This window comes from Pristiophorus japonicus, chromosome 9 (assembly GCF_044704955.1).
Source record: "Pristiophorus japonicus isolate sPriJap1 chromosome 9, sPriJap1.hap1, whole genome shotgun sequence".
NCBI lineage: Eukaryota > Metazoa > Chordata > Chondrichthyes > Pristiophoridae > Pristiophorus > Pristiophorus japonicus.
Genome location: NC_091985.1, coordinates 19,103,365 through 19,175,453, shown reverse-complemented (window position 1 = coordinate 19,175,453; position 72,089 = coordinate 19,103,365).

Genomic DNA, 72,089 nt, shown 5'->3' with positions numbered 1-72,089 from the left:
GACACTGAGCCATGGGGACACTGGGACACTGGGACACTGAGATACAGAGAAACTGGGACATTGGACACTGAGACACTGAGACACTGAGACACTGAGACACAGAGACACTGGGACAGTAGGACACTGAGAAACTGAGACACAGCAACACTGGGACACTGAGACACTGAGACACTGAGACAGTGGGACACTGTGTCTCTGAGACACTGAGGCACTGGGACACTGAGACACTGAGACACTGGGACACTGAGACACTGGGACACTGGGACCCTGAGACACTGAGACACTGAGGCACTGAGACACTGAGACACTGAGACACTGGGACACTGAGACACTGAGACACTGGGACACTGAGTCACAGAGGCACAGGGACATAGAGACACTGGGAACTGAGACACTGTGTCACTGGGACACTGAGACAATGGGACACTGTACACTGGGACACTGGGACACTGGGACACTGAGACATTGAGACTCTGGTACACTGAGACACTGGGGCACTGGGACACTGACACACTGAGACACAGAGACACTGGGACACAGGGAGACAGAGAGATTGAGACACTGAGACACTGGGACACTGGGACACTGAGACATGGAGACACGGACACTGGGAGACAGAGGCACAGGGGTACAGGGATAATGGGACGCTGGGACACAGAGACACAAGGACACATAGACACTGGGACACAGAGACACTGGGACACAGGGACACAAAGAGACTGAGACACTGGGACACTGGGACACTGGGACACTGGGACACTGAGACACTGAGACACTGGGACACTGAGGCACTGGGACACTGAGACACAGAGTCACAGGGACACAGAGACACTGGGACACTGAGACACCGAGACACAGGGGCACAGGGACGCTGGGAACTGAGACACTGAGACACTGGGACACTGAGACACTGGGACACTGGTCCACTGGAACACTGGGACACTGAGACACAGAGACCGTGGGACTCTGATTCACTGGGACACTGGGACACGGAGACACTGAAACACTGGTACACTGAGACACTGGAGTACTGGGACACAGAGACATGGAGACACGGACACTGGGACACAGAGACACAGGGGCACAGGGACAATGGGACAATGGGACACAGAGACACGGACACTGAGACACAGAGACACTGGGACACTGAGACACTGAGACACTGAGGCACTAGACACTGGGGCATGAAGACACTGGGACACTGGGACACTGAGACACTGGGACACTGGGACACTGAGACACTGAAACACCGGGACATTGGGACACTGAGACACTTGGACACTGGGACACTGAGACACTGAGACACTGGGACGCTGAGACACTGAGACACTGGGACACTGAGACACAGGGACACAGAGACAGAGATACACAGAGACACAGAGACACAGGGACGCTGGGAACTGAGGCACTGAGACACTGGGACACTGAGACACAGAGACACTGGGACACTGAGACACTGGGACACTGAGACACTGAGACTCTGGGACACTGAGACACTGGCACACTGGGACCCTGGGACACTGACACACTGAGACACTGAGATACTGAGACACTTGAGACATGGGGCCACTGGGCCACTGGGACACTGAGACACTAGGACACTGGGACACTGAGACACTGGGACACTGGGACCCTGGGGCACAGAGACACTGGGACACTGAGACACTGGGACACTTGAGACATGGGGACACTGGGCCACTGGGACACTGAGACACTGGGACACTGGGACACTGAGACACTGAGACACTGGAACACTGAGACACAGAGATACTGGGACACTGAGACACTGGGACACTGAGACACTGAGACACTGGGACACTGAGACACTGGGACACTGGGACCCTGGGACACTGAGACACTGAGACACTGAGATACTGAGACACTCGAGATATGGGGACACTGGGCCACTGGGACACTGAGACACTGAGTCACTGGGACACTGGGACACTGAGACTCTGGGACACTGGGACACGGAGACACAGAGACACTGAGCCATGGGGACACTGGGACACTGGGACACTGAGATACAGAGAAACTGGGACATTGGACACTGAGACACTGAGACACTGAGACACAGAGACACTGGGACAGTAGGACACTGAGAAACTGAGACACAGCAACACTGGGACACTGAGACACTGAGACACTGAGACAGTGGGACACTGTGTCTCTGAGACACTGAGGCACTGGGACACTGAGACACTGAGACACTGGGACACTGAGACACTGGGACACTGGGACCCTGAGACACTAAGACACTGAGGCACTGAGACACTGAGACACTGGGACACTGAGACACTGAGACACTGGGACACTGAGACACAGAGGCACAGGGACATAGAGACACTGGGAACTGAGACACTGTGTCACTGGGACACTGAGACAATGGGACACTGGTACACTGGGACACTGGGAAACTGAGACACTGGGACACTGAGACACTGGGACACTGGGACCCTGGGACACTGAGACACTGGGACATTGAGACACAGAGACACTGGGACACTGAGACACTGGGACACAGAGGCACAGATACACAGAGACACAGAGACACAGGGACGCTGGCAACTGAGACACTGAGACACTGGGACACTGGGACACTGAGACACAGAGATACTGGGACACTGAGACACTGGGACACTGAGACACTGAGACACTGGGACACTGAGACACTGGGACACTGGGACCCTGGGACACTGAGACACTGAGACACTGAGATACTGAGACACTCGAGATATGGGGACACTGGGCCACTGGGACACTGAGACACTGAGTCACTGGGACACTGGGACACTGAGACTCTGGGACACTGGGACACGGAGACACAGAGACACTGAGCCATGGGGACACTGGGACACTGGGACACTGGGACACTGAGATACAGAGAAACTGGGACATTGGACACTGAGACACTGAGACACTGAGACACTGAGACACAGAGACACTGGGACAGTAGGACACTGAGAAACTGAGACACAGCAACACTGGGACACTGAGACACTGAGACACTGAGACAGTGGGACACTGTGTCTCTGAGACACTGAGGCACTGGGACACTGAGACACTGAGACACTGGGACACTGAGACACTGGGACACTGGGACCCTGAGACACTGAGACACTGAGGCACTGAGACACTGAGACACTGAAACACTGGGACACTGAGACACTGAGACACTGGGACACTGAGACACAGAGGCACAGGGACATAGAGACACTGGGAACTGAGACACTGTGTCACTGGGACACTGAGACAATGGGACACTGGTACACTGGGACACTGGGAAACTGAGACACTGGGACACTGAGACACTGGGACACTGGGACCCTGGGACACTGAGACACTGAGACACAGAGATACTGAGACACTTGAGACATGGGGCCACTGGGCCACTGGGACACTGAGACACTGGGACACTGGGACACTGAGACACTGGGACACTGGGACCCTGGGACACTGGGACACTGAGACACTGGGACACTTGAGATATGGGGACACTGGGCCACTGGGACACTGAGACACTGGGACACTGGGACACTGAGACACTGAGACACTGGGACACTGAGACACAGAGACACTGGGACACTGAGACACTGGGACACAGAGACACAGATACACAGAGACACAGAGACACAGGGACGCTGGGAACTGAGACACTGAGACACAGGGACACTGGGACCCTGGGACACTGAGACACTGAGACACTGAGATACTGAGACACTCGAGATATGGGGACACTGGGCCACTGGGACACTGAGACACTGAATCACTGGGACACTGGGACACTGAGACTCTGGGACACTGGGACACGGAGACACAGAGACACTGAGCCATGGGGACACTGGGACACTGGGACACTGAGATACAGAGAAACTGGGACATTGGACACTGAGACACTGAGACACTGAGACACAGAGACACTGGGACAGTAGGACACTGAGAAACTGAGACACAGCAACACTGGGACACTGAGACACTGAGACACTGAGACAGTGGGACACTGTGTCTCTGAGACACTGAGGCACTGGGACACTGAGACACTGAGACACTGGGACACTGAGACACTGGGACACTGGGACCCTGAGACACTGAGACACGGAGGCACTGAGACACTGAGACACTGAGACACTGGGACACTGAGACACTGAGACACTGGGACACTGAGTCACAGAGGCACAGGGACATAGAGACACTGGGAACTGAGACACTGTGTCACTGGGACACTGAGACAATGGGACACTGTACACTGGGACACTGGGACACTGGGACACTGAGACATTGAGACTCTGGTACACCGAGACACTGGGGCACTGGGACACTGACACACTGAGACACAGAGACACTGGGACACAGGGAGACAGAGAGATTGAGACACTGAGACACTGGGACACTGGGACACTGAGACATGGAGACACGGACACTGGGAGACAGAGGCACAGGGGTACAGGGATAATGGGACGCTGGGACACAGAGACACAAGGACACAGAGACACTGGGACACAGAGACACTGGGACACAGGGACACAAAGAGACTGAGACACTGGGACACTGGGACACTGGGACACTGGGACACTGAGACACTGAGACACTGGGACACTGAGACACTGGGACACTGAGACACAGAGACACAGGGACACAGAGACACTGGGACACTGAGACACCGAGACACAGGGGCACAGGGACGCTGGGAACTGAGACACTGAGACACTGGGACACTGAGACACTGGGACACTGGTCCACTGGAACACTGGGACACTGAGACACAGAGACCGTGGGACTCTGATTCACTGGGACACTGGGACACGGAGACACTGAAACACTGGTACACTGAGACACTGGAGTACTGGGACACAGAGACATGGAGACACGGACACTGGGACACAGAGACACAGGGGCACAGGGACAATGGGAAAATGGGACACAGAGACACGGACACTGAGACACAGAGACACTGGGACACTGAGACACTGAGACACTGAGGCACTAGACACTGGGGCATGAAGACACTGGGACACTGGGACACTGAGACACTGGGACACTGGGACACTGAGACACTGAAACACCGGGACATTGGGACACTGAGACACTTGGACACTGGGACACTGAGACACTGAGACACTGGGACGCTGAGACACTGAGACACTGGGACACTGAGACACAGGGACACAGAGACAGAGATACACAGAGACACAGAGACACGGGGACGCTGGGAACTGAGGCACTGAGCCACTGGGACACTGAGACACAGAGACACTGGGACACTGAGACACTGGGACACTGAGACACTGAGACTCTGGGACACTGAGACACTGGGACACTGGGACCCTGGGACACTGACACACTGAGACACTGAGATACTGAGACACTTGAGGCATGGGGACACTGGGCCACTGGGACACTGAGACACTGGGACACTGGGACACTGAGACACTGAGACACTGGGACACTGAGACACAGAGACACTGGGACACTGGGACACTGGGACACAGAGACACAGATACACAGAGACACAGAGACACAGGGACGCTGGGACACTGAGACACTGGGACCCTGGGACACTGAGACACTGAGACACTGAGATACTGAGACACTCGAGATATGGGGACACTGGGCCACTGGGACACTGAGACACTGAGTCACTGGGACACTGGGACACTGAGACTCTGGGACACTGGGACACGGAGACACAGAGACACTGAGCCATGGGGACACTGGGACACTGAGATACAGAGAAACTGGGACATTGGACACTGAGACACTGAGACACTGAGACACAGAGACACTGGGACAGTAGGACACTGAGAAACTGAGACACAGCGACACTGGGACACTGAGACACTGAGACACTGAGACAGTGGGACACTGTGTCTCTGAGACACTGAGGCACTGGGACACTGAGACATTGGGACACTGGGACACTGAGACACTGAGACACTGGGACACTGAGACACTGAGACACTGGGACACTGAGACACAGAGACACAGGGACACAGAGAAACTGGGACACTGGGACACTGAGACACTGAGACACTGAGACACAGGGACACTGGGACACTGAGACACTGAGACATGGGACACTGGGACACTGAGACACTGAGACACCGGGACACTGGAACACTGAGACACTGGGACACTGAGACACTGAGACACAGAGACACAGAGACACAGGGAAGCTGGGAACTGAGACACTGGGACACTGAGACACTGAGACACTGAGACACTGGGACACTGAGACACTGGGACACTGGGACCCTGGGACACTGAGACACTGAGACACTGAGATACTGAGACACTTGAGACATGGGAACACTGGGCCACTGGGACACTGAGACACTGAGACACTTGGACACTGGGACACTGAGACACTGGGACACTGGGTCACGGAGACACGGAGACACTGAGACACAGAAACACTGAGACATGGGGACACTGGGACACTGGGACACTGAGACACAGAGACACTGGGACACTGGGACATTGAGACACTGAGGCACTGAGACACTGAGACACAGAGACACTGGGACACTGAGAAACTGAGACACAGCGACACTGGGACACTGGGGCACTGAGACACGGAGACACTGAGACACTGAGACAGTGGGACACTGGGACACTGTGTCTCTGAGACACTGAGACACTGGGACACTGGGGCACTGAGACACTGGGACACTGGGACACTGAGACACTGAGACACTGGGACACTGAGACACAGGGACACAGAGACAGAGATACACAGAGACACAGAGACACAGGGACGCTGGGAACTGAGGCACTGAGACACTGAGACACCGGGACACTGGAACACTGAGACACTGGGACACTGAGACACTGAGACACAGAGACACAGAGACACAGGGAAGCTGGGAACTGAGACACTGGGACACTGAGACACTGAGACACTGAGACACTGGGACACTGAGACACTGGGACACTGGGACCCTGGGACACTGAGACACTGAGACACTGAGATACTGAGACACTTGAGACATGGGAACACTGGGCCACTGGGACACTGAGACACTGAGACACTTGGACACTGGGACACTGAGACACTGGGACACTGGGTCACGGAGACACGGAGACACTGAGACACAGAAACACTGAGACATGGGGACACTGGGACACTGGGACACTGAGACACAGAGACACTGGGACACTGGGACATTGAGACACTGAGGCACTGAGACACTGAGACACAGAGACACTGGGACACTGAGAAACTGAGACACAGCGACACTGGGACACTGGGGCACTGAGACACGGAGACACTGAGACACTGAGACAGTGGGACACTGGGACACTGTGTCTCTGAGACACTGAGACACTGGGACACTGGGGCACTGAGACACTGGGACACTGGGACACTGAGACACTGAGACACTGGGACACTGAGACACAGGGACACAGAGACAGAGATACACAGAGACACAGAGACACAGGGACGCTGGGAACTGAGGCACTGAGACACTGGGACACTGAGACACAGAGACACTGGGACACTGAGACACTGGGACACTGAGACACTGAGACTCTGGGACACTGAGACACTGGGACACTGGGACCCTGGGACACTGACACACTGAGACACTGAGATACTGAGACACTTGAGGCATGGGGACACTGGGCCACTGGGACACTGAGACACTGGGACACTGGGAAACTGAGACACTGGGACACTGAGACACTGCGACACTGGGACACTGAGGCACTGCGACACTGGGGCCCTGGGACACCGAGACACTGAGACACAGAGATACTGAGACACTTGAGACATGGGGACACTGGGCCACTGGGACACTGAGACACTGGGACACTGGGACACTGGGACACTGAGACACTGGGACACTGGGACACTGAGACACTGAGACACTGGGACACTGAGACACAGAGACACAGGGACACAGAGAAACTGGGACACTGGGACACTGAGACACTGAGACACTGAGACACAGGGACACTGGGACACTGAGACACTGAGACATGGGACACTGGGACACTGAGACACTGAGACACCGGGACACTGGAACACTGAGACACTGGGACACTGAGACACAGAGACACAGAGACACAGAGAAGCTGGGAACTGAGACACTGGGACACTGAGACACTGAGACACTGAGACACTGGGACACTGAGACACTGGGACACTGGGACCCTGGGACACTGAGACACTGAGACACTGAGATACTGAGACACTTGAGACAAGGGAACACTGGGCCACTGGGACACTGAGACACTGAGACACTTGGACACTGGGACACTGAGACACTGGGACACTGGGTCACGGAGACACGGAGACACTGAGACACAGAAACACTGAGACATGGGGACACTGGGACACTGGGACACTGAGACACAGAGACACTGGGACACTGGGACATTGAGGCACTGAGGCACTGAGACACTGAGACACAGAGACACTGGGACACTGAGAAACTGAGACACAGCGACACTGGGACACTGGGACACTGAGACACTGAGACACTGAGACAGTGGGACACTGGGACACTGTGTCTCTGAGACACTGAGACACTGGGACACTGGGGCACTGAGACACTGGGACACTGGGACACTGAGACACTGAGACACGGGGACACTGAGACACTGAGACACTGGGACACTGAGACACTGAGACACTGAGATACAGGGACACAGGGATGCTGGGAACTGAGACACTGAGACACTGGAAAACTAAGACACTGGGACACTGGTACACTGGGACACTGAGACACAGAGACCGTGGGACTCTGATACACTGGGACACTGGTACACTGAGACGCTGGGGCACTGGGACGCTGACACACTGAGACACAGAGACAATGGGGCACTGGGACACAGAGACATTGAGATATGGACACTGGGAGACAGAGACACAGGGGTACAGGGACAATGGGACGCTGGGACACAGAGACACAAGGACACAGAGACACTTGGACACTGAGACACTGAGACACTGAGACACTGAGACACTGGGACACTGGGACACTGAGACACTGTTACACTGAGACACTGGGATACTGGGACACTGAGACACAGGGGCACTGAGACACAGGGACCAAGGGACACTGGGAACTGAGACACTGAGACACTGGGACACTGAGACACTGAGACACTGGGACACTGGGACACTGAGACACTGAGACACAGGGACACAGGGACGCTGGAAACTGAGACACCGGTCCACTGGAACACTCGGACACTGAGACACAGAGACCGTGGGACTCTGATTCACTGGGACACTGGGACACGGAGACACTGAAACACTGGTACACTGAGACACTGGAGTACTGGGACACAGAGACATGGAGACACGGACACTGGGACACAGAGACACAGGGGCACAGGGACAATGGGAAAATGGGACACAGAGACACGGACACTGAGACACAGAGACACTGGGACACTGAGACACTGAGACACTGAGGCACTAGACACTGGGGCATGAAGACACTGGGACACTGGGACACTGAGACACTGGGACACTGGGACACTGAGACACTGAAACACCGGGACATTGGGACACTGAGACACTTGGACACTGGGACACTGAGACACTGAGACACTGGGACGCTGAGACACTGAGACACTGGGACACTGAGACACAGGGACACAGAGACAGAGATACACAGAGACACAGAGACACGGGGACGCTGGGAACTGAGGCACTGAGACACTGGGACACTGAGACACAGAGACACTGGGACACTGAGACACTGGGACACTGAGACACTGAGACTCTGGGACACTGAGACACTGGGACACTGGGACCCTGGGACACTGACACACTGAGACACTGAGATACTGAGACACTTGAGGCATGGGGACACTGGGCCACTGGGACACTGAGACACTGGGACACTGGGACACTGAGACACTGAGACACTGGGACACTGAGACACAGAGGCACTGGGACACTGGGACACTGGGACACAGAGACACAGATACACAGAGACACAGAGACACAGGGACGCTGGGAACTGAGACACTGAGACACTGGGACACTGGGACACTGAGACACTGAGACTCTGGGACACTGAGACACTGGGACACTGGGACCCTGGGACACTGACACACTGAGACACTGAGATACTGAGACACTTGAGGCATGGGGACACTGGGCCACTGGGACACTGAGACACTGGGACACTGGGACACTGAGACACTGAGACACTTGGACACTGAGACACAGAGGCACTGGGACACTGGGACACTGGGACACAGAGACACAGATACACAGAGACACAGAGACACAGGGACGCTGGGAACTGAGACACTGAGACACTGGGACACTGGGACACTGAGACACAGAGATACTGGGACACTGAGACACTGGGACACTGAGACACTGAGGCACTGGGACACTGAGACACTGGGACACTGGGACACAGGGACACAGAGACAGAGATACACAGAGACACAGAGACACAGGGACGCTGGGAACTGAGGCACTGAGACACTGGGACACTGAGACACAGAGACACTGGGACACTGAGACACTGGGACACTGAGACACTGAGACTCTGGGACACTGAGACACTGGCACACTGGGACCCTGGGACACTGACACACTGAGACACTGAGATACTGAGACACTTGAGACATGGGGCCACTGGGCCACTGGGACACTGAGACACTAGGACACTGGGACACTGAGACACTGGGACACTGGGACCCTGGGGCACAGAGACACTGGGACACTGAGACACTGGGACACTTGAGACATGGGGACACTGGGCCACTGGGACACTGAGACACTGGGACACTGGGACACTGAGACACTGAGACACTGGAACACTGAGACACAGAGATACTGGGACACTGAGACACTGGGACACTGAGACACTGAGACACTGGGACACTGAGACACTGGGACACTGGGACCCTGGGACACTGAGACACTGAGACACTGAGATACTGAGACACTCGAGATATGGGGACACTGGGCCACTGGGACACTGAGACACTGAGTCACTGGGACACTGGGACACTGAGACTCTGGGACACTGGGACACGGAGACACAGAGACACTGAGCCATGGGGACACTGGGACACTGGGACACTGAGATACAGAGAAACTGGGACATTGGACACTGAGACACTGAGACACTGAGACACAGAGACACTGGGACAGTAGGACACTGAGAAACTGAGACACAGCAACACTGGGACACTGAGACACTGAGACACTGAGACAGTGGGACACTGTGTCTCTGAGACACTGAGGCACTGGGACACTGAGACACTGAGACACTGGGACACTGAGACACTGGGACACTGGGACCCTGAGACACTGAGACACTGAGGCACTGAGACACTGAGACACTGGGACACTGAGACACTGAGACACTGGGACACTGAGACACAGAGGCACAGGGACATAGAGACACTGGGAACTGAGACACTGTGTCACTGGGACACTGAGACAATGGGACACTGGTACACTGGGACACTGGGAAACTGAGACACTGGGACACTGAGACACTGGGACACTGGGACCCTGGGACACTGAGACACTGGGACATTGAGACACAGAGACACTGGGACACTGAGACACTGGGACACAGAGGCACAGATACACAGAGACACAGAGACACAGGGACGCTGGCAACTGAGACACTGAGACACTGGGACACTGGGACACTGAGACACAGAGATACTGGGACACTGAGACACTGGGACACTGAGACACTGAGACACTGGGACACTGAGACACTGGGACACTGGGACCCTGGGACACTGAGACACTGAGACACTGAGATACTGAGACACTCGAGATATGGGGACACTGGGCCACTGGGACACTGAGACACTGAGTCACTGGGACACCGGGACACTGAGACTCTGGGACACTGGGACACGGAGACACAGAGACACTGAGCCATGGGGACACTGGGACACTGGGACACTGGGACACTGAGATACAGAGAAACTGGGACATTGGACACTGAGACACTGAGACACTGAGACACTGAGACACAGAGACACTGGGACAGTAGGACACTGAGAAACTGAGACACAGCAACACTGGGACACTGAGACACTGAGACACTGAGACAGTGGGACACTGTGTCTCTGAGACACTGAGGCACTGGGACACTGAGACACTGAGACACTGGGACACTGAGACACTGGGACACTGGGACCCTGAGACACTGAGACACTGAGGCACTGAGACACTGAGACACTGAAACACTGGGACACTGAGACACTGAGACACTGGGACACTGAGACACAGAGGCACAGGGACATAGAGACACTGGGAACTGAGACACTGTGTCACTGGGACACTGAGACAATGGGACACTGGTACACTGGGACACTGGGAAACTGAGACACTGGGACACTGAGACACTGGGACACTGGGACCCTGGGACACTGAGACACTGAGACACAGAGATACTGAGACACTTGAGACATGGGGCCACTGGGCCACTGGGACACTGAGACACTGGGACACTGGGACACTGAGACACTGGGACACTGGGACCCTGGGACACTGGGACACTGAGACACTGGGACACTTGAGATATGGGGACACTGGGCCACTGGGACACTGAGACACTGGGACACTGGGACACTGAGACACTGAGACACTGGGACACTGAGACACAGAGACACTGGGACACTGAGACACTGGGACACAGAGACACAGATACACAGAGACACAGAGACACAGGGACGCTGGGAACTGAGACACTGAGACACAGGGACACTGGGACCCTGGGACACTGAGACACTGAGACACTGAGATACTGAGACACTCGAGATATGGGGACACTGGGCCACTGGGACACTGAGACACTGAATCACTGGGACACTGGGACACTGAGACTCTGGGACACTGGGACACGGAGACACAGAGACACTGAGCCATGGGGACACTGGGACACTGGGACACTGAGATACAGAGAAACTGGGACATTGGACACTGAGACACTGAGACACTGAGACACAGAGACACTGGGACAGTAGGACACTGAGAAACTGAGACACAGCAACACTGGGACACTGAGACACTGAGACACTGAGACAGTGGGACACTGTGTCTCTGAGACACTGAGGCACTGGGACACTGAGACACTGAGACACTGGGACACTGAGACACTGGGACACTGGGACCCTGAGACACTGAGACACGGAGGCACTGAGACACTGAGACACTGAGACACTGGGACACTGAGACACTGAGACACTGGGACACTGAGTCACAGAGGCACAGGGACATAGAGACACTGGGAACTGAGACACTGTGTCACTGGGACACTGAGACAATGGGACACTGTACACTGGGACACTGGGACACTGGGACACTGAGACATTGAGACTCTGGTACACCGAGACACTGGGGCACTGGGACACTGACACACTGAGACACAGAGACACTGGGACACAGGGAGACAGAGAGATTGAGACACTGAGACACTGGGACACTGGGACACTGAGACATGGAGACACGGACACTGGGAGACAGAGGCACAGGGGTACAGGGATAATGGGACGCTGGGACACAGAGACACAAGGACACAGAGACACTGGGACACAGAGACACTGGGACACAGGGACACAAAGAGACTGAGACACTGGGACACTGGGACACTGGGACACTGGGACACTGAGACACTGAGACACTGGGACACTGAGACACTGGGACACTGAGACACAGAGACACAGGGACACAGAGACACTGGGACACTGAGACACCGAGACACAGGGGCACAGGGACGCTGGGAACTGAGACACTGAGACACTGGGACACTGAGACACTGGGACACTGGTCCACTGGAACACTGGGACACTGAGACACAGAGACCGTGGGACTCTGATTCACTGGGACACTGGGACACGGAGACACTGAAACACTGGTACACTGAGACACTGGAGTACTGGGACACAGAGACATGGAGACACGGACACTGGGACACAGAGACACAGGGGCACAGGGACAATGGGAAAATGGGACACAGAGACACGGACACTGAGACACAGAGACACTGGGACACTGAGACACTGAGACACTGAGGCACTAGACACTGGGGCATGAAGACACTGGGACACTGGGACACTGAGACACTGGGACACTGGGACACTGAGACACTGAAACACCGGGACATTGGGACACTGAGACACTTGGACACTGGGACACTGAGACACTGAGACACTGGGACGCTGAGACACTGAGACACTGGGACACTGAGACACAGGGACACAGAGACAGAGATACACAGAGACACAGAGACACGGGGACGCTGGGAACTGAGGCACTGAGACACTGGGACACTGAGACACAGAGACACTGGGACACTGAGACACTGGGACACTGGGACACTGGGACACAGGGACACAGAGACAGAGATACACAGAGACACAGAGACACGGGGACGCTGGGAACTGAGGCACTGAGACACTGGGACACTGAGACACAGAGACACTGGGACACTGAGACACTGGGACACTGAGACACTGAGACTCTGGGACACTGAGACACTGGCACACTGGGACCCTGGGACACTGACACACTGAGACACTGAGATACTGAGACACTTGAGACATGGGGCCACTGGGCCACTGGGACACTGAGACACTAGGACACTGGGACACTGAGACACTGGGACACTGGGACCCTGGGGCACAGAGACACTGGGACACTGAGACACTGGGACACTTGAGACATGGGGACACTGGGCCACTGGGACACTGAGACACTGGGACACTGGGACACTGAGACACTGAGACACTGGAACACTGAGACACAGAGATACTGGGACACTGAGACACTGGGACACTGAGACACTGAGACACTGGGACACTGAGACACTGGGACACTGGGACCCTGGGACACTGAGACACTGAGACACTGAGATACTGAGACACTCGAGATATGGGGACACTGGGCCACTGGGACACTGAGACACTGAGTCACTGGGACACTGGGACACTGAGACTCTGGGACACTGGGACACGGAGACACAGAGACACTGAGCCATGGGGACACTGGGACACTGGGACACTGAGATACAGAGAAACTGGGACATTGGACACTGAGACACTGAGACACTGAGACACAGAGACACTGGGACAGTAGGACACTGAGAAACTGAGACACAGCAACACTGGGACACTGAGACACTGAGACACTGAGACAGTGGGACACTGTGTCTCTGAGACACTGAGGCACTGGGACACTGAGACACTGAGACACTGGGACACTGAGACACTGGGACACTGGGACCCTGAGACACTGAGACACTGAGGCACTGAGACACTGAGACACTGGGACACTGAGACACTGAGACACTGGGACACTGAGACACAGAGGCACAGGGACATAGAGACACTGGGAACTGAGACACTGTGTCACTGGGACACTGAGACAATGGGACACTGGTACACTGGGACACTGGGAAACTGAGACACTGGGACACTGAGACACTGGGACACTGGGACCCTGGGACACTGAGACACTGGGACATTGAGACACAGAGACACTGGGACACTGAGACACTGGGACACAGAGGCACAGATACACAGAGACACAGAGACACAGGGACGCTGGCAACTGAGACACTGAGACACTGGGACACTGGGACACTGAGACACAGAGATACTGGGACACTGAGACACTGGGACACTGAGACACTGAGACACTGGGACACTGAGACACTGGGACACTGGGACCCTGGGACACTGAGACACTGAGACACTGAGATACTGAGACACTCGAGATATGGGGACACTGGGCCACTGGGACACTGAGACACTGAGTCACTGGGACACCGGGACACTGAGACTCTGGGACACTGGGACACGGAGACACAGAGACACTGAGCCATGGGGACACTGGGACACTGGGACACTGGGACACTGAGATACAGAGAAACTGGGACATTGGACACTGAGACACTGAGACACTGAGACACTGAGACACAGAGACACTGGGACAGTAGGACACTGAGAAACTGAGACACAGCAACACTGGGACACTGAGACACTGAGACACTGAGACAGTGGGACACTGTGTCTCTGAGACACTGAGGCACTGGGACACTGAGACACTGAGACACTGGGACACTGAGACACTGGGACACTGGGACCCTGAGACACTGAGACACTGAGGCACTGAGACACTGAGACACTGAAACACTGGGACACTGAGACACTGAGACACTGGGACACTGAGACACAGAGGCACAGGGACATAGAGACACTGGGAACTGAGACACTGTGTCACTGGGACACTGAGACAATGGGACACTGGTACACTGGGACACTGGGAAACTGAGACACTGGGACACTGAGACACTGGGACACTGGGACCCTGGGACACTGAGACACTGAGACACAGAGATACTGAGACACTTGAGACATGGGGCCACTGGGCCACTGGGACACTGAGACACTGGGACACTGGGACACTGAGACACTGGGACACTGGGACCCTGGGACACTGGGACACTGAGACACTGGGACACTTGAGATATGGGGACACTGGGCCACTGGGACACTGAGACACTGGGACACTGGGACACTGAGACACTGAGACACTGGGACACTGAGACACAGAGACACTGGGACACTGAGACACTGGGACACAGAGACACAGATACACAGAGACACAGAGACACAGGGACGCTGGGAACTGAGACACTGAGACACAGGGACACTGGGACCCTGGGACACTGAGACACTGAGACACTGAGATACTGAGACACTCGAGATATGGGGACACTGGGCCACTGGGACACTGAGACACTGAATCACTGGGACACTGGGACACTGAGACTCTGGGACACTGGGACACGGAGACACAGAGACACTGAGCCATGGGGACACTGGGACACTGGGACACTGAGATACAGAGAAACTGGGACATTGGACACTGAGACACTGAGACACTGAGACACAGAGACACTGGGACAGTAGGACACTGAGAAACTGAGACACAGCAACACTGGGACACTGAGACACTGAGACACTGAGACAGTGGGACACTGTGTCTCTGAGACACTGAGGCACTGGGACACTGAGACACTGAGACACTGGGACACTGAGACACTGGGACACTGGGACCCTGAGACACTGAGACACGGAGGCACTGAGACACTGAGACACTGAGACACTGGGACACTGAGACACTGAGACACTGGGACACTGAGTCACAGAGGCACAGGGACATAGAGACACTGGGAACTGAGACACTGTGTCACTGGGACACTGAGACAATGGGACACTGTACACTGGGACACTGGGACACTGGGACACTGAGACATTGAGACTCTGGTACACCGAGACACTGGGGCACTGGGACACTGACACACTGAGACACAGAGACACTGGGACACAGGGAGACAGAGAGATTGAGACACTGAGACACTGGGACACTGGGACACTGAGACATGGAGACACGGACACTGGGAGACAGAGGCACAGGGGTACAGGGATAATGGGACGCTGGGACACAGAGACACAAGGACACAGAGACACTGGGACACAGAGACACTGGGACACAGGGACACAAAGAGACTGAGACACTGGGACACTGGGACACTGGGACACTGGGACACTGAGACACTGAGACACTGGGACACTGAGACACTGGGACACTGAGACACAGAGACACAGGGACACAGAGACACTGGGACACTGAGACACCGAGACACAGGGGCACAGGGACGCTGGGAACTGAGACACTGAGACACTGGGACACTGAGACACTGGGACACTGGTCCACTGGAACACTGGGACACTGAGACACAGAGACCGTGGGACTCTGATTCACTGGGACACTGGGACACGGAGACACTGAAACACTGGTACACTGAGACACTGGAGTACTGGGACACAGAGACATGGAGACACGGACACTGGGACACAGAGACACAGGGGCACAGGGACAATGGGAAAATGGGACACAGAGACACGGACACTGAGACACAGAGACACTGGGACACTGAGACACTGAGACACTGAGGCACTAGACACTGGGGCATGAAGACACTGGGACACTGGGACACTGAGACACTGGGACACTGGGACACTGAGACACTGAAACACCGGGACATTGGGACACTGAGACACTTGGACACTGGGACACTGAGACACTGAGACACTGGGACGCTGAGACACTGAGACACTGGGACACTGAGACACAGGGACACAGAGACAGAGATACACAGAGACACAGAGACACGGGGACGCTGGGAACTGAGGCACTGAGCCACTGGGACACTGAGACACAGAGACACTGGGACACTGAGACACTGGGACACTGAGACACTGAGACTCTGGGACACTGAGACACTGGGACACTGGGACCCTGGGACACTGACACACTGAGACACTGAGATACTGAGACACTTGAGGCATGGGGACACTGGGCCACTGGGACACTGAGACACTGGGACACTGGGACACTGAGACACTGAGACACTGGGACACTGAGACACAGAGACACTGGGACACTGGGACACTGGGACACAGAGACACAGATACACAGAGACACAGAGACACAGGGACGCTGGGACACTGAGACACTGGGACCCTGGGACACTGAGACACTGAGACACTGAGATACTGAGACACTCGAGATATGGGGACACTGGGCCACTGGGACACTGAGACACTGAGTCACTGGGACACTGGGACACTGAGACTCTGGGACACTGGGACACGGAGACACAGAGACACTGAGCCATGGGGACACTGGGACACTGAGATACAGAGAAACTGGGACATTGGACACTGAGACACTGAGACACTGAGACACTGAGACACAGAGACACTGGGACAGTAGGACACTGAGAAACTGAGACACAGCGACACTGGGACACTGAGACACTGAGACACTGAGACAGTGGGACACTGTGTCTCTGAGACACTGAGGCACTGGGACACTGAGACATTGGGACACTGGGACACTGAGACACTGAGACACTGGGACACTGAGACACTGAGACACTGGGACACTGAGACACAGAGACACAGGGACACAGAGAAACTGGGACACTGGGACACTGAGACACTGAGACACTGAGACACAGGGACACTGGGACACTGAGACACTGAGACATGGGACACTGGGACACTGAGACACTGAGACACCGGGACACTGGAACACTGAGACACTGGGACACTGAGACACTGAGACACAGAGACACAGAGACACAGGGAAGCTGGGAACTGAGACACTGGGACACTGAGACACTGAGACACTGAGACACTGGGACACTGAGACACTGGGACACTGGGACCCTGGGACACTGAGACACTGAGACACTGAGATACTGAGACACTTGAGACATGGGAACACTGGGCCACTGGGACACTGAGACACTGAGACACTTGGACACTGGGACACTGAGACACTGGGACACTGGGTCACGGAGACACGGAGACACTGAGACACAGAAACACTGAGACATGGGGACACTGGGACACTGGGACACTGAGACACAGAGACACTGGGACACTGGGACATTGAGACACTGAGGCACTGAGACACTGAGACACAGAGACACTGGGACACTGAGAAACTGAGACACAGCGACACTGGGACACTGGGGCACTGAGACACGGAGACACTGAGACACTGAGACAGTGGGACACTGGGACACTGTGTCTCTGAGACACTGAGACACTGGGACACTGGGGCACTGAGACACTGGGACACTGGGACACTGAGACACTGAGACACTGGGACACTGAGACACAGGGACACAGAGACAGAGATACACAGAGACACAGAGACACAGGGACGCTGGGAACTGAGGCACTGAGACACTGGGACACTGAGACACAGAGACACTGGGACACTGAGACACTGGGACACTGAGACACTGAGACTCTGGGACACTGAGACACTGGGACACTGGGACCCTGGGACACTGACACACTGAGACACTGAGATACTGAGACACTTGAGGCATGGGGACACTGGGCCACTGGGACACTGAGACACTGGGACACTGGGAAACTGAGACACTGGGACACTGAGACACTGCGACACTGGGACACTGAGGCACTGCGACACTGGGGCCCTGGGACACCGAGACACTGAGACACAGAGATACTGAGACACTTGAGACATGGGGACACTGGGCCACTGGGACACTGAGACACTGGGACACTGGGACACTGGGACACTGAGACACTGGGACACTGGGACACTGAGACACTGAGACACTGGGACACTGAGACACAGAGACACAGGGACACAGAGAAACTGGGACACTGGGACACTGAGACACTGAGACACTGAGACACAGGGACACTGGGACACTGAGACACTGAGACATGGGACACTGGGACACTGAGACACTGAGACACCGGGACACTGGAACACTGAGACACTGGGACACTGAGACACAGAGACACAGAGACACAGGGAAGCTGGGAACTGAGACACTGGGACACTGAGACACTGAGACACTGAGACACTGGGACACTGAGACACTGGGACACTGGGACCCTGGGACACTGAGACACTGAGACACTGAGATACTGAGACACTTGAGACAAGGGAACACTGGGCCACTGGGACACTGAGACACTGAGACACTTGGACACTGGGACACTGAGACACTGGGACACTGGGTCACGGAGACACGGAGACACTGAGACACAGAAACACTGAGACATGGGGACACTGGGACACTGGGACACTGAGACACAGAGACACTGGGACACTGGGACATTGAGGCACTGAGGCACTGAGACACTGAGACACAGAGACACTGGGACACTGAGAAACTGAGACACAGCGACACTGGGACACTGGGACACTGAGACACTGAGACACTGAGACAGTGGGACACTGGGACACTGTGTCTCTGAGACACTGAGACACTGGGACACTGGGGCACTGAGACACTGGGACACTGGGACACTGAGACACTGAGACACGGGGACACTGAGACACTGAGACACTGGGACACTGAGACACTGAGACACTGAGATACAGGGACACAGGGATGCTGGGAACTGAGACACTGAGACACTGGAAAACTAAGACACTGGGACACTGGTACACTGGGACACTGAGACACAGAGACCGTGGGACTCTGATACACTGGGACACTGGTACACTGAGACGCTGGGGCACTGGGACGCTGACACACTGAGACACAGAGACAATGGGGCACTGGGACACAGAGACATTGAGATATGGACACTGGGAGACAGAGACACAGGGGTACAGGGACAATGGGACGCTGGGACACAGAGACACAAGGACACAGAGACACTTGGACACTGAGACACTGAGACACTGAGACACTGAGACACTGGGACACTGGGACACTGAGACACTGTTACACTGAGACACTGGGATACTGGGACACTGAGACACAGGGGCACTGAGACACAGGGACCAAGGGACACTGGGAACTGAGACACTGAGACACTGGGACACTGAGACACTGAGACACTGGGACACTGGGACACTGAGACACTGAGACACAGGGACACAGGGACGCTGGAAACTGAGACACCGGTCCACTGGAACACTCGGACACTGAGACACAGAGACCGTGGGACTCTGATTCACTGGGACACTGGGACACGGAGACACTGAAACACTGGTACACTGAGACACTGGAGTACTGGGACACAGAGACATGGAGACACGGACACTGGGACACAGAGACACAGGGGCACAGGGACAATGGGAAAATGGGACACAGAGACACGGACACTGAGACACAGAGACACTGGGACACTGAGACACTGAGACACTGAGGCACTAGACACTGGGGCATGAAGACACTGGGACACTGGGACACTGAGACACTGGGACACTGGGACACTGAGACACTGAAACACCGGGACATTGGGACACTGAGACACTTGGACACTGGGACACTGAGACACTGAGACACTGGGACGCTGAGACACTGAGACACTGGGACACTGAGACACAGGGACACAGAGACAGAGATACACAGAGACACAGAGACACGGGGACGCTGGGAACTGAGGCACTGAGACACTGGGACACTGAGACACAGAGACACTGGGACACTGAGACACTGGGACACTGAGACACTGAGACTCTGGGACACTGAGACACTGGGACACTGGGACCCTGGGACACTGACACACTGAGACACTGAGATACTGAGACACTTGAGGCATGGGGACACTGGGCCACTGGGACACTGAGACACTGGGACACTGGGACACTGAGACACTGAGACACTGGGACACTGAGACACAGAGGCACTGGGACACTGGGACACTGGGACACAGAGACACAGATACACAGAGACACAGAGACACAGGGACGCTGGGAACTGAGACACTGAGACACTGGGACACTGGGACACTGAGACACAGAGATACTGGGACACTGAGACACTGGGACACTGAGACACTGAGGCACTGGGACACTGAGACACTGGGACACTGGGACCCTGGGACACTGAGACACTGAGACACTGAGATACTGAGACACTCGAGATATGGGGACACTGGGCCACTGGGACACTGAGACACTGAGTCACTGGGACACTGGGACACTGAGACTCTGGGACACTGGGACACGGAGACACAGAGACACTGAGCCATGGGGACACTGGGACACTGAGATACAGAGAAACTGGGACATTGGACACTGAGACACTGAGACACTGAGACACAGAGACACTGGGACAGTAGGACACTGAGAAACTTAGACACAGCGACACTGGGACACTGAGACACTGAGACACTGAGACAGTGGGACACTGTGTCTCTGAGACACTGAGGCACTGGGACACTGAGACATTGGGACACTGGGACACTGAGACACTGAGACACTGGGACACTGAGACACTGAGACACTGGGACACTGAGACACAGAGACACAGGGACACAGAGAAACTGGGACACTGGGACACTGAGACACTGAGACACTGAGACACAGGGACACTGGGACACTGAGACACTGAGACATGGGACACTGGGACACTGAGACACTGAGACACCGGGACACTGGAACACTGAGACACTGGGACACTGAGACACTGAGACACAGAGACACAGAGACACAGGGAAGCTGGGAACTGAGACACTGGGACACTGAGACACTGAGACACTGAGACACTGGGACACTGAGACACTGGGACACTGGGACCCTGGGACACTGAGACACTGAGACACTGAGATACTGAGACACTTGAGACATGGGAACACTGGGCCACTGGGACACTGAGACACTGAGACACTTGGACACTGGGACACTGAGACACTGGGACACTGGGTCACGGAGACACGGAGACACTGAGACACAGAAACACTGAGACATGGGGACACTGAGACATGGGGACACTGGGACACTGGGACACTGAGACACAGAGACACTGGGACACTGGGACATTGAGACACTGAGGCACTGAGACACTGAGACACAGAGACACTGGGACACTGAGAAACTGAGACACAGCGACACTGGGACACTGGGGCACTGAGACACTGAGACACTGAGACACTGAGACAGTGGGACACTGGGACACTGTGTCTCTGAGACACTGAGACACTGGGACACTGGGGCACTGAGACACTGGGACACTGGGACACTGAGACACTGAGACACTGGGACACTGAGACACAGGGACACAGAGACAGAGATACACAGAGACACAGAGACACAGGGACGCTGGGAACTGAGGCACTGAGACACTGGGACACTGAGACACAGAGACACTGGGACACTGAGACACTGGGACACTGAGACACTGAGACTCTGGGACACTGAGACACTGGGACACTGGGACCCTGGGACACTGACACACTGAGACACTGAGATACTGAGACACTTGAGGCATGGGGACACTGGGCCACTGGGACACTGAGACACTGGGACACTGGGAAACTGAGACACTGGGACACTGAGACACTGCGACACTGGGACACTGAGGCACTGCGACACTGGGGCCCTGGGACACCGAGACACTGAGACACAGAGATACTGAGACACTTGAGACATGGGGACACTGGGCCACTGGGACGCTGAGACACTGGGACACTGGGACACTGGGACACTGAGACACTGTGACACTGGGACACTGAGACACTGAGACACTGGGACACTGAGACACAGAGACACAGGGACACAGAGAAACTGGGACACTGGGACACTGAGACACTGAGACACTGAGACACAGGGACACTGGGACACTGAGACACTGAGACATGGGACACTGGGACACTGAGACACTGAGACACCGGGACACTGGAACACTGAGACACTGGGACACTGAGACACAGAGACACAGAGACACAGGGAAGCTGGGAACTGAGACACTGGGACACTGAGACACTGAGACACTGAGACACTGGGACACTGAGACACTGGGACACTGGGACCCTGGGACACTGAGACACTGAGACACTGAGATACTGAGACACTTGAGACAAGGGAACACTGGGCCACTGGGACACTGAGACACTGAGACACTTGGACACTGGGACACTGAGACACTGGGACACTGGGTCACGGAGACACGGAGACACTGAGACACAGAAACACTGAGACATGGGGACACTGGGACACTGGGACACTGAGACACAGAGACACTGGGACACTGGGACATTGAGGCACTGAGGCACTGAGACACTGAGACACAGAGACACTGGGACACTGAGAAACTGAGACACAGCGACACTGGGACACTGGGACACTGAGACACTGAGACACTGAGACACTGAGACAGTGGGACACTGGGACACTGTGTCTCTGAGACACTGAGACACTGGGACACTGGGGCACTGAGACACTGGGACACTGGGACACTGAGACACTGAGACACGGGGACACTGAGACACTGAGACACTGGGACACTGAGACACTGAGACACTGAGATACAGGGACACAGGGATGCTGGGAACTGAGACACTGAGACACTGGAAAACTAAGACACTGGGACACTGGTACACTGGGACACTGAGACACAGAGACCGTGGGACTCTGATACACTGGGACACTGGTACACTGAGACGCTGGGGCACTGGGACGCTGACACACTGAGACACAGAGACACTGGGGCACTGGGACACAGAGACATTGAGATATGGACACTGGGAGACAGAGACACAGGGGTACAGGGACAATGGGACGCTGGGACACAGAGACACAAGGACACAGAGACACTTGGACACTGAGACACTGAGACACTGAGACACTGGGACACTGGGACACAGAGACACTGGGACACAGGGACACGGAGAGATTGAGACACCGAGACACTGGGATACTGTGACACTGAGACACAGAGACACTGGGACACTGGGACACTGGGACACTGGCACACTGGGACACCGAGACACTGAGACACTGAGACACAGGGACACTGGGGCACTGGGAACTGAGACACTGAGTCACAGAGACACTGGGACACTGGGACACTGAGACACTGATAAACTGAGACACTGGGATACTGGGACACTGGGACACAAGGACACTGAGACACTGGGACACTGGGACACTGAAACACTGAGACACTGGGACACTGAGACATTGAGACACTGGGACAGTGAGACACTGAGACACTGAGACACTGGGACACTGAGACACTGAGACACTGAGACACTGAGGCACTGAGACACTGGGACATGGAGATACTGGTACACTGAGACACTGGGGCACTGGGACACTGACACACTGAGACACAGAGACACTGGGGCACTGATACACTGAGACACTGGTACACTGAGACACTGGGGCACTGGGACACTGACACACTGAGACACAGAGACACTGGGGCACTGGGATACAGAGGCATGGAGTCACGGACACTGGGAGACAGAGACACAGGGGTACAGGGACAATGGGACGCTGGGACACAGAGACACAAGGACACAGAGACACTGGGACACTGAGAAACTGAGACACTGGGACACTGAGACACAGGGACACAGGGACGCTGGAAACTGAGACACTGGTCCACTGGAACACTCGGACACTGAGACACAGAGACCGTGGGACTCTGATTCACTGAGACACTGGGGCACTGTGACACTGGTACACTGAGACACTGGGGAACTGGGACACTGACACACTGAGACACAGCGACACTGGGGCACTGGGACACAGAGACACGGAGGCACGGATACTGGGACACAGAGTCACAGGGGCACAGGGACAATGGGACAATGGGACACAGAGACACGGACACTGAGACACAGATACACAGAGACACAGGGAAGCTGGGAACTGAGACACTGGGACACTGAGACACTGAGACACTGAGACACTGGGACCCTGGGACAATGAGACATTGAGACACTGAGATACTGAGACACTTGAGACATGGGGACACTGGGCCACTGGGACACTGAGACACTGGGACACTGGGACACTGGGACACTGAGACACTGGGACACTGGGACACTGAGACACTGAGACACTGGGACACTGAGACACAGAGACACAGGGACACAGAGAAACTGGGACACTGGGACACTGAGACACTGAGACACTGAGACACAGGGACACTGGGACACTGAGACACTGAGACATGGGACACTGGGACACTGAGACACTGAGACACTGAGACACCGGGACACTGGAACACTGAGACACTGGGACACTGAGACACTGAGACACAGAGACACAGAGACACAGGGAAGCTGGGAACTGAGACACTGGGACACTGAGACACTGAGACACTGAGACACTGGGACACTGAGACACTGGGACACTGGGACCCTGGGACACTGAGACACTGAGACACTGAGATACTGAGACACTTGAGACATGGGAACACTGGGCCACTGGGACACTGAGACACTGAGACACTTGGGCACTGGGACACTGAGACACTGGGACACTGGGTCACGGAGACACGGAGACACTGAGACACAGAAACACTGAGACATGGGGACACTGGGACACTGGGACACTGAGACACAGAGACACTGGGACACTGGGACATTGAGACACTGAGGCACTGAGACACTGAGACACAGAGACACTGGGACACTGAGAAACTGAGACACAGCGACACTGGGACACTGGGACACTGAGACACTGAGACACTGAGGCAGTGGGACACTGGGACACTGTGTCTCTGAGACACTGAGACACTGGGATACTGGGGCACTGAGACACTGGGACACTGAGACACTGAGACACTGTGACACTGAGACACTGAGACACTGGGACACTGAGATACAGGGACACAGGGATGCTGGGAACTGAGACACTGAGACACTGGAAAACTAAGACACTGGGACACTGGTACACTGGGACACTGAGACACAGAGACCGTGGGACTCTGATAGAAACATAGAAACATAGAAAATAGGTGCAGGAGTAGGCCATTCGGCCCTTCTAGCCTGCACCGCCATTCAATGAGTTCATGGCTGAACATTCAACTTCAGTACCCCATTCCTGCTTTCTCGCCATACCCCTTGATCCCCCTAGCAGTAAGGACCTCATCTAACTCCTTTTTGAATATATTTAGTGAATTGGCCTCAACAACTTTCTGTGGTAGAGAATTCCACAGGTTTACCACTCTCTGGGTGAAGAAGTTCCTCCGCATCTCGGTCCTAAATGGCTTACCCCTTATCCTTAGACTGTGACCCTTGGTTCTGGACTTCCCCAACATTGGGAACATTCTTACTGCATCTAACCTGTCTAACCCCGTCAGAATTTTATATGTTTCTATGAGGTCCCCTCTCATTCTTCTGAACTCCAGTGAATACAAGCCCAGTTGATCCAGTCTTTCTTGATAGGTCAGTCCCGCCATCCCGGGAATCAGTCTGGTGAACCTTCGCTGCACTCCCTCAATAGCAAGAATGTCCTTCCTCAGGTTAGGAGACCAAAACTGTACACAATACTCCAGGTGTGGCCTCACCAATGCCCTGTACAACTGTAGCAACACCTCCCTGCCCCTGTACTCAAATCCCCTTGCTATGAAGGCCAACATGCCATTTGCTTTCTTAACCGCCTGCTGCACCTGCATGCCAACCTTCAATGACTGATGTACCATGACACCCAGGTCTCTTTGCACCTCCCCTTTTCCTAATCTGTCACCATTCAGATAATAGTCTGTCTCTCTGTTTTTACCACCAAAGTGGATAACCTCACATTTATCCACATTATACTTCATCTGCCATGCATTTGCCCACTCACCTAACCTGTCCAAGTCGCTCTGCAGCCTCACAGCATCCTCCTCGCAGCTCACACTGCCACCCAACTTAGTGTCATCCGCAAATTTGGAGATACTACATTTAATCCCCTCATCTAAATCATTAATGTACAGTGTAAACAGCTGGGGCCCCAGCACAGAACCTTGCGGTACCCCACTAGTCACTGCCTGCCATTCTGAAAAGTACCCATTTACTCCTACTCTTTGCTTCCTGTCTGACAACCAGTTCTCAATCCATGTCAGTACACTACCCCCAATCCCATGTGCTCTAACTTTGCACATCAATCTCTTGTGTGGGACCTTGTCGAACGCCTTCTGAAAGTCCAAATATACCACATCAACTGGTTCTCCCTTATCCACTCTACTGGAAACATCCTCAAAAAATTCCAGAAGATTTGTCAAGCATGATTTCCCTTTCACAAATCCATGCTGACTTGGACCTATCATGTCACCTCTTTCCAAATGCACTGCTATGACATCCTTAATAATTGATTCCATCATTTTACCCACTACCGATGTCAGGCTGACCGGTCTATAATTCCCTGTTTTCTCTCTCCCTCCTTTTTTAAAAAGTGGGGTTACATTGGCTACCCTCCACTCCATAGGAACTGATCCAGAGTCAATGGAATGTTGGAAAATGACTGTCAACGCATCCACTATTTCCAAGGCCACCTCCGTAAGTACTCTGGGATGCAGTCCATCAGGCCCTGGGGATTTATCGGCCTTCAATCCCATCAATTTCCCCAACACAATTTCCCGGCTAATAAGGATTTCCCTCAGTTCCTCCTCCTTACTAGACCCCCCGACCCCTTTTATAACCGGAAGGTTGTTCGTGTCCTCCTTCGTGAATACCGAACCAAAGTACTTGTTCAATTGGTCCGCCATTTCTTTGTTCCCCGTTATGACTTCCCCTGATTCTGACTGCAGGGGACCTACGTTTGTCTTTACTAACCTTTTTCTCTTTACATATCTATAGAAACTTTTGCAATCCGTCTTAATGTTCCCTGCAAGCTTCTTCTCATACTCCATTTTCCCTGCCCTAATCAAACCCTTTGTCCTCCTCTGCTGAGTTCTAAATTTCTCCCAGTCCCCAGGTTCGCTGCTATTTCTGGCCAATTTGTATGCCACTTCCTTGGCTTTAATACTATCCCTGATTTCCCTTGATAGCCACGGTTGAGCCACCTTCCCTTTTTTATTTCTATGCCAGACAGGAATGTACAATTGTTGTAGTTCATCCATGTTGTAGTTCATACACTGGGACACTGGTACACTGAGACACTGGGGCACTGGGACACTGACACACTGAGACACAGAGACACTGGGGCACTGGGACACAGAGACATGGAGATATGGACACTGGGAGACAGAGACACAGGGGTACAGGGACAATGGGACGCTGGGACACAGAGACACAAGGACACAGAGACACTTGGACACTGAGACACTGAGACACTGAGACACCGGGACACTGGGACACAGAGACACTGGGACACAGTGACACGGAGAGATTGAGACACCGAGACACTGGGATACTGTGACACTGAGACACAGAGACACTGGGACACTGGGACACTGGGACACTGTCACACTGGGACACCGAGACACTGAGACACAGGGACAATGGGGCACTGGGAACTGAGACACTGAGTCACAGAGACACTGGGACACTGGGACACTGAGACACTGATAAACTGAGACACTGGGATACTGGGACACTGGGACACAAGGACACTGAGACACTGGGACACTGGGACACTGAAACACTGAGACACTGGGACACTGAGACATTGAGACACTGGGACAGTGAGACACTGAGACACTGAGACACTGGGACACTGAGACACTGAGACACTGAGACACTGAGGCACTGAGACACTGGGACATGGAGATACTGGTACACTGAGACACTGGGGCAATGGGACACTGACACACTGAGACACAGAGACACTGGGGCACTGAGACACTGAGACACTGGTACACTGAGACACTGGGGCACTGGGACACTGACACACTGAGACACAGAGACACTGGGGCACTGGGATACAGAGGCATGGAGTCACGGACACTGGGAGACAGAGACACAGGGGTACAGGGACAATGGGACGCTGGGACACAGAGACACAAGGACACAGAGACACTGGGACACTGAGAAACTGAGACACTGGGACACTGGAACGCAGAGACACTGGGACACAGGGACACGGAGAGATTGAGACACTGAGACACTGGGACACTGTGACGCTGAGACACAGAGACACTGGGACACTGGGACACTAGGACACAGAGCCACTGAGACACTGAGACACGGGGACACTGGGGCACTGGGAACTGAGACACTGAGTCACAGAGACACTGGGACACTGGGACACTGAGACACTGATACACTGAGACACTGGGATACTGGGACACTGAGACACAGGGGCACTGAGACACAGGGACCAAGGGACACTGGGAACTGAGACACTGAGACACTGGGACACTGAGACACTGAGACACTGGGACACTGGGACACTGAGACACTGAGACACAGGGACATAGGGACGCTGGAAACTGAGACACTGGTCCACTGGAACACTCGGACACTGAGACACAGAGACCGTGGGACTCTGATTCACTGAAACACTGGGACACTGTGACACTGGTACACTGAGACACTGGGGAACTGGGACACTGACACACTGAGACACAGCAACACTGGGGCACTGGGACACAGAGACACGGAGGCACGGATACTGGGACACAGAGTCACAGGGGCACAGGGACAATGGGACAATGGGACACAGAGACACGGACACTGAGACACAGATACACAGAGACACAGGGAAGCTGGGAACTGAGACACTGGGACACTGAGACACTGAGACACTGAGACACTGGGACACTGAGACACTGGGACACTGGGACCCTGGGACAATGAGACACTGAGACACTGAGATACTGAGACACTTGAGACATGGGGACACTGGGCCACTGGGACACTGGGACACTGAGACACTGGGACACTGGGACACTGAGACACTGAGACACTGGGACACTGAGACACAGAGACACAGGGACACAGAGAAACTGGGACACTGGGACACTGAGACACTGAGACACTGAGACACAGGGACATTGGGACACTGAGACACTGAGACATGGGACACTGGGACACTGAGACACTGAGACACTGAGACACAGAGACACAGAGACACAGGGAAGCTGGGAACTGAGACACTGGGACACTGAGACACTGAGACACTGAGACACTGGGACACTGAGACACTGGGACACTGGGACCCTGGGACACTGAGACACTGAGACACTGAGATACTGAGACACTTGAGACATGGGAACACTGGGCCACTGGGACACTGAGACACTGAGACACTTGGACACTGGGACACTGAGACACTGGGACACTGGGTCACGGAGACACGGAGACACTGAGACACAGAAACACTGAGACATGGGGACACTGGGACACTGGGACACTGAGACACAGAGACACTGGGGCACTGGGATACAGAGGCATGGAGTCACGGACACTGGGAGACAGAGACACAGGGGTACAGGGACAATGGGACGCTGGGACACAGAGACACAAGGACACAGAGACACTGGGACACTGAGAAACTGAGACACTGGGACACTGGAACGCAGAGACACTGGGACACAGGGACACGGAGAGATTGAGACACTGAGACACTGGGACACTGTGACGCTGAGACACAGAGACACTGGGACACTGGGACACTAGGACACAGAGACACTGAGACACTGAGACACGGGGACACTGGGGCACTGGGAACTGAGACACTGAGTCACAGAGACACTGGGACACTGGGACACTGAGACACTGATACACTGAGACACTGGGATACTGGGACACTGAGACACAGGGGCACTGAGACACAGGGACCAAGGGACACTGGGAACTGAGACACTGAGACACTGGGACACTGAGACACTGAGACACTGGGACACTGGGACACTGAGACACTGAGACACAGGGACATAGGGATGCTGGAAACTGAGACACTGGTCCACTGGAACACTCGGACACTGAGACACAGAGACCGTGGGACTCTGATTCACTGAAACACTGGGACACTGTGACACTGGTACACTGAGACACTGGGGAACTGGGACACTGACACACTGAGACACAGCAACACTGGGGCACTGGGACACAGAGACACGGAGGCACGGATACTGGGACACAGAGTCACAGGGGCACAGGGACAATGGGACAATGGGACACAGAGACACGGACACTGAGACACAGATACACAGAGACACAGGGAAGCTGGGAACTGAGACACTGGGACACTGAGACACTGAGACACTGAGACACTGGGACACTGAGACACTGGGACACTGGGACCCTGGGACAATGAGACACTGAGACACTGAGATACTGAGACACTTGAGACATGGGGACACTGGGCCACTGGGCCACTGGGACACTGGGACACTGGGACACTGAGACACTGGGACACTGGGACACTGAGACACTGAGACACTGGGACACTGAGACACAGAGACACAGGGACACAGAGAAACTGGGACACTGGGACACTGAGACACTGAGACACTGAGACACAGGGACATTGGGACACTGAGACACTGAGACATGGGACACTGGGACACTGAGACACTGAGACACTGAGACACAGAGACACAGAGACACAGGGAAGCTGGGAACTGAGACACTGGGACACTGAGACACTGAGACACTGAGACACTGGGACACTGAGACACTGGGACACTGGGACCCTGGGACACTGAGACACTGAGACACTGAGATACTGAGACACTTGAGACATGGGAACACTGGGCCACTGGGACACTGAGACACTGAGACACTTGGACACTGGGACACTGAGACACTGGGACACTGGGTCACGGAGACACGGAGACACTGAGACACAGAAACACTGAGACATGGGGACACTGGGACACTGGGACACTGAGACACAGAGACACTGGGACACTGGGACATTGAGACACTGAGGCACTGAGACACTGAGACACAGAGACACTGGGACACTGAGAAACTGAGACACAGCGACACTGGGACACTGGGACACTGAGACACTGAGACACTGAGGCAGTGGGACACTGGGACACTGTGTCTCTGAGACACTGAGACACTGGGACACTGGGGCACTGAGACACTGGGACACTGAGACACTGAGACACTGTGACACTGAGACACTGAGACACTGCGACACTGAGATACAGGGACACAGGGATGCTGGGAACTGAGACACTGAGACACTGGAAAACTAAGACACTGGGACACTGGTACACTGGGACACTGAGACACAGAGACCGTGGGACTCTGATACACTGGGACACTGGTACACTGAGACACTGGGGCACTGGGACACTGACACACTGGGACACAGAGACTCTGGGGCACTGGGACACAGAGACATGGAGATATGGACACTGGGAGACAGAGACACAGGGGTACAGGGACAATGGGACGCTGGGACACAGAGACACAAGGACACAGAGACACTTGGACACTGAGACACTGAGACACTGAGACACTGAGACACCGGGACACTGGGACACAGAGACACTGGGACACAGTGACACGGAGAGATTGAGACACCGAGACACTGGGATACTGTGACACTGAGACACAGAGACACTGGGACACTGGGACACTGGGACACTGTCACACTGGGACACCGAGACACTGAGACACTGAGACACAGGGACAATGGGGCACTGGGAACTGAGACACTGAGTCACAGAGACACTGGGACACTGGGACACTGAGACACTGATAAACTGAGACACTGGGATACTGGGACACTGGGACACAAGGACACTGAGACACTGGGACACTGGGACACTGAAACACTGAGACACTGGGACACTGAGACATTGAGACACTGGGACAGTGAGACACTGAGACACTGAGACACTGGGACACTGAGACACTGAGACACTGAGACACTGAGGCACTGAGACACTGGGACATGGAGATACTGGTACACTGAGACACTGGGGCACTGGGACACTGACACACTGAGACACAGAGACACTGGGGCACTGAGACACTGAGACACTGGTACACTGAGACACTGGGGCACTGGGACACTGACACACTGAGACACAGAGACACTGGGGCACTGGGATACAGAGGCATGGAGTCACGGACACTGGGAGACAGAGACACAGGGGTACAGGGACAATGGGACGCTGGGACACAGAGACACAAGGACACAGAGACACTGGGACACTGAGAAACTGAGACACTGGGACACTGGAACGCAGAGACACTGGGACACAGGGACACGGAGAGATTGAGACACTGAGACACTGGGACACTGTGACGCTGAGACACAGAGACACTGGGACACTGGGACACTAGGACACAGAGACACTGAGACACTGAGACACGGGGACACTGGGGCACTGGGAACTGAGACACTGAGTCACAGAGACACTGGGACACTGGGACACTGAGACACTGATACACTGAGACACTGGGATACTGGGACACTGAGACACAGGGGCACTGAGACACAGGGACCAAGGGACACTGGGAACTGAGACACTGAGACACTGGGACACTGAGACGCTGAGACACTGGGACACTGGGACACTGAGACACTGAGACACAGGGACATAGGGACGCTGGAAACTGAGACACTGGTCCACTGGAACACTCGGACACTGAGACACAGAGACCGTGGGACTCTGATTCACTGAAACACTGGGACACTGTGACACTGGTACACTGAGACACTGGGGAACTGGGACACTGACACACTGAGCCACAGCAACACTGGGGCACTGGGACACAGAGACACGGAGGCACGGATACTGGGACACAGAGTCACAGGGGCACAGGGACAATGGGACAATGGGACACAGAGACACGGACACTGAGACACAGATACACAGAGACACAGGGAAGCTGGGAACTGAGACACTGGGACACTGAGACACTGAGACACTGAGACACTGGGACACTGAGACACTGGGACACTGGGACCCTGGGACAATGAGACACTGAGACACTGAGATACTGAGACACTTGAGACATGGGGACACTGGGCCACTGGGACACTGGGACACTGGGACACTGGGACACTGAGACACTGGGACACTGGGACACTGAGACACTGAGACACTGGGACACTGAGACACAGAGACACAGGGACACAGAGAAACTGGGACACTGGGACACTGAGACACTGAGACACTGAGACACAGGGACATTGGGACACTGAGACACTGAGACATGGGACACTGGGACACTGAGACACTGAGACACTGAGACACAGAGACACAGAGACACAGGGAAGCTGGGAACTGAGGCACTGGGACACTGAGACACTGAGACACTGAGACACTGGGACACTGAGGCACTGGGACACTGGGACCCTGGGACACTGAGACACTGAGACACTGAGATACTGAGACACTTGAGACATGGGAACACTGGGCCACTGGGACACTGAGACACTGAGACACTTGGACACTGGGACACTGAGACACTGGGACACTGGGTCACGGAGACACGGAGACACTGAGACACAGAAACACTGAGACATGGGGACACTGAGACACTGGGACACTGAGACACAGAGACACTGGGACACTGGGACATTGAGACACTGAGGCACTGAGACACTGAGACACAGAGACACTGGGACACTGAGAAACTGAGACACAGCGACACTGGGACACTGGGACACTGAGACACTGAGACACTGAGGCAGTGGGACACTGGGACACTGTGTCTCTGAGACACTGAGACACTGGGACACTGGGGCACTGAGACACTGGGACACTGAGACACTGAGACACTGTGACACTGAGACACTGAGACACTGCGACACTGAGATACAGGGACACAGGGATGCTGGGAACTGAGACACTGAGACACTGGAAAACTAAGACACTGGGACACTGGTACACTGGGACACTGAGACACAGAGACCGTGGGACTCTGATACACTGGGACACTGGTACACTGAGACACTGGGGCACTGGGACACTGACACACGGAGACACAGAGACACTGGGGCACTGGGACACAGAGACATGGAGATATGGACACTGGGAGACAGAGACACAGGGGTACAGGGACAATGGGACGCTGGGACACAGAGACACAAGGACACAGAGACACTTGGACACTGAGACACTGAGACACTGAGACACTGAGACACCGGGACACTGGGACACAGAGACACTGGGACACAGTGACACGGAGAGATTGAGACACCGAGACACTGTGATACTGTGACACTGAGACACAGAGACACTGGGACACTGGGACACTGGGACACTGTCACACTGGGACACCGAGACACTGAGACACTGAGACACAGGGACAATGGGGCACTGGGAACTGAGACACTGAGTCACAGAGACACTGGGACACTGGGACACTGAGACACTGATAAACTGAGACACTGGGATACTGGGACACTGGGACACAAGGACACTGAGACACTGGGACACTGGGCCACTGAAACACTGAGACACTGGGACACTGAGACATTGAGACACTGGGACAGTGAGACACTGAGACACTGAGACACTGGGACACTGAGACACTGAGACACTGAGACACTGAGGCACTGAGACACTGGGACATGGAGATACTGGTACACTGAGACACTAGGGCACTGGGACACTGACACACTGAGACACAGAGACACTGGGGCACTGAGACACTGAGACACTGGTACACTGAGACACTGGGGCACTGGGACACTGACACACTGAGACACAGAGACACTGGGGCACTGGGATACAGAGGCATGGAGTCACGGACACTGGGAGACAGAGACACAGGGGTACAGGGACAATGGGACGCTGGGACACAGAGACACAAGGACACAGAGACACTGGGACACTGAGAAACTGAGACACTGGGACACTGGAACGCAGAGACACTGGGACACAGGGACACGGAGAGATTGAGGCACTGAGACACTGGGACACTGTGACGCTGAGACACAGAGACACTGGGACACTGGGACACTAGGACACAGAGCCACTGAGACACTGAGACACGGGGACACTGGGGCACTGGGAACTGAGACACTGAGTCACAGAGACACTGGGACACTGGGACACTGAGACACTGATACACTGAGACAATGGGATACTGGGACACTGAGACACAGGGGCACTGAGACACAGGGACCAAGGGACACTGGGAACTGAGACACTGAGACACTGGGACACTGAGACACTGAGACACTGGGACACTGGGACACTGAGACACTGAGACACAGGGACATAGGGACGCTGGAAACTGAGACACTGGTCCACTGGAACACTCGGACACTGAGACACTGAGACCGTGGGACTCTGATTCACTGAGACACTGGGACACTGTGACACTGGTACACTGAGACACTGGGGAACTGGGACACTGACACACTGAGACACAGCGACACTGGGGCACTGGGACACAGAGACACGGAGGCACGGACACTGGGACACAGAGTCACAGGGGCACAGGGACAATGGGACAATGGGACACAGAGACACGGACACTGAGACACAGATGCACAGAGACACAGGGAAGCTGGGAACTGAGACACTGGGACACTGAGACACTGAGACACTGAGACACTGGGACACTGAGACACTGGGACACTGGGACCCTGGGACAATGAGACACTGAGACACTGAGATACTGAGACACTTGAGACATGGGGACACTGGGCCACTGGGACACTGAGACACTGAGACACTTGTACACTGGGACACTGAGACACTGGGACACTGGGTCACGGAGACACGGAGACACTGAGACACAGAAACACTGAGACATGGGGACACTGGGACACTGGGACACTGAGACACAGAGACACTGGGACACTGGGACATTGAGACACTGAGGCACTGAGACACTGAAACACAGAGACACTGGGACACTGAGAAACTGAGACACAGCGACACTGGGACACTGAGACACTGAGACAGTGGGACACTGGGACACTGTGTCTCTGAGACACTGAGACACTGGGACACTGGGGCACTGAGACACAGAGACACTGGGACTCTGGGACACTGAGAAACTGAGACACAGCGACACTGTGACACTGGGACACTGAGACACTGAGACACTGAGACAATGGGACACTGGGACACTGTGTCTCTGAGACACTGAGACAATGGGACACTGAGACACTGAGACACTGAGACACGGGGACACTGGGGCACTGGGAACTGAGACACTGAGTCACAGAGACACTGGGACACTGGGACACTGAGACACTGATACACTGAGACAATGGGATACTGGGACACTGAGACACAGGGGCACTGAGACACAGGGACCAAGGGACACTGGGAACTGAGACACTGAGACACTGGGACACTGAGACACTGAGACACTGGGACACTGGGACACTGAGACACTGAGACACAGGGACATAGGGACGCTGGAAACTGAGACACTGGTCCACTGGAACACTCGGACACTGAGACACAGAGACCGTGGGACTCTGATTCACTGAGACACTGGGACACTGTGACACTGGTACACTGAGACACTGGGGAACTGGGACACTGACACACTGAGACACAGCGACACTGGGGCACTGGGACACAGAGACACGGAGGCACGGACACTGGGACACAGAGTCACAGGGGCACAGGGACAATGGGACAATGGGACACAGAGACACGGACACTGAGACACAGATGCACAGAGACACAGGGAAGCTGGGAACTGAGACACTGGGACACTGAGACACTGAGACACTGAGACACTGGGACACTGAGACACTGGGACACTGGGACCCTGGGACAATGAGACACTGAGACACTGAGATACTGAGACACTTGAGACATGGGGACACTGGGCCACTGGGACACTGAGACACTGAGACACTTGTACACTGGGACACTGAGACACTGGGACACTGGGTCACGGAGACACGGAGACACTGAGACACAGAAACACTGAGACATGGGGACACTGGGACACTGGGACACTGAGACACAGAGACACTGGGACACTGGGACATTGAGACACTGAGGCACTGAGACACTGAAACACAGAGACACTGGGACACTGAGAAACTGAGACACAGCGACACTGGGACACTGAGACACTGAGACAGTGGGACACTGGGACACTGTGTCTCTGAGACACTGAGACACTGGGACACTGGGGCACTGAGACACAGAGACACTGGGACTCTGGGACACTGAGAAACTGAGACACAGCGACACTGTGACACTGGGACACTGAGACACTGAGACACTGAGACAATGGGACACTGGGACACTGTGTCTCTGAGACACTGAGACAATGGGACACTGAGACACTGAGACACAGAGACACTGGGAACTGAGACACTGTGTCACTGGGACACTGAGACACTGGGACACTGGGACACTGGTACACTGGGACACTGGGACACTGAGACACAGAGACCGTGGGACTCTGATACACTGGGACACTGGGACACTGAGACACTGAGACTCTGGTACACTGAGACACTAAGGCACTGGTACACTGACACACTGAGACACAGAGACACTGGGGCACTGAGACACTGAGACACTGGTACACTGAGACACTGGGGCACTGGGACACTGACACACTGAGACACAGAGACACTGGGGCACTGGGACACAAAGACATGGAGACACGGACACTGGGAGACAGATACACAGAGGTACAGGGACAATGGGACGCTGGGACACAGAGACACAAGGACACAGAGACACTGGGACACCGAGACACTGAAACACTGAGACACTGAGACACTGGGACACTGGGACACAGAGACACTGGGACACAGGGACACGGAGAGATTGAGACACTGAGACACTGGGACACTGGGACACTGAGACACTGGGACACTGGGACACTGAGACACTGAGACACTGAGACACTGAGACACTGAGAAACTGAGACACAGCAACACTGTGACACTGGGACACTGAGACACTGAGACACTGAGACAATGGGACACTGGGACACTGTGTCTCTGAGACACTGAGACAATGGGACACTGAGACACTGAGACACAGAGACACAGGGACATAGAGACACTGGGAACTGAGACACTGTGTCACTGGGACACTGAGACACTGGGACACTGGGACACTGGTACACTGGGACACTGGGACACTGAGACACAGAGACCGTGGGACTCTGATACACTGGGACACTGGGACACTGGGAGACTGAGACACTGAGACTCTGGTACACTAAGACACTAAGGCACTGGGACACTGACACACTGAGACACAGAGACACTGGGGCACTGAGACACTGAGACACTGGTACACTGAGACACTGGGGCACTGGGACACTGACACACTGAGACACAGAGACACTGGGGCACTGGGACACAAAGACATGGAGACACGGACACTGGGAGACAGATACACAGAGGTACAGGGACGATGGGACGCTGGGACACAGAGACACAAGGACACAGAGACACTGGGACACCGAGACACTGAGACACTGAGACACTGGGACACTGGGACACAGAGACACTGGGACACAGGGACACGGAGAGATTGAGACACCGAGACACTGGGACACTGGGACACTGAGACACTGGGACACTGAGACACTGAGACACTGGGACACTGAGACACTGAGACACTGGGACACTGAGACACAGAGACACAGGGACACTGGGACACTGAGACACTGAGACACAGGGACACGGCGACACTGGGACACTGAGACACTGTGACACTGGGTCACGGAGACACGGAGACACTGAGACACAGAGACACAGAGACACTGAGACATGGGGACATTGGGATACTGGGGCACTGAGACACAGAGACATTGGGGCACTGGGACATTGAGACACTGAGACACTGAGACGCTGAGACACAGAGACAATGGGACTCTGGGACACTGAGAAACTGAGACACAGCGACACTGTGACACTGGGACACTGAGACACTGAGACACTGAGACAATGGGACACTGGGACACTGTGTCTCTGAGACACTGAGACAATGGGACACTGAGACACTGAGACACTGGGACACTGAGACACAGAGACACAGGGACACGGAGACACAGGGACACGGAAACACTGGGACACTGGGACTCTGGGACTCTGAGACACTGGGACACGGCGACACTGGGACACTGAGACACTGTGACACTGGGTCACGGAGACACGGAGACACTGAGACACAGAGACACTGAGACATGGGGACATTGGGATACTGGGGCACTGAGACACAGAGACACTGGGACACTGGGACATTGAGACACTGAGACACTGAGACACAGAGACACTGGGACTCTGGGACACTGAGAAACTGAGACACAGCGACACTGTGATACTGGGACACTGAGACACTGAGGCACTGAGACAATGGGACACTGGGACACTGTGTCTCTGAGACACTGAGACAATGGGACACTGAGACACTGAGACACTGAGACACAGAGACACAGGGACATAGAGACACTGGGAACTGAGACACTGTGTCACTGGGACACTGAGACACTGGGACACTGGTACACTGGGACACTGAGACACAGAGACCGTGGGACTCTGATACACTGGGACACTGGGACACTGGGACACTGAGACACTGAGACACTGGTACACTGAGACACTGAGGCACTGGGACACTGACACACTGAGACACAGAGACACTGGGGCACTGAGACACTGAGACACTGGTACACTGAGACACTGGGGCACTGGGACACTGACACACTGAGACACAGAGACACTGGGGCACTGGGACACAAAGACATGGAGACACGGACACTGGGAGACAGATACACAGAGGTACAGGGACAATGGGACGCTGGGACACAGAGACACAAGGACACAGAGACACTGGGACACCGAGACACTGAGACACTGAGACACTGAGACACTGGGACACTGGGACACAGAGACACTGGGACACAGGGACACGGAGAGATTGAGACACTGGGACACTGGGACACTGAGACACTGGGACACTGGGACACTGAGACACTGAGACACGGGGACACTGAGACACAGAGACACAGGGACACAGAGACACTGGGACACTGAGACACTGAGACACTGAGACACAGGGACACAGGGACGCTGGGAACGGAGACACTGAGACACTGGGACAGTGAGACACTGGGACACTGGTCCACTGGAACACTGGGACACTGAGACACAGAGACCGTGGGACTCTGATTCACTGGGACACTGGGACACTGAGACACTGAGACACTGGTACACTGAGGCACTGGGGCACTGGGACACTGACACACTGAGACACAGAGACACTGGGGCACTGGGACACAGAGACATGGAGACACGGACACTGGGACACAGAGACACTGGGACACTGAGACACTGAGACACTGAGGCACTGAGACACTGGGACATGGAGACACTGGGACACTGGGACATTGGGACTCTGAAACACCGGGACACTGGGGCACTGAGACACTTGTACACTGGGACACTGAGACACTGAGACACTGGGACGCTGAGACACTGAGACACTGGGACACTGGGTCACGGAGACACGGAGACACTGAGACACAGAAACACTGAGACATGGGGACACTGGGACACTGGGACACTGAGACACAGAGACACTGGGACACTGGGACATTGAGACACTGAGGCACTGAGACACTGAAACACAGAGACACTGGGACACTGAGAAACTGAGACACAGCGACACTGGGACACTGAGACACTGAGACAGTGGGACACTGGGACACTGTGTCTCTGAGACACTGAGACACTGGGACACTGGGGCACTGAGACACAGAGACACTGGGACTCTGGGACACTGAGAAACTGAGACACAGCGACACTGTGACACTGGGACACTGAGACACTGAGACACTGAGACAATGGGACACTGGGACACTGTGTCTCTGAGACACTGAGACAATGGGACACTGAGACACTGAGACACTGAGACACGGGGACACTGGGGCACTGGGAACTGAGACACTGAGTCACAGAGACACTGGGACACTGGGACACTGAGACACTGATACACTGAGACAATGGGATACTGGGACACTGAGACACAGGGGCACTGAGACACAGGGACCAAGGGACACTGGGAACTGAGACACTGAGACACTGGGACACTGAGACACTGAGACACTGGGACACTGGGACACTGAGACACTGAGACACAGGGACATAGGGACGCTGGAAACTGAGACACTGGTCCACTGGAACACTCGGACACTGAGACACAGAGACCGTGGGACTCTGATTCACTGAGACACTGGGACACTGTGACACTGGTACACTGAGACACTGGGGAACTGGGACACTGACACACTGAGACACAGCGACACTGGGGCACTGGGACACAGAGACACGGAGGCACGGACACTGGGACACAGAGTCACAGGGGCACAGGGACAATGGGACAATGGGACACAGAGACACGGACACTGAGACACAGATGCACAGAGACACAGGGAAGCTGGGAACTGAGACACTGGGACACTGAGACACTGAGACACTGAGACACTGGGACACTGAGACACTGGGACACTGGGACCCTGGGACAATGAGACACTGAGACACTGAGATACTGAGACACTTGAGACATGGGGACACTGGGCCACTGGGACACTGAGACACTGAGACACTTGTACACTGGGACACTGAGACACTGGGACACTGGGTCACGGAGACACGGAGACACTGAGACACAGAAACACTGAGACATGGGGACACTGGGACACTGGGACACTGAGACACAGAGACACTGGGACACTGGGACATTGAGACACTGAGGCACTGAGACACTGAAACACAGAGACACTGGGACACTGAGAAACTGAGACACAGCGACACTGGGACACTGAGACACTGAGACAGTGGGACACTGGGACACTGTGTCTCTGAGACACTGAGACACTGGGACACTGGGGCACTGAGACACAGAGACACTGGGACTCTGGGACACTGAGAAACTGAGACACAGCGACACTGTGACACTGGGACACTGAGACACTGAGACACTGAGACAATGGGACACTGGGACACTGTGTCTCTGAGACACTGAGACAATGGGACACTGAGACACTGAGACACAGAGACACTGGGAACTGAGACACTGTGTCACTGGGACACTGAGACACTGGGACACTGGGACACTGGTACACTGGGACACTGGGACACTGAGACACAGAGACCGTGGGACTCTGATACACTGGGACACTGGGACACTGAGACACTGAGACTCTGGTACACTGAGACACTAAGGCACTGGTACACTGACACACTGAGACACAGAGACACTGGGGCACTGAGACACTGAGACACTGGTACACTGAGACACTGGGGCACTGGGACACTGACACACTGAGACACAGAGACACTGGGGCACTGGGACACAAAGACATGGAGACACGGACACTGGGAGACAGATACACAGAGGTACAGGGACAATGGGACGCTGGGACACAGAGACACAAGGACACAGAGACACTGGGACACCGAGACACTGAAACACTGAGACACTGAGACACTGGGACACTGGGACACAGAGACACTGGGACACAGGGACACGGAGAGATTGAGACACTGAGACACTGGGACACTGGGACACTGAGACACTGGGACACTGGGACACTGAGACACTGAGACACTGAGACACTGAGACACTGAGAAACTGAGACACAGCGACACTGAGACACTGGGACACTGAGACACTGAGACACTGAGACAATGGGACACTGGGACACTGTGTCTCTGAGACACTGAGACAATGGGACACTGAGACACTGAGACACAGAGACACAGGGACATAGAGACACTGGGAACTGAGACACTGTGTCACTGGGACACTGAGACACTGGGACACTGGGACACTGGTACACTGGGACACTGGGACACTGAGACACAGAGACCGTGGGACTCTGATACACTGGGACACTGGGACACTGGGAGACTGAGACACTGAGACTCTGGTACACTAAGACACTAAGGCACTGGGACACTGACACACTGAGACACAGAGACACTGGGGCACTGAGACACTGAGACACTGGTACACTGAGACACTGGGGCACTGGGACACTGACACACTGAGACACAGAGACACTGGGGCACTGGGACACAAAGACATGGAGACACGGACACTGGGAGACAGATACACAGAGGTACAGGGACGATGGGACGCTGGGACACAGAGACACAAGGACACAGAGACACTGGGACACCGAGACACTGAGACACTGAGACACTGGGACACTGGGACACAGAGACACTGGGACACAGGGACACGGAGAGATTGAGACACCGAGACACTGGGACACTGGGACACTGAGACACTGGGACACTGAGACACTGAGACACTGGGACACTGAGACACTGAGACACTGGGACACTGAGACACAGAGACACAGGGACACAGAGACACTGGGACACTGAGACACTGAGACACAGGGACACGGCGACACTGGGACACTGAGACACTGTGACACTGGGTCACGGAGACACGGAGACACTGAGACACAGAGACACAGAGACACTGAGACATGGGGACATTGGGATACTGGGGCACTGAGACACAGAGACATTGGGGCACTGGGACATTGAGACACTGAGACACTGAGACGCTGAGACACAGAGACAATGGGACTCTGGGACACTGAGAAACTGAGACACAGCGACACTGTGACACTGGGACACTGAGACACTGAGACACTGAGACAATGGGACACTGGGACACTGTGTCTCTGAGACACTGAGACAATGGGACACTGAGACACTGAGACACTGGGACACTGAGACACAGAGACACAGGGACACGGAGACACAGGGACACGGAAACACTGGGACACTGGGACTCTGGGACTCTGAGACACTGGGACACGGCGACACTGGGACACTGAGACACTGTGACACTGGGTCACGGAGACACGGAGACACTGAGACACAGAGACACTGAGACATGGGGACATTGGGATACTGGGGCACTGAGACACAGAGACACTAGGACACTGGGACATTGAGACACTGAGACACTGAGACACAGAGACACTGGGACTCTGGGACACTGAGAAACTGAGACACAGCGACACTGTGATACTGGGACACTGAGACACTGAGGCACTGAGACAATGGGACACTGGGACACTGTGTCTCTGAGACACTGAGACAATGGGACACTGAGACACTGAGACACTGAGACACAGAGACACAGGGACATAGAGACACTGGGAACTGAGACACTGTGTCACTGGGACACTGAGACACTGGGACACTGGTACACTGGGACACTGAGACACAGAGACCGTGGGACTCTGATACACTGGGACACTGGGACACTGGGACACTGAGACACTGAGACACTGGTACACTGAGACACTGAGGCACTGGGACACTGACACACTGAGACACAGAGACACTGGGGCACTGAGACACTGAGACACTGGTACACTGAGACACTGGGGCACTGGGACACTGACACACTGAGACACAGAGACACTGGGGCACTGGGACACAAAGACATGGAGACACGGACACTGGGAGACAGATACACAGAGGTACAGGGACAATGGGACGCTGGGACACAGAGACACAAGGACACAGAGACACTGGGACACCGAGACACTGAGACACTGAGACACTGAGACACTGGGACACTGGGACACAGAGACACTGGGACACAGGGACACGGAGAGATTGAGACACTGGGACACTGGGACACTGAGACACTGGGACACTGGGACACTGAGACACTGAGACACGGGGACACTGAGACACAGAGACACAGGGACACAGAGACACTGGGACACTGAGACACTGAGACACTGAGACACAGGGACACAGGGACGCTGGGAACGGAGACACTGAGACACTGGGACAGTGAGACACTGGGACACTGGTCCACTGGAACACTGGGACACTGAGACACAGAGACCGTGGGACTCTGATTCACTGGGACACTGGGACACTGAGACACTGAGACACTGGTACACTGAGGCACTGGGGCACTGGGACACTGACACACTGAGACACAGAGACACTGGGGCACTGGGACACAGAGACATGGAGACACGGACACTGGGACACAGAGACACTGGGACACTGAGACACTGAGACACTGAGGCACTGAGACACTGGGACATGGAGACACTGGGACACTGGGACATTGGGACTCTGAAACACCGGGACACTGGGGCACTGAGACACTTGTACACTGGGACACTGAGACACTGAGATACTGGGACGCTGAGACACTGAGACACTGGGACACTGAGACACAGAGACACTTTGGCACTGAGACACTGGGACACAGAGACAGAGATACACTGAGACACAGAGACACAGGGACGCTGGGAACTGAGGCACTGAGACACTGGGACACTGAGACACAGAGACACTGGGACACTGGGACACTGAGACACTGGGACACTGAGACACTGATACACTGGAACACTGAGACACTGGGACACTGGGACCCTGGGACACTGAGACACTGAGACACTGAGATACTGAGACACTTGAGACATGGGAACACTGGGCCACTGGGACACTGAGACACTGGGACACTGGGACACTGAGACACTGAGACACTGGGACACTGAGGCACTTAGACACTGGGACACAGAGACACAGATACACAGAGACACAGAGACACAGGGACGCTGGGAAATGAGAGACTGAGACATTGGGACACTGAGACACTGAGACACTGTGACACTGAGACACAGAGACACTGGGACACTGAGACACAGAGACACTTTGACACTGAGACACTGGGACACAGGCACAGAGATACACAGAGACACATAGACAAAGGGACGCTGGAAACTGAGGCACTGAGACACTGGGACACTGAGACACAGAGACACTGGGACACTGAGACACTGGGACACTGAGACACTTAGACACTGGGACACTGAAACACTGGGACACTGGGACCCTGGGACACTGAGAAACTGAGACACTGAGATACTGAGACACTTGAGACATGGGGACACTGGGCCACTGGGACACTGAGACACTGGGACACTGGGACACTGAGACACTGAGACACTGGGACACTGAGACACTTAGACACTGGGACCCTGAGACACAGAGACACTGGGACACTGAGACACTGGGACACAGAGACACAGATACACAGAGACACAGAGACACAGGGACGCTGGGAACTGAGACACTGAGACACTGGGACACTGAGACACTGAGACACTGGAACACTGAGACACTGGGACACTGAGACACTGAGACACTGAGATACTGAGACACTTGAGACATGGGGACACTGGGCCACTGGGACACTGAGACACTGAGACACTGCGACACTGAGACACTGGGGCACTGGATCATGGAGACACGGAGACACTGAGACACAGAGACACTGAGACATGGGGAAACTGGGACACTGGGACACTGAGACACTGAGACACTGAGACACAGAGACACTGGGACACTGAGACACTGGGACACTGGGACACTGAGACACTGAGACACTGGGACACTGAGACACAGAGACACAGGGACATAGAGACACTGGGACACTGAGACACTGTGACACTGAGACACAGGGACACAGGGATGCTGGGAACTGAGACACTGGGACACTGAGACACTGGGACACTGGTACACTGGGACACTGGGACACTGAGACACAGAGACCGTGGGACTGTGATACACTGAGACACTGGGACACTGAGACACTGAGACACTGAGACACAGAGACACAGGGACACAGAGACACTGGGACACTGAGACACTGAGACACTGAGACACAGGGACACAGGGACGCTGGGAACGGAGACACTGAGACACTGGGACACTGAGACACTGGTACACTGGTCCACTGGAACACTGGGACACTGAGACACAGAGACCGTGGGGCTCTGATTCACTGGGACACTGGGACACTGAGACACTGGGGCACTGGGACACTGACACACTGAGACACTGAGACACTGAGACAATGGGACACTGGATCACTGTGTCTCTGAGACACTGAGACAATGGGGCACTGAGACACTGAGACACTGGGACACTGAGACACAGAGACACAGGGACACGGAGACACTGGGACACTGGGACTCTGGGACACTGAGACACTGGGACACGGCGACACTGGGACACTGAGACACTGTGACACTGGGTCACGGAGACACGGAGACACTGAGACAAAGAGACACTGAGACATGGGGACATTGGGATACTGGGGCACTGAGACACAGAGACACTGGGACACTGGGACATTGAGACACTGAGACACTGAGACACTGAGACACAGAGACACTGGGGCACTGGGACACAGAGACACGGAGGCACGGATACTGGGACACAGAGTCACAGGGGCACAGGGACAATGGGACAATGGGACACAGAGACACGGACACTGAGACACAGATACACAGAGACACAGGGAAGCTGGGAACTGAGACACTGGGACACTGAGACACTGAGACACTGAGACACTGGGACACTGAGACACTGGGACACTGGGACCCTGGGACAATGAGACACTGAGACACTGAGATACTGAGACACTTGAGACATGGGGACACTGGGCCACTGGGACACTGGGACACTGGGACACTGAGACACTGGGACACTGGGACACTGAGACACTGAGACACTGGGACACTGAGACACAGAGACACAGGGACACAGAGAAACTGGGACACTGGGACACTGAGACACTGAGACACTGAGACACAGGGACATTGGGACACTGAGACACTGAGACATGGGACACTGGGACACTGAGACACTGAGACACTGAGACACAGAGACACAGAGACACAGGGAAGCTGGGAACTGAGACACTGGGACACTGAGACACTGAGACACTGAGACACTGGGACACTGAGACACTGGGACACTGGGACCCTGGGACACTGAGACACTGAGACACTGAGATACTGAGACACTTGAGACATGGGAACACTGGGCCACTGGGACACTGAGACACTGAGACACTTGGACACTGGGACACTGAGACACTGGGACACTGGGTCACGGAGACACGGAGACACTGAGACACAGAAACACTGAGACATGGGGACACTGGGACACTGGGACACTGAGACACAGAGACACTGGGACACTGGGACATTGAGACACTGAGGCACTGAGACACTGAGACACAGAGACACTGGGACACTGAGAAACTGAGACACAGCGACACTGGGACACTGGGACACTGAGACACTGAGACACTGAGGCAGTGGGACACTGGGACACTGTGTCTCTGAGACACTGAGACACTGGGACACTGGGGCACTGAGACACTGGGACACTGAGACACTGAGACACTGTGACACTGAGACACTGAGACACTGCGACACTGAGATACAGGGACACAGGAATGCTGGGAACTGAGACACTGAGACACTGGAAAACTAAGACACTGGGACACTGGTACACTGGGACACTGAGACACAGAGACCGTGGGACTCTGATACACTGGGACACTGGTACACTGAGACACTGGGGCACTGGGACACTGACACACTGAGACACAGAGACTCTGGGGCACTGGGACACAGAGACATGGAGATATGGACACTGGGAGACAGAGACACAGGGGTACAGGGACAATGGGACGCTGGGACACAGAGACACAAGGACACAGAGACACTTGGACACTGAGACACTGAGACACTGAGACACTGAGACACCGGGACACTGGGACACAGAGACACTGGGACACAGTGACACGGAGAGATTGAGACACCGAGACACTGGGATACTGTGACACTGAGACACAGAGACACTGGGACACTGGGACACTGGGACACTGTCACACTGGGACACCGAGACACTGAGACACTGAGACACAGGGACAATGGGGCACTGGGAACTGAGACACTGAGTCACAGAGACACTGGGACACTGGGACACTGAGACACTGATAAACTGAGACACTGGGATACTGGGACACTGGGACACAAGGACACTGAGACACTGGGACACTGGGACACTGAAACACTGAGACACTGGGACACTGAGACATTGAGACACTGGGACAGTGAGACACTGAGACACTGAGACACTGGGACACTGAGACACTGAGACACTGAGACACTGAGGCACTGAGACACTGGGACATGGAGATACTGGTACACTGAGACACTGGGGCACTGGGACACTGACACACTGAGACACAGAGACACTGGGGCACTGAGACACTGAGACACTGGTACACTGAGACACTGGGGCACTGGGACACTGACACACTGAGACACAGAGACACTGGGGCACTGGGATACAGAGGCATGGAGTCACGGACACTGGGAGACAGAGACACAGGGGTACAGGGACAATGGGACGCTGGGACACAGAGACACAAGGACACAGAGACACTGGGACACTGAGAAACTGAGACACTGGGACACTGGAACGCAGAGACACTGGGACACAGGGACACGGAGAGATTGAGACACTGAGACACTGGGACACTGTGACGCTGAGACACAGAGACACTGGGACACTGGGACACTAGGACACAGAGACACTGAGACACTGAGACACGGGGACACTGGGGCACTGGGAACTGAGACACTGAGTCACAGAGACACTGGGACACTGGGACACTGAGACACTGATACACTGAGACACTGGGATACTGGGACACTGAGACACAGGGGCACTGAGACACAGGGACCAAGGGACACTGGGAACTGAGACACTGAGACACTGGGACACTGAGACACTGAGACACTGGGACACTGGGACACTGAGACACTGAGACACAGGGACATAGGGACGCTGGAAACTGAGACACTGGTCCACTGGAACACTCGGACACTGAGACACAGAGACCGTGGGACTCTGATTCACTGAAACACTGGGACACTGTGACACTGGTACACTGAGACACTGGGGAACTGGGACACTGACACACTGAGCCACAGCAACACTGGGGCACTGGGACACAGAGACACGGAGGCACGGATACTGGGACACAGAGTCACAGGGGCACAGGGACAATGGGACAATGGGACACAGAGACACGGACACTGAGACACAGATACACAGAGACACTGGGACACTGAGACACTGGGACACTGGGACCCTGGGACAATGAGACACTGAGACACTGAGATACTGAGACACTTGAGACATGGGGACACTGGGCCACTGGGACACTGAGACACTGGGACACTGGGACACTGAGACACTGAGACACTGGGACACTGAGACACAGAAACACAGGGACACAGAGAAACTGGGACACTGGGACACTGAGACACTGAGACACTGAGACACAGGGACATTGGGACACTGAGACACTGAGACATGGGACACTGGGACACTGAGACACTGAGACACTGAGACACAGAGACACAGAGACACAGGGAAGCTGGGAACTGAGGCACTGGGACACTGAGACACTGAGACACTGAGACACTGGGACACTGAGGCACTGGGACACTGGGACCCTGGGACACTGAGACACTGAGACACTGAGATACTGAGACACTTGAGACATGGGAACACTGGGCCACTGGGACACTGAGACACTGAGACACTTGGACACTGGGACACTGAGACACTGGGACACTGGGTCACGGAGACACGGAGACACTGAGACACAGAAACACTGAGACATGGGGACACTGAGACACTGGGACACTGGGTCACGGAGACACGGAGACACTGAGACACAGAAACACTGAGACATGGGGACACTGAGACACTGGGACACTGAGACACAGAGACACTGGGACACTGGGACATTGAGACACTGAGGCACTGAGACACTGAGACACAGAGACACTGGGACACTGAGAAACTGAGACACAGCGACACTGGGACACTGGGACACTGAGACACTGAGACACTGAGGCAGTGGGACACTGGGACACTGTGTCTCTGAGACACTGAGACACTGGGACACTGGGGCACTGAGACACTGGGACACTGAGACACTGAGACACTGTGACACTGAGACACTGAGACACTGCGACACTGAGATACAGGGACACAGGGATGCTGGGAACTGAGACACTGAGACACTGGAAAACTAAGACACTGGGACACTGGTACACTGGGACACTGAGACACAGAGACCGTGGGACTCTGATACACTGGGACACTGGTACACTGAGACACTGGGGCACTGGGACACTGACACACGGAGACACAGAGACACTGGGGCACTGGGACACAGAGACATGGAGATATGGACACTGGGAGACAGAGACACAGGGGTACAGGGACAATGGGACGCTGGGACACAGAGACACAAGGACACAGAGACACTTGGACACTGAGACACTGAGACACTGAGACACTGAGACACCGGGACACTGGGACACAGAGACACTGGGACACAGTGACACGGAGAGATTGAGACACCGAGACACTGTGATACTGTGACACTGAGACACAGAGACACTGGGACACTGGGACACTGGGACACTGTCACACTGGGACACCGAGACACTGAGACACTGAGACACAGGGACAATGGGGCACTGGGAACTGAGACACTGAGTCACAGAGACACTGGGACACTGGGACACTGAGACACTGATAAACTGAGACACTGGGATACTGGGACACTGGGACACAAGGACACTGAGACACTGGGACACTGGGACACTGAAACACTGAGACACTGGGACACTGAGACATTGAGACACTGGGACAGTGAGACACTGAGACACTGAGACACTGGGACACTGAGACACTGAGACACTGAGACACTGAGGCACTGAGACACTGGGACATGGAGATACTGGTACACTGAGACACTGGGGCACTGGGACACTGACACACTGAGACACAGAGACACTGGGACACTGGGACACTGGGACACTGTCACACTGGGACACCGAGACACTGAGACACTGAGACACAGGGACAATGGGGCACTGGGAACTGAGACACTGAGTCACAGAGACACTGGGACACTGGGACACTGAGACACTGATAAACTGAGACACTGGGATACTGGGACACTGGGACACAAGGACACTGAGACACTGGGACACTGAAACACTGAGACACTGGGACACTGAGACATTGAGACACTGGGACAGTGAGACACTGAGACACTGAGACACAGAAACACAGGGACACAGAGAAACTGGGACACTGGGACACTGAGACACTGAGACACTGAGACACAGGGACATTGGGACACTGAGACACTGAGACATGGGACACTGGGACACTGAGACACTGAGACACTGAGACACAGAGACACAGAGACACAGGGAAGCTGGGAACTGAGGCACTGGGACACTGAGACACTGAGACACTGAGACACTGGGACACTGAGGCACTGGGACACTGGGACCCTGGGACACTGAGACACTGAGACACTGAGATACTGAGACACTTGAGACATGGGAACACTGGGCCACTGGGACACTGAGACACTGAGACACTTGGACACTGGGACACTGAGACACTGGGACACTGGGTCACGGAGACACGGAGACACTGAGACACAGAAACACTGAGACATGGGGACACTGAGACACTGGGACACTGAGACACAGAGACACTGGGACACTGGGACATTGAGACACTGAGGCACTGAGACACTGAGACACAGAGACACTGGGACACTGAGAAACTGAGACACAGCGACACTGGGACACTGGGACACTGAGACACTGAGACACTGAGGCAGTGGGACACTGGGACACTGTGTCTCTGAGACACTGAGACACTGGGACACTGGGGCACTGAGACACTGGGACACTGAGACACTGAGACACTGTGACACTGAGACACTGAGACACTGCGACACTGAGATACAGGGACACAGGGATGCTGGGAACTGAGACACTGAGACACTGGAAAACTAAGACACTGGGACACTGGTACACTGGGACACTGAGACACAGAGACCGTGGGACTCTGATACACTGGGACACTGGTACACTGAGACACTGGGGCACTGGGACACTGACACACGGAGACACAGAGACACTGGGGCACTGGGACACAGAGACATGGAGATATGGACACTGGGAGACAGAGACACAGGGGTACAGGGACAATGGGACGCTGGGACACAGAGACACAAGGACACAGAGACACTTGGACACTGAGACACTGAGACACTGAGACACTGAGACACCGGGACACTGGGACACAGAGACACTGGGACACAGTGACACGGAGAGATTGAGACACCGAGACACTGTGATACTGTGACACTGAGACACAGAGACACTGGGACACTGGGACACTGGGACACTGTCACACTGGGACACCGAGACACTGAGACACTGAGACACAGGGACAATGGGGCACTGGGAACTGAGACACTGAGTCACAGAGACACTGGGACACTGGGACACTGAGACACTGATAAACTGAGACACTGGGATACTGGGACACTGGGACACAAGGACACTGAGACACTGGGACACTGGGACACTGAAACACTGAGACACTGGGACACTGAGACATTGAGACACTGGGACAGTGAGACACTGAGACACTGAGACACTGGGACACTGAGACACTGAGACACTGAGACACTGAGGCACTGAGACACTGGGACATGGAGATACTGGTACACTGAGACACTAGGGCACTGGGACACTGACACACTGAGACACAGAGACACTGGGGCACTGAGACACTGAGACACTGGTACACTGAGACACTGGGGCACTGGGACACTGACACACTGAGACACAGAGACACTGGGGCACTGGGATACAGAGGCATGGAGTCACGGACACTGGGAGACAGAGACACAGGGGTACAGGGACAATGGGACGCTGGGACACAGAGACACAAGGACACAGAGACACTGGGACACTGAGAAACTGAGACACTGGGACACTGGAACGCAGAGACACTGGGACACAGGGACACGGAGAGATTGAGGCACTGAGACACTGGGACACTGTGACGCTGAGACACAGAGACACTGGGACACTGGGACACTAGGACACAGAGCCACTGAGACACTGAGACACGGGGACACTGGGGCACTGGGAACTGAGACACTGAGTCACAGAGACACTGGGACACTGGGACACTGAGACACTGATACACTGAGACAATGGGATACTGGGACACTGAGACACAGGGGCACTGAGACACAGGGACCAAGGGACACTGGGAACTGAGACACTGAGACACTGGGACACTGAGACACTGAGACACTGGGACACTGGGACACTGAGACACTGAGACACAGGGACATAGGGGCGCTGGAAACTGAGACACTGGTCCACTGGAACACTCGGACACTGAGACACAGAGACCGTGGGACTCTGATTCACTGAGACACTGGGACACTGTGACACTGGTACACTGAGACACTGGGGAACTGGGACACTGACACACTGAGACACAGCGACACTGGGGCACTGGGACACAGAGACACGGAGGCACGGACACTGGGACACAGAGTCACAGGGGCACAGGGACAATGGGACAATGGGACACAGAGACACGGACACTGAGACACAGATGCACAGAGACACAGGGAAGCTGGGAACTGAGACACTGGGACACTGAGACACTGAGACACTGAGACACTGGGACACTGAGACACTGGGACACTGGGACCCTGGGACAATGAGACACTGAGACACTGAGATACTGAGACACTTGAGACATGGGGACACTGGGCCACTGGGACACTGAGACACTGAGACACTTGTACACTGGGACACTGAGACACTGGGACACTGGGTCACGGAGACACGGAGACACTGAGACACAGAAACACTGAGACATGGGGACACTGGGACACTGGGACACTGAGACACAGAGACACTGGGACACTGGGACATTGAGACACTGAGGCACTGAGACACTGAAACACAGAGACACTGGGACACTGAGAAACTGAGACACAGCGACACTGGGACACTGAGACACTGAGACAGTGGGACACTGGGACACTGTGTCTCTGAGACACTGAGACACTGGGACACTGGGGCACTGAGACACAGAGACACTGGGACTCTGGGACACTGAGAAACTGAGACACAGCGACACTGTGACACTGGGACACTGAGACACTGAGACACTGAGACAATGGGACACTGGGACACTGTGTCTCTGAGACACTGAGACAATGGAACACTGAGACACTGAGACACTGAGACACGGGGACACTGGGGCACTGGGAACTGAGACACTGAGTCACAGAGACACTGGGACACTGGGACACTGAGACACTGATACACTGAGACAATGGGATACTGGGACACTGAGACACAGGGGCACTGAGACACAGGGACCAAGGGACACTGGGAACTGAGACACTGAGACACTGGGACACTGAGACACTGAGACACTGGGACACTGGGACACTGAGACACTGAGACACAGGGACATAGGGACGCTGGAAACTGAGACACTGGTCCACTGGAACACTCGGACACTGAGACACAGAGACCGTGGGACTCTGATTCACTGAGACACTGGGACACTGTGACACTGGTACACTGAGACACTGGGGAACTGGGACACTGACACACTGAGACACAGCGACACTGGGGCACTGGGACACAGAGACACGGAGGCACGGACACTGGGACACAGAGTCACAGGGGCACAGGGACAATGGGACAATGGGACACAGAGACACGGACACTGAGACACAGATGCACAGAGACACAGGGAAGCTGGGAACTGAGACACTGGGACACTGAGACACTGAGACACTGAGACACTGGGACACTGAGACACTGGGACACTGGGACCCTGGGACAATGAGACACTGAGACACTGAGATACTGAGACACTTGAGACATGGGGACACTGGGCCACTGGGACACTGAGACACTGAGACACTTGTACACTGGGACACTGAGACACTGGGACACTGGGTCACGGAGACACGGAGACACTGAGACACAGAAACACTGAGACATGGGGACACTGGGACACTGGGACACTGAGACACAGAGACACTGGGACACTGGGACATTGAGACACTGAGGCACTGAGACACTGAAACACAGAGACACTGGGACACTGAGAAACTGAGACACAGCGACACTGGGACACTGAGACACTGAGACAGTGGGACACTGGGACACTGTGTCTCTGAGACACTGAGACACTGGGACACTGGGGCACTGGGACACAGAGACACTGGGACTCTGGGACACTGAGAAACTGAGACACAGCGACACTGTGACACTGGGACACTGAGACACTGAGACACTGAGACAATGGGACACTGGGACACTGTGTCTCTGAGACACTGAGACAATGGGACACTGAGACACTGAGACACAGAGACACTGGGAACTGAGACACTGTGTCACTGGGACACTGAGACACTGGGACACTGGGACACTGGTACACTGGGACACTGGGACACTGAGACACAGAGACCGTGGGACTCTGATACACTGGGACACTGGGACACTGAGACACTGAGACTCTGGTACACTGAGACACTAAGACACTGGTACACTGACACACTGAGACACAGAGACACTGGGGCACTGAGACACTGAGACACTGGTACACTGAGACACTGGGGCACTGGGACACTGACACACTGAGACACAGAGACACTGGGGCACTGGGACACAAAGACATGGAGACACGGACACTGGGAGACAGATACACAGAGGTACAGGGACAATGGGACGCTGGGACACAGAGACACAAGGACACAGAGACACTGGGACACCGAGACACTGAAACACTGAGACACTGAGACACTGGGACACTGGGACACAGAGACACTGGGACACAGGGACACGGAGAGATTGAGACACTGAGACACTGGGACACTGGGACACTGAGACACTGGGACACTGGGACACTGAGACACTGAGACACTGGGACACTGAGACACTGAGACACTGAGAAACTGAGACACAGCGACACTGTGACACTGGGACACTGAGACACTGAGACACTGAGACAATGGGACACTGGGACACTGTGTCTCTGAGACACTGAGACAATGGGACACTGAGACACTGAGACACAGAGACACAGGGACATAGAGACACTGGGAACTGAGACACTGTGTCACTGGGACACTGAGACACTGGGACACTGGGACACTGGTACACTGGGACACTGGGACACTGAGACACAGAGACCGTGGGACTCTGATACACTGGGACACTGGGACACTGGGAGACTGAGACACTGAGACTCTGGTACACTAAGACACTAAGGCACTGGGACACTGACACACTGAGACACAGAGACACTGGGGCACTGAGACACTGAGACACTGGTACACTGAGACACTGGGGCACTGGGACACTGACACACTGAGACACAGAGACACTGGGGCACTGGGACACAAAGACATGGAGACACGGACACTGGGAGACAGATACACAGAGGTACAGGGACGATGGGACGCTGGGACACAGAGACACAAGGACACAGAGACACTGGGACACCGAGACACTGAGACACTGAGACACTGGGACACTGGGACACAGAGACACTGGGACACAGGGACACGGAGAGATTGAGACACCGAGACACTGGGACACTGGGACACTGAGACACTGGGACACTGGGACACTGAGACACTGAGACACTGGGACACTGAGACACTGAGACACTGGGACACTGAGACACAGAGACACAGGGACACAGAGACACTGGGACACTGAGACACTGAGACACAGGGACACGGCGACACTGGGACACTGAGACACTGTGACACTGGGTCACGGAGACACGGAGACACTGAGACACAGAGACACAGAGACACTGAGACATGGGGACATTGGGATACTGGGGCACTGAGACACAGAGACATTGGGGCACTGGGACATTGAGACACTGAGACACTGAGACGCTGAGACACAGAGACAATGGGACTCTGGGACACTGAGAAACTGAGACACAGCGACACTGTGACACTGGGACACTGAGACACTGAGACACTGAGACAATGGGACACTGGGACACTGTGTCTCTGAGACACTGAGACAATGGGACACTGAGACACTGAGACACTGGGACACTGAGACACAGAGACACAGGGACACGGAGACACAGGGACACGGAGACACTGGGACACTGGGACTCTGGGACTCTGAGACACTGGGACACGGCGACACTGGGACACTGAGACACTGTGACACTGAGTCACGGAGACACGGAGACACTGAGACACAGAGACACTGAGACATGGGGACATTGGGATACTGGGGACCTGAGACACAGAGACACTGGGACACTGGGACATTGAGACACTGAGACACTGAGACACAGAGACACTGGGACTCTGGGACACTGAGAAACTGAGACACAGCGACACTGTGATACTGGGACACTGAGACACTGAGGCACTGAGACAATGGGACACTGGGACACTGTGTCTCTGAGACACTGAGACAATGGGACACTGAGACACTGAGACACTGAGACACAGAGACACAGGGACATAGAGACACTGGGAACTGAGACACTGTGTCACTGGGACACTGAGACACTGGGACACTGGTACACTGGGACACTGAGACACAGAGACCGTGGGACTCTGATACACTGGGACACTGGGACACTGGGACACTGAGACACTGAGACACTGGTACACTGAGACACTGAGGCACTGGGACACTGACACACTGAGACACAGAGACACTGGGGCACTGAGACACTGAGACACTGGTACACTGAGACACTGGGGCACTGGGACACTGACACACTGAGACACAGAGACACTGGGGCACTGGGACACAAAGACATGGAGACACGGACACTGGGAGACAGATACACAGAGGTACAGGGACAATGGGACGCTGGGACACAGAGACACAAGGACACAGAGACACTGGGACACCGAGACACTGAGACACTGAGACACTGAGACACTGGGACACTGGGACACAGAGACACTGGGACACAGGGACACGGAGAGATTGAGACACTGGGACACTGGGACACTGAGACACTGGGACACTGGGACACTGAGACACTGAGACACGGGGACACTGAGACACAGAGACACAGGGACACAGAGACACTGGGACACTGAGACACTGAGACACTGAGACACAGGGACACAGGGACGCTGGGAACGGAGACACTGAGACACTGGGACAGTGAGACACTGGGACACTGGTCCACTGGAACACTGGGACACTGAGACACAGAGACCGTGGGACTCTGATTCACTGGGACACTGGGACACTGAGACACTGAGACACTGGTACACTGAGGCACTGGGGCACTGGGACACTGACACACTGAGACACAGAGACACTGGGGCACTGGGACACAGAGACATGGAGACACGGACACTGGGACACAGAGACACTGGGACACTGAGACACTGAGACACTGAGGCACTGAGACACTGGGACATGGAGACACTGGGACACTGGGACATTGGGACTCTGAAACACCGGGACACTGGGGCACTGAGACACTTGTACACTGGGACACTGAGACACTGGGACGCTGAGACACTGAGACACTGGGACACTGAGACACAGAGACACTTTGGCACTGAGACACTGGGACACAGAGACAGAGATACACTGAGACACAGAGACACAGGGACGCTGGGAACTGAGGCACTGAGACACTGGGACACTGAGACACAGAGACACTGGGACACTGGGACACTGAGACACTGGGACACTGAGACACTGATACACTGGAACACTGAGACACTGGGACACTGGGACCCTGGGACACTGAGACACTGAGACACTGAGATACTGAGACACTTGAGACATGGGAACACTGGGCCACTGGGACACTGAGACACTGGGACACTGGGACACTGAGACACTGAGACACTGGGACACTGAGGCACTTAGACACTGGGACACAGAGACACAGATACACAGAGACACAGAGACACAGGGACGCTGGGAAATGAGAGACTGAGACATTGGGACACTGAGACACTGAGACACTGTGACACTGAGACACAGAGACACTGGGACACTGAGACACAGAGACACTTTGACACTGAGACACTGGGACACAGGCACAGAGATACACAGAGACACAGAGACAAAGGGACGCTGGAAACTGAGGCACTGAGACACTGGGACACTGAGACACAGAGACACTGGGACACTGAGACACTGGGACACTGAGACACTTAGACACTGGGACACTGAAACACTGGGACACTGGGACCCTGGGACACTGAGAAACTGAGACACTGAGATACTGAGACACTTGAGACATGGGGACACTGGGCCACTGGGACACTGAGACACTGGGACACTGGGACACTGAGACACTGAGACACTGGGACACTGAGACACTTAGACACTGGGACCCTGAGACACAGAGACACTGGGACACTGAGACACTGGGACACAGAGACACAGATACACAGAGACACAGAGACACAGGGACGCTGGGAACTGAGACACTGAGACACTGGGACACTGAGACACTGAGACACTGGAACACTGAGACACTGGGACACTGAGACACTGAGATACTGAGACACTTGAGACATGGGGACACTGGGCCACTGGGACACTGAGACACTGAGACACTGCGACACTGAGACACTGGGGCACTGGATCATGGAGACACGGAGACACTGAGACACAGAGACACTGAGACATGGGGAAACTGGGACACTGGGACACTGAGACACTGAGACACTGAGACACAGAGACACTGGGACACTGAGACACTGGGACACTGGGACACTGAGACACTGAGACACTGGGACACTGAGACACAGAGACACAGGGACATAGAGACACTGGGACACTGAGACACTGTGACACTGAGACACAGGGACACAGGGATGCTGGGAACTGAGACACTGGGACACTGAGACACTGGGACACTGGTACACTGGGACACTGGGACACTGAGACACAGAGACCGTGGGACTGTGATACACTGAGACACTGGGACACTGAGACACTGAGACACTGAGACACAGAGACACAGGGACACAGAGACACTGGGACACTGAGACACTGAGACACTGAGACACAGGGACACAGGGACGCTGGGAACGGAGACACTGAGACACTGGGACACTGAGACACTGGTACACTGGTCCACTGGAACACTGGGACACTGAGACACAGAGACCGTGGGGCTCTGATTCACTGGGACACTGGGACACTGAGACACTGGGGCACTGGGACACTGACACACTGAGACACTGAGACACTGAGACAATGGGACACTGGATCACTGTGTCTCTGAGACACTGAGACAATGGGGCACTGAGACACTGAGACACTGGGACACTGAGACACAGAGACACAGGGACACGGAGACACTGGGACACTGGGACTCTGGGACACTGAGACACTGGGACACGGCGACACTGGGACACTGAGACACTGTGACACTGGGTCACGGAGACACGGAGACACTGAGACAAAGAGACACTGAGACATGGGGACATTGGGATACTGGGGCACTGAGACACAGAGACACTGGGACACTGGGACATTGAGACACTGAGACACTGAGACACTGAGACACTGAGACACAGAGACACTGGGACTCTGGGACACTGAGAAACTGAGACACAGCGACACTGTGACACTGGGACACTGAGACACTGGGACACTGAGACACAGAGACCGTGGGACTCTGATACACTGGGACACTGGGACACTGGGACACGGGGACACTGAGACACTGAGACTCTGGTACACTGAGACACTGAGACACTGGTACACTGAGACACTGGGGCACTGGGACACTGACACACTGAGACACAGAGACACTGGGGCACTGGGACACAAAGACATGGAGACACGGACACTGGGAGACAGATACACAGAGGTACAGGGACAATGGGACGCTGGGACACAGAGACACAAGGACACAGAGACACTGGGACACCGAGACACTGAGACACTGAGACACTAAGACACTGGGACACTGGGACACAGAGACACTGGGACACAGGGACACGGAGAGATTGAGACACTGAGACACTGGGACACTGGGACACTGAGACACTGGGACACTGGGACACTGAGACACTGAGATACTGGGACACTGGGACACTGAGACACTGAGACACTGGGACACTGATACACAGAGACACAGGGACACAGAGACACTGGGACACTGAGACACTGAGACACAGGGACACAGGGATGCTGGGACACTGAGACACAGAGACCGTGGGACTCTGATTCACTGGGACACTGGGACACTGAGACACTGAGACACTGGTACACTGAGGCACTGGGGCACTGGGACACTGACACACTGAGACACAGAGACACTGGGGCACTGGGACACAGAGACATGGATACACGGACACTGGGACACAGAGACACTGGGACACTGAGACACTGAGACACTGAGGCACTGAGACACTGGGACATGGAGACACTGGGACACTGGGACATTGGGACTCTGAAACACCGGGACATTGGGACACTGAGACACTGAGACACTGGGACGCTGAGACACTGAGACACTGGGACACTGAGACACAGAGACACTTTGGCACTGAGACACTGGGACACAGAGACAGAGATACACTGAGACACAGAGACACAGGGACGCTGGGAACTGAGGCACTGAGACACTGGGACACTGAGACACAGAGACACTGGGACACTGAGACACTGGGACACTGAGACACTGAGACACTGGAACACTGAGACACTGGGACACTGGGACCCTGGGACACTGAGACACTGAGACACTGAGATACTGAGACACTTGAGACATGGGAACACTGGGCCACTGGGACACTGAGACACTGGGACACTGGGACACTGAGACACTGAGACACTGGGACACTGAGGCACTTAGACACTAGGACACTGAGACACAGAGACACTGGGACACTGAGACACTGGGACACAGAGACACGGATACACAGAGACACAGAGACACAGGGACGCTGGGAACTGAGAGACTGAGACACTGGGACACTGAGACACTGAGACACTGAGACACAGAAACACTGGGACACTGAGACACAGAGACACTTTGACACTGAGACACTGGGACACAGGGACAGAGATACACAGAGACACAGAGACATGGGGACATTGGGATACTGGGGCACTAAGACACAGAGACACTGGGACACTGGGACATTGAGACACTGAGACACTGAGACATTGAGACACAGAGACACTGGGACTCTGGGACACTGAGAAACTGAGACACAGCGACACTGTGACACTGGGACACTGAGACACTGAGGCACTGAGACAATGGGACACTGGGACACTGTGTCTCTGAGACACTGAGACAATGGGACACTGAGACACTGAGACACTGAGACACAGAGACACAGGGACATAGAGACACTGGGAACTGAGACACTGTGTCACTGGGACACTGAGACACTGGGACACTGGTACACTGGGACACTGGGGCACTGAGACACAGAGACCGTGGGACTCTGATACACTGGGACACTGGGACACTGGGACACTGAGACACTGAGACTCTGGTACACTGAGACACTGAGGCACTGGGACACTGACACACTGAGACACAGAGACACTGGGCACTGAGGCACTGAGACACTGGGGCACTGGGACACTGACACACTGAGACACAGAGACACTGGGGCACTGGGACACAAAGACATGGAGACACGGACACTGGGAGACAGATACACAGAGGTACAGGGACAATGGGACGCTGGGACACAGAGACACAAGGACACAGAGACACTGGGACACCGAGACACTGAGACACTGAGACACTGGGACACTGGGACACAGAGACACTGGGACACAGGGACACGGAGAGATTGAGACACTGAGACACTGGGACACTGGGACACTGAGACACTGGGACACTGAGACACTGGGACACTGGGACACTGAGACACTGAGACACTGGGACACTGAGACACTTAGACACTGGGACACTGAGACACAGAGACACTGAGACACAGAGACACAGATACACAGAGACACAGAGACACAGGGACGCTGGGAACTGAGACACTGAGACACAGAGACAGAGATACACTGAGACACAGAGACACAGGGACACTGGGACACTGAGACACTGAGACACTGGAACACTGAGACACTGGGACACTGAGACACTGAGACACTGAGATACTGAGACACTTGAGACATGGGGACACTGGGCCACTGGGTCACTGAGACACTGAGACACTGCGACACTGGGACACTGAGACACTGGGACACTGGATCATGGAGACACGGAGACACTGGGGCACTGGGACACAGAGACATGGATACACGGACACTGGGACACAGAGACACTGGGACACTGAGACACTGAGACACTGAGGCACTGAGACACTGGGACATGGAGACACTGGGACACTGGGACATTGGGACTCTGAAACACCGGGACATTGGGACACTGAGACACTTGGACACTGGGACACTGAGACACTGAGACACTGGGACGCTGAGACACTGAGACACTGGGACACTGAGACACAGAGACACTTTGGCACTGAGACACTGGGACACAGAGACAGAGATACACTGAGACACAGAGACACAGGGACGCTGGGAACTGAGGCACTGAGACACTGGGACACTGAGACACAGAGACACTGGGACACTGAGACACTGGGACACTGAGACACTGAGACACTGGAACACTGAGACACTGGGACACTGGGACCCTGGGACACTGAGACACTGAGACACTGAGATACTGAAACACTTGAGACATGGGAACACTGGGCCACTGGGACACTGAGACACAGAGACCGTGGGACTCTGATTCACTGGGACACTGGGACACTGAGACACTGAGACACTGGCACACTGAGGCACTGGGGCACTGGGACACTGACACACTGAGACACAGAGACACTGGGGCACTGGGACACAGAGACATGGATACACGGACACTGGGACACAGAGTGTACTGACATGGATTGAGAACTGGTTGTCAGACAGGAAGCAAAGAGTAGGAGTAAATGGGTACTTTTCAGAATGGCAGGCAGTGACTAGTGGGGTACCGCAAGGTTCTGTGCTGGGGCCCCAGCTGTTTACACTGTACATTAATGATTTAGATGAGGGGATTAAATGTAGTATCTCCAAATTTGCGGATGACACTAAGTTGGGTGGCAGTGTGAGCTGCGAGGAGGATGCTGTGAGGCTGCAGAGCGACTTGGATAGGTTAGGTGAGTGGGCAAATGCATGGCAGATGAAGTATAATGTGGATAAATGTGAGGTTATCCACTTTGGTGGTAAAAACAGAGAGACAGACTATTATCTGAATGGTGACAGATTAGGAAAAGGGGAGGTGCAAAGAGACCTGGGTGTCATGGTACATCAGTCATTGAAGGTTGGCATGCAGGTGCAGCAGGCGGTTAAGAAAGCAAATGGCATGTTGGCCTTCATAGCAAGGGGATTTGAGTACAGGGGCAGGGAGGTGTTGCTACAGTTGTACAGGGCATTGGTGAGGCCACACCTGGAGTATTGTGTACAGTTTTGGTCTCCTAACCTGAGGAAGGACATTCTTGCTATTGAGGGAGTGCAGCGAAGGTTCACCAGACTGATTCCCGGGATGGCGGGACTGACCTATCAAGAAAGACTGGATCAACTGGGCTTGTATTCACTGGAGTTCAGAAGAATGAGAGGGGACCTCATAGAAACATATAAAATTCTGACGGGGTTAGACAGGTTAGATGCAGGAAGAATGTTCCCAATGTTGGGGAAGTCCAGAACCAGGGGTCACAGTCTAAGGATAAGGGGTAAGCCATTTAGGACCGAGATGCGGAGGAACTTCTTCACCCAGAGAGTGGTGAACCTGTGGAATTCTCTACCACAGAAAGTTGTTGAGGCCAATTCACTAAATATATTCAAAAAGGAGTTAGATGAGGTCCTTACTGCTAGGGGGATCAAGGGGTATGGCGAGAAAGCAGGAATGGGGTACTGAAGTTGAATGTTCAGCCATGAACTCATTGAATGGCGGTGCAGGCTAGAAGGGCCGAATGGCCTACTCCTGCACCTATTTTCTATGTTTCTATGTTTCTATGAGACACTGGGACACTGAGACACTGAGACACTGAGATACTGAGACACTTGAGACATGGGGACACTGGGCCACTGGGTCACTGAGACACTGAGACACTGCGACACTGGGACACTGAGACACTGGGACACTGGATCATGGAGACACGGAGACACTGGGGCACTGGGACACAGAGACATGGATACACGGACACTGGGACACAGAGACACTGGGACACTGAGACACTGAGACACTGAGGCACTGAGACACTGGGACATGGAGACACTGGGACACTGGGACATTGGGACTCTGAAACACCGGGACATTGGGACACTGAGACACTTGGACACTGGGACACTGAGACACTGAGACACTGGGACGCTGAGACACTGAGACACTGGGACACTGAGACACAGAGACACTTTGGCACTGAGACACTGGGACACAGAGACAGAGATACACTGAGACACAGAGACACAGGGACGCTGGGAACTGAGGCACTGAGACACTGGGACACTGAGACACAGAGACACTGGGACACTGAGACACTGGGACACTGAGACACTGAGACACTGGAACACTGAGACACTGGGACACTGGGACCCTGGTACACTGAGACACTGAGACACTGAGATACTGAGACACTTGAGACATGGGAACACTGGGCCACTGGGACACTGAGACACTGGGACACTTGGACACTGAGACACAGAGACCGTGGGACTCTGATTCACTGGGACACTGGGACACTGAGACACTGAGACACTGGCACACTGAGGCACTGGGGCACTGGGACACTGACACACTGAGACACAGAGACACTGGGGCACTGGGACACAGAGACATGGATACACGGACACTGGGACACAGAGACACTGGGACACTGAGACACTGAGACACTGAGGCACTGAGACACTGGGACATGGAGACACTGGGACACTGGGACATTGGGACTCTGAAACACCGGGACATTGGGACACTGAGACACTTGGACACTGGGACACTGAGACACTGAGACACTGGGACGCTGAGACACTGAGACACTGGGACACTGAGACACAGAGACACTTTGGCACTGAGACACTGGGACACAGAGACAGAGATACACTGAGACACAGAGACACAGGGACGCTGGGAACTGAGGCACTGAGACACTGGGACACTGAGACACAGAGACACTGGGACACTGAGACACTGGGACACTGAGACACTGAGACACTGGAACACTGAGACACTGGGACACTGGGACCCTGGGACACTGAGACACTGAGACACTGAGATGCTGAGACACTTGAGACATGGGAACACTGGGCCACTGGGACACTGAGACACTGGGACACTGGGACACTGAGACACTGAGACACTGGGACACTGAGGCACTTAGACACTAGGACACTGAGACACAGAGACACTGGGACACTGAGACACTGGGACACAGAGACACGGATACACAGAGACACAGAGACACAGGGACGCTGGGAACTGAGAGACTGAGACACTGGGACACTGAGACACTGAGACACTGAGACACAGAGACACTGGGACACTGAGACACAGAGACACTTTGACACTGAGACACTGGGACACAGGGACAGAGATACACAGAGACACAGAGACATGGGGACATTGGGATACTGGGGCACTGAGACACAGAGACACTGGGACACTGGGACATTGAGACACTGAGACACTGAGACATTGAGACACAGAGACACTGGGACTCTGGGACACTGAGAAACTGAGACACAGCGACACTGTGACACTGGGACACTGAGACACTGAGGCACTGAGACAATGGGACACTGGGACACTGTGTCTCTGAGACACTGAGACAATGGGACACTGAGACACTGAGACACAGAGACACAGGGACATAGAGACACTGGGAACTGAGACACTGTGTCACTGGGACACTGAGACACTGGGACACTGGTACACTGGGACACTGGGGCACTGAGACACAGAGACCGTGGGACTCTGATACACTGGGACACTGGGACACTGGGACACTGAGACACTGAGACTCTGGTACACTGAGACACTGAGGCACTGGGACACTGACACACTGAGACACAGAGACACTGGGCACTGAGGCACTGAGACACTGGGGCACTGGGACACTGACACACTGAGACACAGAGACACTGGGGCACTGGGACACAAAGACATGGAGACACGGACACTGGGAGACAGATACACAGAGGTACAGGGACAATGGGATGCTGGGACACAGAGACACAAGGACACAGAGACACTGGGACACCGAGACACTGAGACACTGAGACACTGGGACACTGGGACACAGAGACACTGGGACACAGGGACACGGAGAGATTGAGACACTGAGACACTGGGACACTGGGACACTGAGACACTGGGACACTGAGACACTGGGACACTGGGACACTGAGACACTGAGACACTGGGACACTGAGACACTTAGACACTGGGACACTGAGACACAGAGACACTGGGACACAGAGACACAGAGACACAGATACACAGAGACACAGAGACACAGGGACGCTGGGAACTGAGACACTGAGACACTGAGACACTGGGACACTGAGACACTGAGCCACTGGAACACTGAGACACTGGGACACTGAGACACTGAGACACTGAGATACTGAGACACTTGAGACATGGGGACACTGGGCCACTGGGTCACTGAGACACTGAGACACTGCGGCACTGGGACACTGAGACACTGGGACACTGGATCATGGAGACACGGAGACACTGAGGCACAGAGACACTGAGACATGGGGAAACTGGGACACTGGGACACTGAGACACTGAGACACTGAGACACAGAGACACTGGGACACTGAGACACTGGGACACTGGGACACTGAGACACTGAGACACTGGGACACTGAGACACAGAGACACAGGGACATAGAGACACTGGGACACTGAGACACTGTGACACTGAGACACAGGGACACAGGGATGCTGGGAACTGAGACACTGGAACACTGAGACACTGGGACACTGGGACATTGAGACACTGAGACACTGAGACACTGAGACACTGGGACTCTGGGACACTGAGAAACTGAGACACAGCGACACTGTGACACTGGGACACTGAGACACTGAGACACTGAGACAATGGGACACTGGGACACTGTGTCTCTGAGACACTGAGACAATGGGACACTGAGACACTGAGACACTGAGACACTGAGACACAGAGACACAGAGACACAGGGACGCTGGGAACTGAGACACTGAGACACTGAGACACTGGAACACTGAGACACTGAGCCACTGGAACACTGAGACACTGGGACACTGAGACACTGAGACACTGAGATACTGAGACACTTGAGACATGGGGACACTGGGCCACTGGGTCACTGAGACACTGAGACACTGCGGCACTGGGACACTGAGACACTGGGACACTGGATCATGGAGACACGGAGACACTGAGGCACAGAGACACTGAGACATGGGGAAACTGGGACACTGGGACACTGAGACACTGAGACACTGAGACACAGAGACACTGGGACACTGAGACACTGGGACACTGGGACACTGAGACACTGAGACACTGGGACACTGAGACACAGAGACACAGGGACATAGAGACACTGGGACACTGAGACACTGTGACACTGAGACACAGGGACACAGGGATGCTGGGAACTGAGACACTGGAACACTGAGACACTGGGACACTGGGACATTGAGACACTGAGACACTGAGACACAGAGACACTGGGACTCTGGGACACTGAGAAAATGAGACACAGCGACACTGTGACACTGGGACACTGAGACACTGAGACACTGAGACAATGGGACACTGGGACACTGTGTCTCTGAGACACTGAGACAATGGGACACTGAGACACTGAGACACTGAGACACAGAGACACAGGGACATAGAGACTCTGGGAACTGAGACACTGTGTCACTGGGACACTGAGACACTGGGACACTGGTACACTGGGACACTGGGACACTGAGACACAGAGACCGTGGGACTCTGATACACTGGGACACTGGGACACTGGGACACGGGGACACTGAGACACTGAGACTCTGGTACACTGAGACACTGAGGCACTGGGACACTGACACACTGAGACACAGAAACACTGGGGCACTGAGACACTGAGACACTGGTACACTGAGACACTGGGGCACT